A 72,089-nucleotide genomic window follows, 5' to 3' on the forward strand; every position below is an offset into this window, starting at 1 on the left:
AGTAGACGTTTTTGTAGTCTTAAGATGGATCGAATTTTGTTTAAAGGGTTTAATACTGTATGGGATTCCAAGACACAATAGGTCCCATTTATTTTAAAAAGTAGAAAAGGCAGTTATTGATGTCTAATCCTTGATCAATATTGGCGGTCCGGTAGCCCAGTGGTTAAAGCGTTCGCTCGTCACACCGAAGACCCGGGTTCGAATTCCGACATGGGTACAATGTGTGAAGCCCATTTCTGGTGTCCCCCGCCGCGATATTGCTGGAATATTGCTAAAAGCAGCGTAAAACCAAATTCACTCACTCACTCGTTGTAAATTCAATGTCCTGGGTTGTTGTTAGTGCTTTTAATCACGGGTTTTTCTGGTCGAGCCTCGAGTATTTATAGGCCCTCGTGGCATAGCAGTAACATTGCTGACGTTTATACCACATTCACTTACTAACGCGTATAAAAACATATTTATCATAAAAATACCATTAGCTGACAATACATAAACCCCCTGCATATAAAAGAAAACAGAATAAACAGTGTATGTTAGTTTGCTAATCTTTTTAGTTAAAATACGCTCCAATTCATTCCATTGATGATGAGGATGAGGATGAAGATGAGGAGGATGAGGGTGATGATGAGGATGAGGAGGGTGAGGATGAAGATGAGGATGAGGATGAGGAGGATGAGGGTGATCATGAAGATGAGGATGAGGATGAGGAGGATGAGGGTGATGATGAGGATGAGGAGGGTGAGGATGAGGATGAGGAGGGTGAGGATGAGGATGAGGATGAGGAGGATGAGGATGATGATGAGGATGAGGAGGGTGAGGATGAGGATGAGGATGAGGAGGGTGAGGATGAGGATGAGGATGAGGAGGATGAGGATGATGATGAGGATGAGGAGGGTGAGGAAGATGAGGAGGGTGAGGAAGATGAGGAGGGTGAGGAAGATGAGGAGGGTGAGGAAGATGAGGAGGGTGAGGAAGATGAGGAGGATGAGGAAGATGAGGAGGATGAGGATGATCATGAAGATGAGGATGAGGATGAGGAGGGTGATGATGAGGATGAGGATGAGGAGGGTGATGATGAGGATGAGGATGAGGATGATGAGGATGAGGATGAGGATGAGGATGAGGAGGGTGATGATGAGGATGAGGATGAGGAGGGTGATGATGAGGATGAGGATAAGGAGGATGAGGAGGGTGAGGAAGATGAGGAGGATGAGGAAGATGAGGAGGATGAGGAAGATGATGAGGATGAGGAGGGTGAGGAAGATGAGGAGGATGAGGAAGATGAGGAGGATGAGGAAGATGAGGAGGATGAGGATGATCATGAAGATGAGGATGAGGATGAGGAGGGTGAGGATGAGGATGAGGAGGGTGATGATGAGGATGAGGAGGGTGAGGATGAGGATGAGGATGAGGAGGATGAGGAAGATGTGGAGGATGAGGATGAGGAGGATGAGGATGAGGATGAGGATGAGGAGGGTGATGATGAGGATGAGGAGGGTGAGGATGAGGATGAGGATAAGGAGGGTGAGGAAGATGAGGAGGATGAGGAGGGTGAGGAAGATGAGGAGGATGAGGAAGATGTGGAGGATGAGGATGATCATGAAGATGAGGATGAGGATGAGGAGGGTGAGGATGAGGATGAGGAGGGTGATGATGAGGATGAGGATGAGGAGGGTGATGATGAGGATGAGGATGATCATGAAGATGAGGATGAGGAGGATGAGGGTGAGGATGAGGATGAGGATGATCATGAAGATGAGGATGAGGAGGATGAGGGTGAGGATGAGGATGAGGAGGATGAGGATGAGGATGAGGATGAGGATGAGGAGGGTGATGATGAGGATGAGGATGAGGAGGGTGATGATGAGGATGAGGATGAGGAGGGTGATGATGAGGATGAGGAGGGTGAGGATGAGGATGAGGATAAGGAGGGTGAGGAAGATGAGGAGGATGAGGAGGGTGAGGAAGATGAGGAGGATGAGGAAGATGTGGAGGATGAGGATGATCATGAAGATGAGGATGAGGATGAGGAGGATGAGGGTGATGATGAGGATGAGGAGGGTGAGGATGAGGATGAGGATAAGGAGGGTGAGGAAGATGAGGAGGATGAGGAGGGTGAGGAAGATGAGGAGGATGAGGAAGATGTGGAGGATGAGGATGATCATGAAGATGAGGATGAGGATGAGGAGGATGAGGATGGGGAGGATGAGGAGGATGAGGAGGATGATACGATCTAAATATGAAACCGTTGAGGCTGTTTCACTGGACATTTTATTTCTTGTTTGGCGGGGTATACCAGTGGAAGGGAATTGTCTGTTGATCACTATTGAAGATATCAGATTACGGATATACCTGAAGTTTGTGTTTAACTCTTTTTTGCCAGTTCCCCTGTTTTGAAGTTGTCAATCCGAGCTGAAATAAAATTTGTTTTTATATAATTGTTATTCCCTAGCATCTAAACGATGTAAAATGTCAATTGTAAGATGAGTAGAGTGTATTGGAGATCTTTTGTTATCCGACTGGCTGCACCTCTTTCATTCCTGTCTCATTATCAGTATATTGGGTCTGAGTGTAAACTGCTGCATGGTATATCAGTGGACTAGTACAAACAAACAAACAAACAAACACACACACATACATACGCTTCGCTGTATAAGAGCGACTTTAAAAGCCATTTCACCTCACCTCACCTCCAAAGGCGCAAGGATAGGTCTTGTGTCAAAGCACAGGGAACAAATAAATCATTCTTCCCTTTTAAAAAATTGACAATAAATTTAAAAAAAAAGAAGTATCATATTTCCTAAATATTTCCTATTTCCTATTTCCTGAAATATTCCCATTAGTCAAACGTTTTATTATATACCAATAGAGACAACATATAAACACAATCATTAACAATTCAATCAATGACGTCATTAAACCCAATTCATCGCAATCTATAGCAATCCTCACGTGAAGATCCGGGTAGATAATAGGTCTTCAGCAACCCAAGCTTGCCGTAAAAGGCGACGATGCTTGTCGTAAGATGCGGCTAGCGGGATGGGCTCGCTGACTTGGTTGATGCATGACATCGTATCCCAATTGCGTGGGTCGATGCTCATTACATCCATCACTGGATTGTCTGGTCCAGACTTGATTATTTACAGACCGACGTCATATAGCTGAAACATTGCTGAGTGTGGCGTTAAACAACAAACAAAGCAATCCACAGTCGAAAATATTCTTGGTCCGGAAGTAATTCAGCTCTTGGATAATTTGAATTAGCTGTCACTCCTCACAATGCCATTTTAGAACGAGCGTCCATTTAATGTTCTGCAAAGCTTGTTTCCCTTCCAGTGCTTTCTGAAGCCCTGGGTGCCCAAAAACGTTTCCATAATCACACACGTTTTGTAACCGCTGTGAACAGATGCATTAAATCACAATTTTGTGATCTGTAAACAGAGATCCGTGCCAATGCATGGCTTTCACTAAATTGGTGAATTGGGTCTTTGTATGGAGCCTAGATATTGCTACAATTACATCTGCAAAGTCAGATATGGGCCTAATTCTCTTTTTCAAAAGCATCATTAACAATTCTCTTTTTCAGTAGTTTGAAACATGATAATTATTCTTTATCTGGGACAATTATTTTTTTGGGATAAAATTCCCCACCACAACCCGAATATCAAATGGTCGACCCGTCAATATATGATACGAAGGTAGGGAATTGATCAGTTGAGATTCAATGTATAGCCATCATAAATATAGTTTGCTTCTGTCATGTTCTACAGCCGTCTTGTAATGGGTAAATTGAATTACCTTCAGGCATGATGATGATGATGTAGACATGTTCGGTCGATTTTATTTTATATGTCTTCAACAAGACAAGCCACAACCATTACCGTCAGAGTCTAATAACATACTTGGTTGTATGTTTTTAACCATATGACACCCTACTTCCATATCTCATTTGAAACAACTATCGGTTTTATGCCAAAATTCATTAGTCATGCCCAATTGTCTACAGTTTTCATTTAACCCGAGTAAAGCAAAGTTAATCATTTAATGTCACACCAGTACGATATTCGCAACATGATAGACAGTTTGTGGGCGCCATACAAACAGGAAAAACGTGTACTGTGTCAATAACTGTTCCTTTTTATCTGTGTAAGTTCTATTTGAATCCTACCAAGTTTGTATTACTTTATTTTATTGAAAAAACAACATATTTATGCATTCATGATTCATCGAATCAAAGGAATCAAACCGAAAATAGATATACATTTAAAACTACTTAAAAACATACATTCATCCGAGAAATTTATTTCTATACAAAAGGATGAAAAAATATCTTAAACAAAAATGGTCACTTTTATTCTCAGCATTTGATTCTTAGCTCTCTGTTGACACATGCTTTGTTTGAGTCTGATTGTGTGTTGCATCCTTTTTGGTTTGAAATACGACAATGTTTGTTTCTAAACCTTTTAATCATTAAAGAGGGTATTGTGTCATTCTATACAATCCGAAATATGTTTTTGACGGAAGTCTGTATTACTCTACAACTCTGGGGTCAATAAAAAAAGAAGAAGGAAAGTTTGTATTTTGTCATCACTATACTCATGTAGCTATTATTGAACTTGTAATCTCTACTCAGGGGTAGGGGTGGCTAAATGGTTACAACTTTATCAAAGTGAAGACCCGGTTGCAAATATGTAAATATGTAAAACCTATTGTTGGCGTCCTTCGCTGTGTGGATTGTTCCTGAAAGTACACTTACTTAACAGCTTTATATGCCACTGGCATTATCAGTACGACAGTGTCAGCACCTGTATAAACAACGGATCTGATGAAGTATGTGCATAGTTTAATAATGACTACTTCATCCCCATCACTTTAACAGCCATGTAGACTTACACTCGTACGTGTACCATTGATCGACAGGTAACTCTGGAATCTATTTACACTTCAAATTAACTGAACGCCCCCAGCCAGATGTCATCAGGATCGATGATAAAATCTATTTCATATGCAGCATCAAAGTAAATGTGGTAATATGTATAGCCATTGGATTGAAAAGTTGTGCCAATTATTGAACGCCGAGAACTGACAGATCAAATTCCCATAACGTTATTATCTATTTATAACACATTTACTACTCTCGTAACAGTTAACTGGCGTTAACGCGTGCAACGCAATTTCAAGATCCAAATTGATATTTCAATTTGATATTTTGAAAACAAGATTACTGAATCAGGTTTGCTCCGGGTCCTTCTTGCAGTTACCCATTCCTTATTGGAATCTATTTGTGATGTTCGAAATTGATTATTCTCTCTTTTTTAAAATATGCATTCTCAGTCTTTTATAACTGAATAGTTTCCAGACATGTTTCACGAATAACAATAGTCAAATATACATGATCCTTTTCTATTCAGATCTGGCTCGTGAATCGCTATCACATGGCTTAAGCGGCAGCCTTATGGTTCGAACGGAATGAATACTGAATTATTTATGAATGAAATTCCCATAAACAAACCATGACATAAAGATAACTGCCACTGTATATTCCTTCTGTTACCCAAGTTCAAGACCTACCTCAGACAACGACATTACTAATACATGAACAGAGTTTAGATGAGGTTTGCATCTCTTTCTCCAAAGCGTTCCGATTTCCTTGAATATGAGAATAAAAGTATAAAACTCTCCTTAGGAGATCTTCTAACAACACAAACTTGTCCAAGATGGCTCCAGTGATTTGTACACCCGTCAATGAGGCGTGTGGATTTAATCAAATAGCTGGGGAAAGTGACAGGGCTAGTCGACCACATAGTGGCGGGCACGGGATCAATAGTCTGTGGTACGTACGTAACTCCTCTTGCTGACTCACTTTCAATACAGCACCCGCCTCTAGCGCCACACGCACTCCCTCACTCCGTGCTACATAATTGTACACCTTGGAGGGACTCACTACGGCCACGGGACGCCGTTGGCAGGTAACATGACTTGCAGCTACGTCGGGGACGACGCCAACTATTGTGAGAAGACACCGCGGCAGGGCTAGAAATATCTTCTGTAGCGTCTGCATTTGCGTTGTTCCCTCGGGATAAAACACAAAAGATTACTGATAGTTCGAAACTTAACGATCTGAGGGATGTTCGTTGTGATGCGTGATTAACATATAGCCTTCAGCACGGTTCTCCGGAGAATCATAGTCGTATCGTTCACCACGGTGCTATGACACAGTACACACCTGCTTCGTTATATTCTGTACTGTGAAGGATGCAATTGTTGGCGGTGATTTGGATAAGGTGGTGCATGACAATTAAGGATTAAATGACAGTCTGGTTTGTCGACTACCCTTCTTTCATTGTGTGTTTCCTTGGATCCCAAAACAAGACCGGAGGGACAGGACCTTGTCCTACTTTACAACACGACAGTCTCACAGCATCTGTAGGTAGGTAGTTCTTTTCAAAGCGGATCGATTAATAAGGTTTCGATTTCTCCGCCAGGCTTACATCAGTTCATAACAACTTCTACGTCGCAATATGTCACATATGATTGAATTTGTGTAACAATCAGTGTATGGTGATGGAAAGATCGAAATCTTTCCGCTTCCAGAAAACTGTACATTGTTAATGCAACACAAAACTCTTAGAGCTTCGAACGTATGCATGAATAAATATTTGAATAATTTATAACTTTTCCAACTAGTTTTGCATATTTCCTGCAAAAGTCAATTACACCCTTACACTGTAGCAGATGTCGTTAACACTTGTGGTATTTTCGTTCAAATTAATCTTTTTGTAAACCCGTTAGTGAGTGAGTGAGTGAGTGAGTGAGTGAGTGCTGTGGGTTTAACGCCGCTTTGAACAGTATTCCAGTTATATCACGGCATGTCAGCTTAATGTGGGAAGAGAGTCCGAGGTGTTGCAGTTGACAGACGTTTACTATTTTGGTGAACCCACGAGCACGGGTATGGTGCTGACAAACCTAGAAATTTAATCGGGGCGAACCGGGATTCGACCCCACAGTCATGGTTTCTGGTGTGCCCAAGGGACGCAACTCTGCACAGCAAATTGCGGCGCCTTGGACGACTGGGCCGCCCGTGCCCCCGGTGATAACATAACGTCTTGTGCATGATTTAGGGTGTGGATTCGACGCATTATAGATATGCACGTTAATATTTTCCTTAGTTGCTCAATGTTATGTCAAAACAAATGGGTTGATGAACACACAATGCCATTTAGAAAGTGGTCAAATGTAACAATGTTATATTTGGGATAACACTTTCGTCGTAATCGGGGCGAACCGGGATTCGACCCCACAGTCATGGTTTCTGGTGTGCCCAAGGGACGCAACTCTGCACAGCAAATTGCGGCGCCTTGGACCACTTGGCAACCCGTGCCCCTGTAAACCTGTTAAATAATGTAGGCAATTTTATGCCAGTAAGTTGTATAGAATTACTTCACGCATTGGAAGCATTCCAAGAACACATACAGATGTCTTTTAGACATTTATAACAGTATATAACAGTGGTGGCACCGAATTTCAATAATAAGGATCTTGCTATTTATGCAAATTATTAGTGAGTGAGTGAGCGAGTGAGTATGGTTTTACGCCGCTTTTAGCAATATTCCAACAATATCACGGCGGGGGACACCAGAAATGGGCTTCACACATTGTACCCATGTCGGGAATCGAACCCGGGTCTTCGGCGTGACGAGCGAACGCTTTAACCACTAGGCTACCCGACCGCCGCTGCAAATTATTAACATATGCAAGATAATATTACATGATTTTGTCATGTGAGTATACAAAGGCTTTGGTCCAACAGTATTAATGTATGCATGTCTAAATATTCTTCGGACATCTGGTATCACTGTTTGATAGTTATTCATAAACGCATGCTCATGATAAAGTCGGAATCGTACACTCGAGTCTGCTTTTGGCAGAGATTTCTTATGAATATGGAAAGAGTTGTGTCGCTTTTATCTACTTGATGTATGTGGAGAGAACAACCATACTGAATTGTTAGGTAGGCATTACTTAGAAGTTGACGGATGACAAAGTAGACACAATTTATGGGTAGCAACTTCTTATTTACTGTAAAGGCGGCGTTTCGGTATAGATCCAGTCTTGCGTGACAACAGTACAAGGATCTTTACCGAAACGTCGGCTTTATAGTAAGTAAGAAGTTTTTGTTTATAAATTGTGTCTACTTTGTCACAACCACACGGTTGCAACTGCACATATAGACGCATGACAACAAAGACTAAAGGATATAAGCGGATTTAAACGTAATTTCCATGGGCACCTGCCAACCAACGCTGCTGGACTCCATTTGTTAGTGACGTCAAGGTTTGAAACTATAGTGAGGGCATTCCGTTCTCTATTTTCATGAAACTCCGAGGGGAAATTTGATTGTTTTGCCTTAAAGGGAAACTCGGTCCGGCCATGTTGGCAGTCCAAGCAAATTTAATTGTTCAGCCTCAAAGCGAAACTGGGTTCCGGCCATGTTGGCAGTCCAAGCAAATTTGATTGTTCAGCCTCAAAGCGAAACTGGGTTCCGCCATGTTGGCAGTCCATGCAAATTTGATTGTTCAGCCTCAAAGCGAAACTTGGTTCCGGCCATGTTGGCAGTCCAAGCAAATTTGATTGTTCAGCCTCAAAGCGAAACTGGGTTCCGCCATGTTGGCAGTCCATGCAAATTTGATTGTTCAGCCTCAAAGCGAAACTTGGTTCCGGCCATGTTGGCAGTCCAAGCAAATTTGATTGTTCAGCCTCAAAGTGAAACTGGGTTCCGGCCATGTTGGCAGTCCATGCAAATTTAATTGTTGAGCCTCAAAGCGAAACTGGGTTCCGCCGTGTTGGCAGTCCAAGCAAATTTGACTGTTCAGCCTCAAAGCGAAACTGGGTTCCGGCCATGTTGGCAGTCCAAGCAAATTTGATTGTTCAGCCTCAAAGCGAAACTGGGTTCCGGCCATGTTGGCAGTCCAAGCAAATTTGATTGTTCAGCCTCAAAGCGAAACTGGGTTCCGGCCATGTTTGCAGTCCAAGCAAATTTAATTGTTCAGCCTCAAAGCGAAACTGGGTTCCGCCGTGTTGGCAGTCCAAGCAAATTTGATTGTTGAGCCTCAAAGCGAAACTGGGTTCCGCCATGTTGGCAGTCGAAACAAATTTTATTCAAGTTGTTCAAAGCCCTCTTATGTGCTATATTTTTATATTTTTTATATTATATATATAGCAATCTATAGGTTAATAGTTATTACATTTATACAATATTAAACGTCAGCGCCACGGAATAACCTTCTCGGGTATCTGGCTAGACGATTTCGTTTGGCGTAAAAAGCAAAATAGCGGTAACAATTTTATAAAAAAATGGATCACTGAAAATCAGTGATGACACCAAATGTCTCAGTGTCTCAATTACAAAAGGCAAAATATAAATGGACATCTGGTAGATAGTGTAGTACCCTTTTGAGCTCAGTATTGTTAGCGATACTATCAGTGAATGAATTAATAATTTCACAAGAACCAACATGTTCTTCTGAACAATGAACTCTCCCTTCGGGTTACTTGTGTGTCGATGGCAAGTGGTTCTGATGCATGTTACATATTCCAAATCCCAATGCAAACCCTACGTTGCAATAAATATTGACATGCCAAATGGAACTGAAACAGGTCATTGATTTTTTCTATTTGTGTATCAACCCAGAGTCCTTGAAAATGTTTTCTTCACGGTACAAGTGCGTCCATGTCAATGTATGCATACTGTAGTTTACAAAATGTGTATATTATGAAAAAAGCTTTTTCTCAATGTCTGCCTGAAAAAGTGCAGTGACAGCTCAAATTGTAGAAATAAGTAAACGTCAGAGAATAATCAGTATCGATTATCTGCCGAAACAGATTCCATTGGGCGCAAAGGACAAATATTTTGGTGATGGTATGAAAGGATCACTGAACATCAGAAAGAACACCAGGTGTTTGTGCTTCCGATGCTTGTTACATATTCGAAATCCCAATCGGCAGAAACAAACTTCAGTTGCAGTAAATACTGACATGCCAAATGCTACTGAAGCAGGTCATTGTTTCTTTTTCTATTTGTGGATCAACTCACAGTCCTTATTGTTTTCGCCACGGGAAAGTTGTTCCATTTGGCGCAAAAGGTAAAATTAGTGGTTACAATTATATGAATCACTGAAAATCAGTGATGACACCAAGTTTTTGCGGAAAAGGAAAACATTTCTGCTCTACCGATACCAATACCTCACTGTGCTGGCTCATAAAATGTACCTTGCACCAGGTGCTTTTCGTAACACGTGGCAAAATGAGCATGGTTCGAATTTTCGCTTCCTGTCCAATCGTGTGTCACTCCATCGCGGCATGAGTTTCAACAAAATCAGTAAATACCATTGAGTGTATCACTGGATTGTCGGATGCAACATTGTCTTGGTTGTTTAAAGGGCGCGTCCCATGGCAGGAGTACTGCTTTGCGGCGTCAGGCACAAAACAAACATTTACTTTTTATGCAAATTGTGTGGATGGCGGCCGCCCTACCAATCTGATATTGGAAATGATTGATCCAGTGTTAACATGAATGATTCTGGACGGCGTAAATAATTCAAATCAATCATGTGAAGTGTGTGTGATTGTGTGAGTGTGTGTGTGTGTGTGTGTGTGTGTGTGTGTGTGTGTGTGTGTGTGTGTGTGTGTGTGTGTGTGTGTGTGTGTGTGTGTGTGTGTGCTTGCGTTGTTTAAGATTGCACATGGGTATCGATCATTTGATTGTTTGGTTTCTTAACAGGCCGCTGTCGCATGTGCGGCGTCAGGCAATAAATTCTTATTTTTTATGCAAATTGTGTGGTAGCGGCTGCCCTACCGGTACATGCTCAGCCTTTTTAGCGAACACCTGGTGTCACTGATTTTCAGTGGTCCATTCATATAATTTCCCCAGCTTTTTAGCTCTTTATGCCAAATGGAATCTGTTTTGGCGGACGATGTTATTCATTTGTATTGACGGTTTATATTCATACATATGTGCTTATATCATGATACGCTGCATACACTGAGGTCTGATTGAGTGAGGAAGTCATGTGGATATATAAGCATGAAATACTGATACTCACAGCTCGTGACGAATTCGCTGCGAATGACGCATTCGTCTGTCTTAGAACAAGGACAACTATCAATATTACAATTAGACTCACTATCTGAGACAGATGAATTAATCATGAACTACTTCGTCATGAATTACATCGTCATGGACTACACCGTGTCACGTTACTCACTGAAGGTGAACAGACATGCAGCACGGAGACGCGATGACGCTGTCGACGGCCAGAGGCATCGGAACTATTAGTGAACTATATGTTCGCTTGCTACACAGAGGATCTGGGTTCGATTCTCTAACTTATTCATATTCACAATACATATACCCATTCTTTGCCTCATATCACCTAAGGATTGGTAATTGCGTGGGCATTGTCAGTATATATTATTTGTATAATTTGAACACATTTCGATTAAAATCTACCTCGTTGTTATTCCAATTTCGAATTGGTCCCAGCAACCTGTGCTGCCAGTAGGGGGCGACTTAATGGAGGGTAGTCTGGCTCGTTGTCTTGGCTGACGGCTTGGCATCGGACCACGAAGTTGTGGATCGTTGTTCACAATATCAATCACTGGATTGTTTAGGCCAGACTCAGTTAATTACAACCCCGTTAAAATGTGTCAATAAACTATGTTAATAACAAAATTAATTATTGTTCGATCTATTTTTACAGTAATGTAGCTGGAATATTAGTGAGTGCAGTATTAAACAACACACACGCACACACACACGCACACACATACACACACACACACACACACACACACACACACACACACACACACACACACACACACACACCGATACACAACACTCACACACCGATACACAAACACTCACACACCGATACACAAACACTCACACACCGATACACAAACACTCACACACCGATACACAAACACTCACACACCGATACACAATCACTCACTCACTCACACACACACACACACACACACACACACACACACACACACACACACACACACACACACACACACACACACCGATACACAAACACTCACACACACCGATACACAAACACTCACACACACGCACTTATGCTAGAATGTACTTGATAAAATGTACATATCCCATGGTATACAATTCAAAAGGCACAGCGCCACAACCATCTACTGAAGTGATCTATTTTAAGTCCACTTTTTCATGTGCCGTACTTTATCCGATATCGCGTTATTGATTAACGATATGTCCTCGCTTCCAGATAATATTTCCGGGTGTTATATTAACATACTACATACGTCATACTTATTGCAGTTTCCAGCACCATGGGCAGCGATCCACAAAAAGTTCGTACCGTTACCACAGTCGTAAGTCTATAACAGACTAAAGACTTAGGAATGCCGTGGTTCAACGAACGCTTTGTGAACCAGGGCCCTGTAACATTAATTCGCGTTATTACCAATAACATATGGAAGCTGACGTTTCTTATGACTATGGAAACGGTCGTGTCGCCAAAACTTAAGATTAAAAGACAAATTAGGAAATGGCGTCACGCATCATTTTTGTCATTGAGAAATTTGGAAATGTCCTTCACACGTCTTTAAAAATGTATCAAGGCCTTGACTGTTGTAATCCTGATCAAAGGACTTTTGAGCAAGAATCAAGTGACGTTCTTTGAAATTCGTTCTTCGTATAAACAGTGTGCTCGAATGTACCTCAAACGGTTTTTAAATGTTGGCTGGTCTCCTTGAATATTGCCCGACGTAAAGGAACTGTTGACGTCATCCCTCTTATCATACAGTCTTGAAGATACTTTGGTGTTACAATCTTTATATGTAGATCTAGATATATAATACATGGGGCGGTTTGACTTGTCTCTTTTGTTTTTAGTTCAAGTGGTAAGTGGGTAGATCAGTTGAAGGTTAACAGCTACTTGAACTTTCTTCATTGAATGACATCAGAACATCGACATACATCTAATTGAAGCCTAAGTTAGACTTCTTGACCAAATTCCGTTGTTTCGATCCAAGAAGAATGTCAAGCTGGATGCATAAAAAAATCAGCAAGCTTTGTGACAGCGGCCTGTAAAATAGTGATTTATATTCACGTGCAACGTCCTATGTCCTTGGGGTACGATGAGATGCAATCAATCAAGTCAACAAGCCTGACCACCCGATCCCCAAAGTCACCTCTTTCGCCAAGCTTAGTATCCTCACCCGGAATTAGGCTCTAATCAAGAATCTCCACTGGACGGCACATTCATGTAGATATCTCCTATTTGTAATGCATTAATACCTCATAGATATCCAAAGGAATAGACCCGTGAAGATCCGGGGTAGAATAGGTCTTCAGCAAACCATGCTTGAAGCAAAAGGCGACTATGCTTGTCGTAAGAGGCCACTAACGGGATCGGGTGGTCAGGGTCGCTGACTTGGTTAATGAATGTCATCGATCCCAATTGCGTGGATCGATGCTCATGATGTCAATGGCTGGATTTTGTGGTCCAGACTCGAATATTTACAGACCGCCGTCATATACCTTGAATATTTCTGAGTGCGGCGTTAAACAACAAACAAACAAACAAAAATCCAAAGGAATAATAATATTCACTACATTATTCCATCTTACTCGCCTTGTACGTTTATCGTCATTAATAGTGGGAGATGTTTCCAGATCTTTTAAAGAGTTGAGACACAGGTTACAAATACACTGCCAGTCAAAAAAAGAATATACACTCTTAATTATGTTGGCGAATTATAAAGCAAACACGAATTGGTGATTCGATGGTGTTGTACATTTGTACTTGATACGGGTATCATAGTTGTGTTTTTTGATTAAGTGTACAGTGACGCGGTCAGCCAAGTAGCCCTTTTTATAACGTTTGTAATATTTAGGTCATATACTATTTTTGAAGTGAGTGAATCTTTACTGTCTTGTGCCCTATATTTTCGTCCGGACTTTATCTCATTATCGCTCTACAGCATTTCTGAACTCTGTTTTGACACAAACGCTGGCATACCCTCCAGGCTTTGTGTCATGACCTCCGTCTCCACATATTCAACACAAAGTGAGTCTGATTTCAATACATTATGTAAATATGTGCAAATTCTAAGAATATTTATATTGATCATCGTGAAATGACTATACTTTACAGCGTGCTTGCAATTTCTCTTAATTTGGTTGTTCTGACAAAATCAATTAATGTCTTGATTTACGTCAGTATTTTCTCTTTATAAGACGTTGTGGATGAGAGGAATTGGAAAATGTGTTAAAGACGGACTTCTTACGTCATTCGATATTGGACTCATGAACCTGGCTGTGGCACATAGACAATCATCAAGGGGAAATTCTGCTCTCTCATTATATGCCATTTCGGCTCAATACCCATTTCCAGGGAAATTAGCATTGTCAGAAAGGAATAGCTTTCAAAAGGATTCTCGAAATTGCCTGAGTCACAGCAATCGGTATTGTAACGATAAAGGTTATGATAATTTCATTATAACAGTAATAGGAGACGCAATGTTTCGCGGACCTGTTATGCATTAACGCCAAATATAGTCGACTGTCGATGTTGACATTTCTTGACATTAAGGGCAAAGCACCTCATCAAAACACAGCTGTTGAAGCACTCGTTGATTCTCAGACAGTAACCTTGATTTAATCATGACTGTTCCATGTCCAGTGAAATCGTCCGGATTAACGGATCATTGTTAAGAAATAGAATTGTTGCGGGTTATTTGTATAAAAATAGACGTTCCGACTCTACAGGATCCTGACGAAAGAACGATGCTTTTCATTTATGTCGAGCAATATTCCAGCAACTCCAGCCTTTGGTGCCACGTGTCAAATCTTTTAAGGGACATTCGAGGTTGAATCGAACTTGCTCATTATACGAAGATTTCAAAGAGCGTCATACGCCCCTTGAACAAAAGTTGTTCCAACACTCAAGGGTTAAGTAAAACTTTCAAAATGTTCGATGGTGGACATGTGTAGGATACTTGCAAATTTGACGCTTCAATGAAAAAAATGATGTCCGTACTTCCCTTGACTTGTACCATGTTCCCTTGGGTGAACAGTTGACTTGCCTTTGCGTGTGTTTGTGACGGGTACCATCGGTGGAGCAGGAAACGCTAAGCTTTTCGCGAACACCTGGTATCATATTTACTTGAAACGAGTCTGACATTATACAGTCAATCAGTACATTCATATAACCATCATTGCCATTACCAATGCATTCCTCTGTTACGGCCGATGATTGTCTTCAAGCATCCGAATGAACTTCTAAACGACATTTAAAATATAAATTGGCATTTCTTTTAGGTTATACTACGAAACGTGAATATATTACGGTAGATATATACTCGTATATCTCCGCATGTTATGGATGCAGACAGGGTCCTTTAGTTCATTGTTAGAGATCGTCTCATGGTGCGAAGTAATTATCTATATGGTTGTAATGGGAATCAGTATAAATAGCCTGATGGGACTTGTGCATTGCAGCTTAAAACCCAAGGGCAATGTAACCTATTTATGGTCATTGATTAGCGACTTACACCTTACTTCATTGTAGTGAAGCACAGAGAAGAATGTCTTCATCTTGCTTCCGAAACGTTGATGATTTTCTGTGGGCAGCAATTATTCATGTGCATTGTTTATGTCAATACAAAACACGAGAATACCAAATTACCAATGGAAGCATGACGTTCATCCCCGTGTCACTTTAGGTTCCTTGGCTTGTCCTGATAGAATATTTAAATTTAGTTCAAATTCCTGTTCTTATGGGAATGTCTTAATCAAGAACCCATCTTTAAAGCGATAAAATGATACTTTACATCTTTGTACCACTGTTACGTGAACTGGGGATACGATCACCCTTTCAAATGATCACTTCTCAATATTCGTGACTGCACGTAGCAGTTCTAAAATGGCTTTTAATCCCTGTTACGTGGCCTTAATAAAATAATTGAAATATGTTTTAAAGCTCTGAATACAACTGGTCAATATTGGGGCATCGTATCGTAAAAAGGCGATTTTATATACTTGGATTGCGGATTCGCTGACAATAAAGATCAGGAATGTAGAAATAGAACATATTCCAGATTAAAGCATTCCTATAACGTCCTAACTTGATGATCACACTTTCGAAATGAGTAAATCAAAGATTGTTTCCCTGCCTTACCCAGAAAAAAGCTCAAGTCGTGAATTAATTTACTTGAACACAGATATTCGTCCAATTAAAATCAAAATGGACCAATCAAAGACCCCAGAGACGATAATCATTGTAATAAACATAATAATGGTCCGACCTACAAGCTGGTGTGCCATGTGTTGGTAGCAACATGGTCATTATCAATCCATAGTCCAGATGTTTTGACGACGATAACAGTGCAATACATGTAGACTTAATCGTTTATGCCTTCGCATATTCATGAACTCAAATCTCTCTAACACGCCGGTCTCAGTGTAATAGGTTACAATTATTATTGTTGTTGTTGTTGTTGTTGTTGTTGTTGTTGTTGTTGAAGAAACTGGGTGCTCGCGGTGTTGTCGAATTTGTCGTGTCTTGCTGGTAGCACCTTATTAGAGATCTTGGCTTTCCTCAGTTTCCAATATTTCAAATATATCACGACGAATCAGAAACCCATGAACAACGGAATGGTGCTGTCAATCCAAGAATCATAATCAGGGCACATCCAGCCCTTGGAATCAGTCCTGTGATTCTGGCACGCCTAAGGTTCGCATCTCAATATAGTGTGGAACACGAAAGGACAATGTAACTTTTACGAATATAAGACACTCAACATTGACATTAAAACGTCATCATGGGAATTCCGTTGAGAGGAGACAAACAAACGTTGGCATAGACCGTGTAACGTGACCAAACGTCTGCTGACCGCTGTTCATCTGACTGCCCATACGTTCGGCTGTGACTAGTTCCGAATATGAATGGGATGCGCCAAAAGCAATTTGAGTTAAATATTCATTCATACTTATTCATGAGAAGGTATATTGAAATTGTGACTACGACAACTACAACTTCTACTTCTATTACTTCCACTACTTTAACAAGTACTTCTGCTACTTCTATTACTACCACTTCTACCACTATTACTACTACTACTGGTTCTACTGCTACTATCACCGCCTCCGTGGTCTAGTGGTAGAGCGTCCGCCCGCGCGTTATGCCAAAAGACGTTTAAAAGATGGTACTTGTTGTTACCCTGTCTGGCGCTCGGCATTAAGGGGCTAAAACAAGGACTGGTCGGCTCGGAGTCAGTATACTCTGTCTGAGTGGGGTATTCATGTTAAACTGCGGCATGGTATCTCATTGAGCTAGCACTATAAATCGGCATCAGTCCGGACTAGTACAAGCAGCCTCACACATACATACACGTGCATGCACGTCGCTATATAAGTGCAATAATCTTGGACGCGACGTTAAACCCAATTTCACCCCACCTCACTATCACTGCTATCACTACAAAGACTTCTACAACAATATTATTACTACTAATAATAATACTAATACTTCTACTACTACTTTTTCTACTTCTACTGCTACTTCCACTACCACTACAACAAGCTCCACCATCACAACGACTGCTACTACTACTACTACTACTACTACTACTTTTATTACCTCTACTGCTACTACTACCTACAACCACCACAACAAGCGCCAACACCTCCACCAACAACACCACTACTACCACAACCAAAAACACCACCAACACTCCTACTACCACCACTACTTCTACCACCACAACAACTACTACTACTTCTACCGCCACAACAACTACTCCTAATTACAGGATCTATTAGAATCCTGATTGCTACAACCATTAGAGAAACTCATCTGGTAATAAATACAGCCTTGTTTCACAATGTCTAATGGTGTACATTAGAACTACGCCTGTAGGCATACCGATGGAACATGTGCTTAGGAATTAGGAAGTAATTAGCATCTCAGAGAAGGCCGCAAAAGCGCAATCCAGTATGTTGATGATGTTGCCCGCCTTATTTGATTTTGTTTGTTTGTTGTTCAACGCCGCACTCAGCAATATTCCAGCTATATGACGGCGGTCTGTAAATAATCGCGTCTGGACCCGACAATCCAGCCATTGACGTCATGAACATCGATCCACGCAATTGGGATACGATAACATGCATCACCCAAGTCAACGATCCTGTTAGTCGCCTCTTACGACAAGTGAAGTCGCCTTTTACGACAAGTGAAGTCGCCTTTTACGGCAAGCATGGGTTACTGAAGACCCATTTTACCCCGGATCTTCACGGGTCCAACCTTATTTGAATTCGGTCATAATCATGATGTAATTGTTGAAAGGGCTTCAAAAAAATGAATGCGTCGTAAAACATAAAGATTTGTGATCTGTGTGTTGTTAAACATAAATTGAAACAAAGTATATGTCTAATTGTTGTATAGATGAATTAAAACAAAATATATGTGACATATAGTTATGTTGACCTATCAAATATGTGATCTTTATACAATAGTAAAACCACAAGCTATTGGTAATACAATTTTATGTATAAAACATATTGATATTGTTGATCTATATGTTCCAAAGCATTGGTAAAATAACTGATGTATTAAACAAGTTATTCCACGTGTATCACTTCTCCAGTAATCTGACCCAAACCCTATATCAAGACCCCTCATGATATAATGGGCACACGCCACTTGATCCCGATGTTCTTAAACCCGTTCCAATGTTGGGAAGTTGGGGACACCCTCTACCTCATAGCATTTCATTCACATGATGAAGGAGTAAGCATATACTCCGAAACGTTGTGTTCCTCATAATAAAGAAGCTGACATTCATCAATTCTCTTCCATATGTGTATCACTTCTAAATGTCATTCAAAGACTTGATGCAATTAGCCTAAAACAAGGTCAATGAGCATCAGCTTCTGGACACAGAGACATCCAAGAGGGAGAACCCCATCTACCATCAAGCGGATTCCGTTCATATGTCTCTATTACAGCAACGAACACCGATATCTACTTTCCGTTTTCAAACTCATTCAATTTATAGTCAATTCGTAATATAAAAAACTGGCATGGCAATCATTCAATCATAAAAACGCTAGATGAGGTCTCGATAGTGTTCCTATTGACATTCCCTGCTTCATAGCCTTCGTCAAACAGACCAGGAAATGGACTAGAATTAAATCATTAAAGTGAGTTGTCATTTTGTGTAGCGATGGTCGTGTAGACTGGTCCCGTAATGTACACATAAATGGTTGTGATTAGATCAAACCCTCGTCTATTGCTTGACAGCCGTCCGAATTATTGAATTATCGCGCCTAATTTCCCGCTTCGTTTGTCGCGTGGCATACAAAAACTGCTAATAATACATTTATCCCCGTCTCTTATCTACAGGCTTTCACTTTGTGCATACTGCTCCTCGCACCAATCAAAGCCGTTTACACAGTGAATTGGTTGTATCGCCTTCGGCTTTATGCCAGCTATATGGTAGCGCCAAGATGTTGGTCGTTGTCATGTTGCGTTTACATAGATCCACACCTATAGAGTCCGATGAGACATTTGGTAAAAGCTGAATGTGGTCTGATTGTGACTGAGGAACGTATCCCACTGTCAATTATTCCCTCATAACGCGAGGTTGTTAGCAGAGTCTTTGTTGGAAGAGGGAGGTTTGACTGGAAGGTAAACAAAAGCAATGAAACATTACATTAGTTGTCACAGGCGGGGTCAAATCTGTTTCTGTGTCACACTTACACTTGAGTGAGTGAGTTGGGGTTAACACCGCTTTGAACAATATTCCAGTTATATGATAGCGTGTGAGCTTAATGTGTGAGGAACGTTCGACGTGATGCCAGACGTTTACCACGTTGGTGAAACCCACTAGCACAGCTGTGGTGCTTACAAACCCAGAAACATAATCGGGGCGAACCTGGATTCGAACCCTCAATCATAGGTTTCTATGTGCCCAAGAGTCGCAACTCTGTACAGCTAGTTGCGGCGCCCTTAGATGACTCTGCCACCCGTCTCCAATGGATAATTCATCAAACCTGAAACATGAAGCGTTTACATCACATAAAAGAGCGAGGTCTGGTGGAATAATTATAGATCGTGTTAAAATTTATTAGAGATCCGCCAATACTGGTTTTCACAGTACATGCCAAGTAATTTGACTAAACACCTGCCCGAAGCACACTCACTGGAATGAATAAATAAATAAAACATCGCCAAATATATATAAAATTATTATAGTTCTCAACACGTGATTTCTTTAATTGTTTATACGTTCCCACATTGGAAAAGGCTTCAGATGAAACTTTATTCCTAATTGACTTCCAATGTGTGTTGTAAGTGAGTTTGGGTTGACGTCGCTTTTAGTAATATTCCACTAATATCAGGAGAAACCAGAAATGGCTTCACACATTGTACCACATTGTGGGGTTTCTCGGCGTGACGAGAGAAGGCTTTAGCCACTTGGCTACCCTACGGCCCCTTGTGTGTTGTGACCGGTAGCAGATACGTATGTTTAGTATCATATCACAATAGTAACAACGTAGTCCAGCGACCTTGAATAATTAAGTGATACACCATACCCTTTAGGTAGGTTAATAATTAATGTAAGGCCAAAGCTGATTATTCGTTTAGGTTAAATTACGGGAATAATCGAAGTACTTCGTCATTAAACTTTAATACGGTGTATTGGCAAGTTGACACATATGTCAATATGGGAATTGGAAACTTTTCAGAGGCAATTATATGCTCCAACAAATGTTCATGGAAACGGATAACATTATGAAAGGGATGTATCGGTACCATTGGCGTCGTATTATCCATGGAACAGAAATAGGACTGTGCTAATCACAGTTGCAGATGAGTGGACTAGGTCTGTGGCACACACCAAAGGACTGTTTCATGTGTATGCCCCCTTGGGCATTGCTGTGTATGTACCGATGAAATATTAATAACCCTTCTTTGGATGCTAAGCCGCGACATGTGTCTCGCATACTGATAGCCCTCTGTGGATCATATACTCAAAGGGTATCGTAGGACTCCAATCGATCATTTGCATCTTCACGTGGTCTTACGTTCATTCATAAACTTGAGGTGAGGTGAGGTGAAATGGGGTTTAACGTCGCGTCCAAGATTATTGCACTTATATAGCGACGTGCATGTACGTGTGTGTGTTTGTGTGGCTGCTTGTACTAGTCCGGACTGATGCCGATTTATAGTGCTAGCTCACTGAGATACCATGCCGCAGTTTAACATGAATACCCCACTCAGACACAGTATACTGACCCCCTTGTTTTAGCCCCTTAATGCCGAGCGCCAGACAGGGTAACGACAAGTACCATCTTTTAACGTCTTTTGGTATGACGCGGCCGGGAATCGAACCCCGGACCTTCCGCTCTCCGGGCGGACGCTCTACCACTAGACCACGGAGGCGGTCTCATAAACTTGAAGTTATCATAAGAGAAGTATTAATAGGGTTCTGATGTTGAAGGAGTTGGTACACGCCGTGGGGTGATACTATTCATTGATTTGGCAGAAACGATACTCTTGTTTACTCACGGTATTAAGTTGAAAAAATATTTCTGAAGTCAAAGCTTCCGGGTTTTCATCGTGTCCTTGTCGTAGTGACAAACAAATCAGTTCGGAATCAACTTAAGGGGCACATTTTTTCTGGTTTGTATTGAGGGAATTAAACTGTTCGAGGATGTATTAGTGTGAGCTCTGCCTTTGAATAAAAGAAGACGTTGAAACATTTATCGAGTTCCAGAATTGCAGAAAACCGATAATGGACATTGTTGCACTCCAGCGTTATAGCTCATTACAATGTGTGGTCACATAACGCTGTTACAGCGAACCATTACTGGACGCTGTGGCAGCAACCGAAAACAGGATACTTTTACAGCAGACCATAACAGGATACGTTTATAGCAAGCAAATAGAGGACATTTTTATAGCATACCATAACAGGACACTTTTACAGTGAATCAATAGCGGACAATTTCACAGCAGGCCAAGAGAGGACACTTTTACAGCAGACCATAACATGACACTTTTAAAGCCAACCACTAGAGGACACTTTTACAGTGAATCATTAGATGCCATTTTACAGCAGACCATAACAGGACACGTTTACAGAAAACCAATAGAGGACACTGTTGCAGTAAACCAATAGAGGACACTGTTGCAGTAAACCAATAGAGGACACTGTTGCAGTAAACCAATAGAGGACACTGTTACAGTAAACCAATAGAGGACACTGTTACAGTAAACCAATAGAGGACACTGTTACAGTAAACCAATAGAGGACACTGTTACAGTAAACTAATAGAGGACACTTTTACAAAAACCTATAGAGGACACTGTTACAGTGAACCAATGGAGGACACTGTTACAGTAAACCAATAGAGGACACTGTTACAGAAAACCAATAGAGGACACTGTTGCAGTGAACCAATGGGGGACACTGTTACAGTAAACCAATAGAGGACACTGTTACAGTAAACCAATAGAGGACACTGTTACAGTAAACCAATAGAGGACACTGTTGTAGTTAATCAAAAGAGGACACTGTTACAGTAAATCAATAAAGGATGTTACAGTAAACCAATAGAGGACACTGTTACAGTAAACCAATAGAGGACACTTTTACAGAAAACCAATAGAGGACACTGTTACAGTGAACCAATGGAGGACACTTTTACAGTAAACCAATAGAGGACACTGTTGCAGTGAACCAATGGAGGAAACTGTTACAGTAAACCAATAGAGGACACTGTTACAGTAAACCAATAGAGGACACTGTTACAGTAAACCAATAGAGGACACTGTTACAGTAAACCAAGAGAGGAGACTGTTACAGAAAACCAATAGAGGACACTGTTACAGAAAACCAATAGAGGACACTGTTACAGTAAACCAATGGAGGACACTGTTACAGTAAATCAATAGAGGACACTGTTACAGTAGATCAATAGAGGACACTGTTACAGTAAACCAATAGAGGACATTGTTACAGTAAACCAATAGAGGACACTGTTACAGTAAACCAATAGAGGACACTGTTACAGTAGATCAATAGAGGACACTGATGCTGTGAACCGATAGAGGACAATGTTACAGTAAACCAATAGAGGACATTGTTACAGTAAACCAATAGAGGACATTGTTGCAGTAAACCAATAGAGGACACTGTTACAGTAAACCAATAGAGGACACTGTTACAGTAAACCAATAGAGGGCACTGTTACAGTAAACCAATAGAGGACACTGTTACAGTAAACTAATAGAGGACACTTTTACAAAAACCTATAGAGGACACTGTTACAGTGAACCAATGGAGGACACTGTTACAGTAAACCAATAGAGGACACTGTTACAGAAAACCCATAGAGGACACTGTTGCAGTGAACCAATGGGGGACACTGTTACAGTAAACCAATAGAGGACACTGTTACAGTAAACCAATAGAGGACACTTTTACAGAAAACCAATAGAGGACACTGTTACAGTGAACCAATGGAGGACACTTTTACAGTAAACCAATAGAGGACACTGTTGCAGTGAACCAATGGAGGACACTGTTACAGTAAACCAATAGAGGACACTGTTACAGTAAACCAATAGAGGACACTGTTACAGTAAACCAATAGAGGACACTGTTACAGTAAACCAAGAGAGGAGACTGTTACAGAAAACCAATAGAGGACACTGTTACAGAAAACCAATAGAGGACACTGTTACAGTAAAGCAATGGAGGACACTGTTACAGTAAATCAATGGAGGACACTGTTACAGTAGATCAATAGAGGACACTGTTACAGTAAACCAATAGAGGACATTGTTACAGTAAACCAATAGAGGACACTGTTACAGTAAACCAATAGAGGACACTGTTACAGTAGATCAATAGAGGACACTGATGCAGTGAACCAATGGAGGACACTGTTACAGTAAACCGATAGAGGACAATGTTACAGTAAACCAATAGAGGACATTGTTACAGTAAACCAAGAGAGGACACTGTTACATAAAACCAATAGAGGACACTGTTACAGAAAACCAATAGAGGACAATGTTACAGTAAACCAATAGAGGACACTGTTACAGAAAACCAATAGGGGACACTGTTACAGTAAACCAAGAGAGGACACTGTTACAGTGAACCAATAGAGGACACTGTTACAGTAAACCAATAGAGGACACTGTTACAGTTAACCAAGAGAGGACACTGTTACAGTAAACCAATAGAGGGCACTGTTACAGTAAACCAATAGAGGACACTGTTACAGTAAACCAATAGAGGGCACTGTTACAGTAAACCAATAGAGGACACTGTTACAGTAAACTAATAGAGGACACTTTTACAAAAACCTATAGAGGACACTGTTACAGTGAACCAATGGAGGACACTGTTACAGTAAACCAATAGAGGACACTGTTACAGAAAACCCATAGAGGACACTGTTGCAGTGAACCAATGGGGGACACTGTTACAGTAAACCAATAGAGGACAGTGTTACAGTAAACCAATAGAGGACACTTTTACAGAAAACCAATAGAGGACACTGTTACAGTGAACCAATGGAGGACACTTTTACAGTAAACCAATAGAGGACACTGTTGCAGTGAACCAATGGAGGACACTGTTACAGTAAACCAATAGAGGACACTGTTACAGTAAACCAATAGAGGACACTGTTACAGTAAACCAATAGAGGACACTGTTACAGTAAACCAAGAGAGGAGACTGTTACAGAAAACCAATAGAGGACACTGTTACAGAAAACCAATAGAGGACACTGTTACAGTAAAGCAATGGAGGACACTGTTACAGTAAATCAATGGAGGACACTGTTACAGTAGATCAATAGAGGACACTGTTACAGTAAACCAATAGAGGACATTGTTACAGTAAACCAATAGAGGACACTGTTACAGTAAACCAATAGAGGACACTGTTACAGTAGATCAATAGAGGACACTGATGCAGTGAACCAATGGAGGACACTGTTACAGTAAACCGATAGAGGACAATGTTACAGTAAACCAATAGAGGACATTGTTACAGTAAACCCAGAGAGGACACTGTTACATAAAACCAATAGAGGACACTGTTACAGAAAACCAATAGAGGACAATGTTACAGTAAACCAATAGAGGACACTGTTACAGAAAACCAATAGGGGACACTGTTACAGTAAACCAAGAGAGGACACTGTTACAGTGAATCAATAGAGGACACTGTTACAGTAAACCAATAGAGGACACTGTTACAGTTAACCAAGAGAGGACACTGTTACAGTAAATCAATGGAGGACACTGTTACAGTAGATCAATGGAGGACACTGTTACAGAAAACCAATAGAGGACATTGTTACAGTAAACCAATAGAGGACATTGTTACAGTAAACCAATAGAGGACACCGTTACAGAAAACCAATAGAGGACACTGTTACAGTAAATCAATGGAGGACACTGTTACAGTAGATCAATAGAGGACACTGTTACAGTAAACCAATAGAGGACACTGTTACAGAATACCAATAGAGGACACTGTACCAGCTGACTAATAAAGGACACTGTCACAGCAGACCAATGCAGACCACTGTTACAGCAAACCACGACAGGACACTGTCAAAGTATACGATATTGGACAATGTAAAAGCAATACAGTACACTGTCACAGAATAATTAAATGGAACAACATAATGGTTTACGGCATTGTCACAAATAAAAACCCAATGAATGTAAATGATTTGTTAGACGATTCCTATCCATCATATATTACAGGGAATATATGGAAAGAAATATTAATGAAAGATTAATTGGAACTGACAAAAACATCACTGAGTAATAAATTGTTGTTAAAAAAAATAACCAAACAATAGTTAGATATCATACATTTCATGTATGAAATTGTCTGCAAGGTGACAGATGGCGAGCTAGTTATAGTGCAATTTCTGTTCACGCATTAAACTTAAAACATTAAACAAGCATGTACATTTATTTCATTAACACGAAGAGCATATATATCAGCAAACATCACCTGGTATTGAAATTATGTATCAAATCCTTCTGATGCATAGGGGGGGGGGGGGGCGCATTTGTATGTTTGTTATTGTTTCTGTTCCGATGAGGGGGCACGGGTGGCCCAGTCGTCTAAGGCGCCGCGATTCGCTGTGCAGAGTTGCGTCCCCTGGACACGCCAGAAACCTATGATTGTGGGTTCGAATCCCGGTTCACCCCGAGTATGTTTCTAGGTTAGTCAGCACCATACCCGTGCTCATGGGTTTCACCGAAGTGGTAAACGTCTGAGACCTGCATCACTTCGGACTTTCCTCCCACATTAAGCTGACACGCCGTGATATAACTGGATTAATGTTAAAAACGGCGTTAAACCCAACTCACTCACTCACTCACTCACTTCTGATGCATAAACAGAAAAGATGAAATTACGATAATATTCCATGACATTTTGTACACGCGCTTCACGCTGCCCTTTGTGCCGTTGTGCACCATTGTCGGCAGGTCCTCTGAGCATACCCCCTGCTATTGATCCCACAGGGGACATGACATACTGGAAGCACTTACAAGCTTAGATGTGCCCCATTACAGAGTATTCTAGGAAGGATGCTTTGACATTAGTGTTACAATAAGCAATTCGTTTGAACTCTTAGGAGACAGTGCATATGAAAATAGGATTTTCCCGCTCACATATATAACAAACCGTTAAACGAATCTATTTGTGATGATATGGTTTTGTAAATGTGATTCCCTGGAAATAACTATTACGACATGGCCTCAGTACTGATCATTGTGACACTGACTGTAAGCTGTAAAATACTGAACCAGGTTATGATTATGATATTCATGTTTGTGTAACGACGGGGTTGGTGGTTTGCTGGAGACCAGTGATTAAAACAACCTCTAGTTTGATAACATCAAGCCTGTAACCGATGTTATATTTGGGATAACACTTTCTTAGTAAAGTACAGATTCTCGTCCGGGATTCGAACCCACACTTGCCAGGGTGAGGCACCTAATCGCCAGCACACAAAGTCAGCGATCTATAGTGTATTCATAGCTTTCGGCCATGGGAGCCGTGCAAATTTACACTTGTCAGAGGGGTACTCAAAGTACGTGATCTAGACTATCAGTTGTCGGACTTTCATTTTTGTGGAAGCCTCGGTGGCTGATTGGGTTAGATCGCTGACTTTGTGTGCTGGCGATTAGGTGCCTCACTCTGGCAAGTGTGGGTTCGAATCCCGGACGGGACTCAACCCAAAAAAGTACGAGAATCTGTACTTTACTAAGAAAGTGGTATCCCAAATATAACATCGGTTACATTTGACAACTTTCTAAATGGCATTGTGTATTCATAACATCAAGCCTGTCTGATATCATAATCCAACAAATAAAATTGAAAAGGGCAAAAGACAAAAAAAATGGTTCACCTTTGAAATATAACTTCCACATCTCCGAACTGACATCATTGCCTTATCATGAATAGCTGGTGAAATATATCTGTATTCATAAATTCACAGCACCTTGTTAAAAAAAAGGCTTCCATCATATCAATCGTTGGGCGTTCTAATAAAAGGCTTGCCCCCAAACATCATTCTTTAACCTTCACTTCCCGGTCGTCCCGGTTTACAGTGACAGAACTTAGAAGACCTTTCCGGTTATCGACGATAGATAACATTCAAAGATGTATTGTTAATGTAATCATGTTGATGTAGATTACTCTTTTATGGATATAAGAAGAAGGAGGAGGAGGAGGAGGGTATAAGGATATGGATAGAAGAACAAGAAGAATTGGGAAACGACGACATGCATCAACCTAGTCAGCGAGCCTGACCACCCGATCCCGTTAGTCGCCTCTTACGACAAGCATGGGTTGCTGAAGAGCAGTTCCAACCTGGATATTCACGGTTAACGAACAAGCAAATCTGAATCGGTACTATCTGAAGTAAGGGATTTGGTAAGAAGGCTACACAATTCAAGCCATTTCACGACAGGCGCGTTAACAATCGAATTCACGCATAATACCCATTAAGAGAATCGAACCCGGGTTATCGACTTAATGGTGAACGCTTTAACCGCCTGCCTCACCCAACGTCCTTGAAGGTAAGGGTGTATGAGTGAGTCAGTTATATCACGGCGTGTCAGCTCACTGTGGGAAGAAAGCACGAAGTGACGCAGGTCCCAGACGTTTACAACTTTGGCGAAACCCACGAGAACGGGTATGGTGCTGACAAACCTAGAAACTTTAACCGGGATTCCAACCCACAATCATAGGTTTCTGGCGTGTCCAAGGGACGCAACTCTGCACAGCGAATTGAGGCACCTGAAACGAATAGACCACCCGTGACCCCAGGATGTCAGAAGGTTTTACACGTACATCATGATTAATATAGAAAGACATCAGTTCCATTAGCTTCCTCTATGAACTTCACTCAGCATAACGTTTATCTGAACTTTCCATTTCTGTATCGACGGATAGCCGTGGTCGATGCCTAAGTTTACACTGACTCAGCGAAATCTTCGAGGCCAAACCGGAAACACAACCATAATGTGAGAGTGCTTGACCTCCCCTGTTTACTACCTTACCTAGTGTCTACTTCAAAGGAAAAATAAAGTAGCCAGTGCTAAAAGTTGACTCATGGATTTGTCTTCAGGGCTTCTTCATCATATCATCAGCCGGAATAAAGCAGATCACACGCGATTGGATGGGAAAATCGTGTTTGCCGTTCCTCTTGGATACAATAGCCACTGACTATCACGGTGGTATTTCTGTAGCGGTTTACTGTTTGCCGTTCCTCTTGGATACAATAGCCACTTACTATCACGGTAGTATTTCTGTAGCGGTTTAATGTTTGCACTTCCTTCTCTTGCATAACTGAAGATCAAGATCAGCATGGACCTGCTAATCTTCAGGACTGCCCATTTAGGCTAGAATCAGCCCAATATCTGCTCATTACGTCCATTGCACTGTGTGTTGACACAACTACTTGAGTCGATGGGCTGGTATTGACTGATTTGCCCTTACTTCGAGGCTTTGGTGGTTTGCTTTGGATATGCACTTCATAGAATGACTTTAAGCCCGTCTTTGCTCTCATGCGGCGTCTGGCTTATGATGCTTCCGGTATTCACTGGACATTTATCGATATTTCGTTTGACTTTATGGCTGACGACCACCAATTAAATGGTCATTGACTAGTTTTGCCCATATATCCTAATAGGAGCAAGAGTTCATTTACAAATCAGTATTGACATCTCACATTCTACCATTTGATGCATCATTGCATTTATCCTCTCTATTAAAGTTTGTAAGGCGTTTTAAACTAATACAATCCAAAGAACAATGAAGTCAGGAATGACATGAATTTTAGTATTCTTATTCCTTTGTTGTTAAGTTTCGGTATAGATGCTAGTGCTTCATTAAGAGGTGAGGTGAGGTGAGGTGAGGTGAAATTGGGTTTAGCGTCGCGTTAGATTATTGCACTTATATAGCGACGTGCTTGCTCGTGTGTGTGGCTGCTTGTACTAGTCCGGGCTGATGCCGATTTATAGTACTGGCTCACTGAGATACCATGCCGCAGTTTAACATGAATACCCCACTCAGACACAGTATACTGAGCCGACCCGTCCTTGTTTTAGCCCCTTAATGCCGAGCGCCAGACAGGGTAACAAGTACCATCTTTTAACGTCTTTTGGTATGACGCGGCCGGGGATGGAAACCCGGATCTTCCGCTCTCCGGGCGGACGCTGCTTCATTAAGAAGTTTGAAAGATAATCCAGACGAAGGATTCTGATCTCCGTTGAGTTATGTATTTAGCAAATGTTAAGCACTTTTTTAACGGAGAAGCCAAGCAGGAGTCTGGGACTTCCATGTTTTCAACAACAATGAATAGAGACAACATGGTTTGACAAAGGTGAACGTACATGCACACATAATCTAAAATTGTATTAGCCTTGTGTTTCCTTGGCCACATATGTGACCTTATATACCCTATATATCTGTCCTCCTATCTGAGTTCCCTCATATATACTAGGGGACTCTTTGGCAGTACAACATGGCTTAATTAGGAACGGGTCAGTGTACAATAAACGTGACAAACGCCATTTCCATAACCATAAGACTTTAAGTAGAGTCGATTGTATATGTACACGTACGTTTGTAGTAGGCAAGACGACATGGTCCTCATTGGCGTACAAATTAAGCTGCCCATTAATACTGCCGTCCAAGCTGCAACATTGTCGTCCAGGAGCCTTGATGGTCTAAGAGTCGACTGAAATGTAACCGGGTTGGTCAGCCTCCTGTAATTGGTTGACTGCGTTGCTTATGTTCTAAGCACTCATCGGTTTGCCTGGGGAACGGGTGGCCTAGTCGTCTAAGACGCCGCTATTCGCTGTGACGAGTTGCGTCCCTTGGGCACGCCAGAAACCTATGAATGTGGGTTCGAATCCCGATTATGTTTCTAGGTTTGTCAGCACTACACCCGTGCTCGTGGGTTTCATCGAAGTGGTAAACGTCTGAGACCTGCATCACTTCGGGCTTTCCTCCCACATTAAGCTGAAACGCCGTGATATAACTGGAATACTGTTAAAAGCGGCGTCAAACCCAACTCACTCACTCACTCACCGGTTTGCCTGGTCCAAACTCGAATATTACGACCAGAATGTATTCAGCTTACTGTGGCGCTGAACACTCACTCATTCACAATCATCATTCATGAAAGTTACATTGAGAAAAGTGGTTACTAGCATAACTGTGCTCCAAAGAATTGACAAAGTAGACACAATTTATGGATAACAACTTCTCTAATACTGTAAAAAGCGACGTTTCGGTACAGATCCTTATACCGTTGTCAAGCAAGACTGACTGAGGGAATAGTACAGAATAGATATCGTAGGTGGAGGCTTAACAGTAACAACAATTATTTACATGAGTGGGATAACATAGGTAGGTGTTGACAACAAAGGGACAATACTGTCACAACAGGATGGACAGAGAACACATTGGTGGAAACCAATGGAACATGAAGCCAATTGAACAGGTTAAGTGATAATTGCTTACCTTGTCATCCGTCAACTTCTAAGTAATGCCTATCAAACAATTCATGAATTGACAGTTGAACAAGCGATACATTACCATAATAGACAATTTTGCCAATTAGATTTATATCATCCGTGCAATGATTTTTACCAGATCAAATGGCTTTGGACATTATACACTATAGAATTGTTGCTGGACTTTATTGAATTGTGTAATGGCATTGTATGGTTGGTTTATACTGCGTTGTGTGATTAAACACACTCGAGTTCCTTCCACGCACCAATTTGTTTACAATAAACATGAATAACCTCTGTTTTATCACTGTTGAATTGTCACGTGAAGCGTTCGGTTTAGAATAAAATTCAATATGCCTCATAACTTAAGGCAACGTTTCTGTGCTTATCATAGTGCATACATGAACCTGGTTATTTGGATAATCACAACTAAAAATAAATGTTTTAGAAAAGAGTATAAAATCCGTATATTGATCTGAAATGTCATAGGTGTCATTTTTTAATTGTAACATTGACGATTAGTTAAGACAGCTAAACCATGGTATTAGCAAAGGATTCATCTTTTGTAAAATGAAACCAAGTAGAAACCCATTTCCGGGAAGCTCGGGATGATTCATCCAGTCAGTGCATTGTACCATAGTCCTACATAACGATCAGTGATGACTTTGACTGAAGGCTATTGACGTTGCATAGTGATAATACTTTACATTGTAAACCTCGCCACACTGATGCCAGACATGTTGTTAAACTCACCAGGAATCTATATCACCAGACGATATTTGTCAGTGGCATGTAGACAACAGACCACAGAAGGAGCACAGATCTTTCCTTTCATAGAAGTACTCAGACACGAGTTCGTGTCGTCTTGAACGCTTCTCGTATCAGTAAAGTAGATGCTAATGGCTATGGTATGTGCTTACTGCCCTGATTTCACAGCCGTGCTGTTGTAGGGGAAACCAGTTATTCAATCTACATTTCCTGACAGAATAAAGACTGGTTATGATGTCGGTCACTCCTGACAATTGGCTCTGAGACACCAGCTGTTTCCAGAGAATGTAATTATAGCGCTTTGACGTCTACGAGAAACTGTAAGTCACAGATGGTTGACACATAATAGACAATCATTTTCACCGTGAAAAATGACATGTTGCTTTTTTGCGAATGCGTGTCACTTAAGATGCATATCGTGTTCACGAATTCACGTCAGTGTTAGACACTACTAGATACATTGCACTTGGCAGAGCACGATAAGTCATTTCGTGATCATCACTTCCGTGATTAATAAACGTGAATACGGTAACAGAAGTTGACCTTCAATATATAACCAATGTCTGAATCAGCACATATTTCATCGACCCAAGAAAGATCCAGGGAGGAATAGGTCTTCAGCAACCAATGCCTTCCGTAAACGGCAACTTTTATTGTCGTAAAAGGCGAATAACGGATGCTCAGGTTGGTTGATGCAAGACATCGTATCCCGATTGCGTGGATCGATGCTCATGATGTGAATCACTGGATGGTCTGGTTACAGACCGCGTCATATTGCTGGAATATTGCTGAGTGCGGCGTTAACAACAAACAAACAAACATATTTCTTCATGTCTGGAATAGACACACGTCTGGCACCCGTTCATACGAAATGATGAAACAAACTTTTATCCCGAAACTACCCAAAACTGATATTACATAAATTCAAAAACACAAAGACCATATTTCAAACACACTGTCCAAAACTTCAGAACCCAAAACAACTCAATGCAACCCTGAAATATTCTTGGAATTTGCATTCATTAAATGTTCTTTCATAGCTTGGAAAGAGTGCCTTTCTTCAGAAGTTCTTTGATCAGAGTTACACATTCAAGGCCTCATTGAAGCTGCAAAACGTGTTGTGGTAGACATTTGAAGGACATCCAGATTGGACGCAGCATTAGCAGAAAGTATGTTCGATGCATTATCATGATGTGTACCATGTGTTCCCGTGTTCCTTTAAGGTTAACAGTTGACTTGCCTTTGCATGTGTATGTAACGGGTGCCACCGGTAGGGAAGGATAGCTCACCTTTTCGCAAACACCTGGTTATGCTATCATTACTAGTTGATAGTGATTCATAAACACATGCTTTTGATATAGTCGGAATCGTACAATAGACGAGGGGTGGGGTGGGGTGGGGGGGGGGGGGGGGTGGCACGGGTGGCCCAGTCGTCTAAGGCGCCGCGATTCGCTGTGCAGAGTTGCGTCCCCTGGACACGCCAGAAACCTATGATTGTGGGTTCGAATCCCGGTTCATCTCGATTATATTTCTTGGTTTGTCAGCACCATACCCGTGGCTCGTGGGTTTCACCGAAGGGTAAACGTCTGAGACCTGCATCACTTCGGGCTTTCCGCCCACATTAAGCTGACACGCCGTGATATAACTGGAAAATTGTTAAAAGCGGTGTTAAACCCAACTCACTCACTCCCTCAATTATTATTATGGAAATGGTTTTATCGTTTTTATTTCCAATCTAGTTCGAATACTTCTATACAGTGCTTGCTGAAGACCTATATAACTACAGTGAAATGTCCTTACTCTGTATGGTACTGTTCCCGATGAAAAATTCAGGATTGATAAATCACCAGTGCGTATGTTATGTAATTATAGTTTGGACCTTCCAAACAGTGACATTGCCTCACATGCACGCTAAATTGAAAATGAAGCATTCGGTGCAATTAACAGCAATCACTATTCTCTAATAATCTATCAATGTTGTTTCCTTTCATTACCACAATAAACGATCCTTAACTTTTGTATGAATAGAGCTTTGGGCCATGTACTTGCTGTGTCCTTGCAAAAGAAAAGCCAGAACTGTTGCTATAATGCATGTTTATGTAAAGACTGAGCATTATTGCCAGGGGGTCAGCATTATTAACAGGGAGTGCAGCATTCTTGACAGGAGGGTGCTGGGGATGCACGCCATACCATGCACACGACAATGAACCTTAACATGTCTGATTAGTATATTGATTTTACAGTGGAGAGTTATTGACAAGGATTGTTAACTTCATGATCCCAGGAGTGTCTTTGAACTCTTTGAGCAGTTGGTGACGTGGGTGGGTCAGAGGCCTGAGGTGAAAAAAATTGCTCGCCCTAGTAGTGCGGGGATCCGTTTCTAGAATCGATCCGACTATGATCCCTGTCATCAAGATGTACAATGCCCGCAACCTGCACCATTTCTCCAATATTACGCGGACACATCATGACATCGCAAACATACTGTTCAAGGCTGCGTCTAACACTCACTCACTCACTGAACATTACCATTCTTCAATCGAATCCCAAACTGGCTTTATGTCGAATTTTCACAACCTTTGAAAGTATTTTGCTTTATGTTCAAATGGACAACTATTTATAAAAAATAAAAGCGACAAAACACTTTTCATATTCATAAGAAATGTCGGCCACAATCAGCGTCGATTGTACGATTCCGACTATATCAAAAGGTGGGCGTATCCTACCCCATCGGTGGCAACCAACACAAACACATGCACAGGCAAGTCATCTTAAAAAACACGGGAACTTATGGTACAAGTCAATTTGGCATTGCGTCAATATAATACAACGGATGTATCGCCATTGAGAAATTGTGTTCTTTTATTAACTTGATAAACCGAGCTTAATGGCATTTGAAATAAGATTTTCACGTCTCAGTGCGTTTCTTTTATCCATGCCGATTTGAAACTTAATGGCCAATATCACATACAAAATTACTTAATGCAGCAGAGTGCTCTCTAACAAACAAGCCTACACGTATGGCTGGCCTGTTTCATTCCACACAATGCTAACATTGGCGAAGTGCAGTAAGAGTGACATTTGTGCATCTTGTTATGTGCGGCTTGTCATTGTGCACCATTGATTGCAGCACACGTGTATCCGGGCCAAGTAGGGAGATCGATACCTCATGAGATATACCTTAACTTATCACCAGCAATACAGCACTGCAGATACTGTGCAATAAATCAATGCAGCATTTTTTCATGCACGAGTTATATGATAAACATTGCCATTGGCCTCTCTGTTCAATAATGCAGGTGTTACTATAGAGGCATGTAATACTTCCGCATGTTCGATCGACAAAACTAATCAGGTTTTAAAAGCTATGTGAAATCAGTTTTATTTTTTTGTTTCCGTTTATTTATAAGGACCATATATATCAGCCCATATAAAGGCTTATGGATTGCACCAAACATATACGGACTGAGGGTAGACGCATCTTACAGCACCTTACAGCATGAGCAACCAAATAATGTTGAAAAAATTACGTTTATAACGAACACGCTTATAACGAACTGACGGATATAACGAACTTACTTTTTTGTCCCGACTACAATGTATTTGCTGTATATATGCTTAAAACGAACTACGGTTATAACGAACTAAAATTAGTTGTCCCTTTGAGTTCGTTATAACCGTAGTTTACGGTATTTCTTTTTATGCCAGCTTGTTGCCCGAAGTGATGCAGGTCTTTTTATCACCAGAGCACGGATATGGTGATGAGAAATGGGAATTTAGGGCGATTAATCTAACAAAACTGTCACTCATCCTCTTTCACGTTCACTTAGGTTTTCTACCTCTGTGGCTGAATTGGTCACGCTTTTCATCGGTGTAGCAGACAGTATTACAAAGACGCGATTCGTTAAACATCATTAGCAAGCAGCCGTCTTATGGCAGGACTACTGCTGTGAGGCCTCAGGCAACAAACACATATTTATTATGCAATGTTTTTGTCGGGTTTTCCCGACAGGACCCTTTTCGCGAACACCTGGTGTCACCCATTTTCAGTTATCCTTTTAAAAATGTTGCCTTTTTACCAATCAAATGAATCTTGGCGGATAATGGAGACTCTATCTTTCATTACATTCATTGGGAGAGTACTGTCATTATGAAGATGACACAGAGGTTTGATTTGTTTGTTGTTTTACGCCTCAGGCATTAAATATTAAACATTCACGTCGTTTCACGAAGACTCTGGACCAGGTAAACCAACGGCTGCAAGAACAATGATCCACTCCGTTTGAGTATTGTTTTACGCCGCTTTAAGCAATATTTCAGCAACATCACGGCAGGGGACACCAAAAAAGGGCTTCAGAAATTTTACCCATCTGGGGAATCGGCATAACGAGTGAACGCTTTGACCACTAGGCCTTGGACTACGATGACACACAATATATCGATTTATATTCTTGTCGGTCTTGCGGTACGGTACGGAAGACCTACTGGAATCCAATTTAATACCGTACGGGGTTATTACTGACAGCAATACTTGTTGTCGTTATTATTGTTGTTGTTGTTGTTGTTGTTGTTGTTGTTGTTGTTGTAGTTGATGTTATGTCGTGTTCAAGCTATCCATGTATTTGAGGTCAATGTTAGACTAGTGTATGTGTTGGGATTGATTCTTTCTCACAGGACACAATAACCCTAAGGTAACGATCAGGTTACGAACAGATCCTTTGAACTAAATTGGATATCTGAAGCCTATATCTCTAACTGCGTTCAGGATAACCAGTACCTAATTATAATTCTACCATGAATTTGGAAATTACTCGATTCTGATTGGTCAATCAGAGGCTACTAAATCACAATAAACATCTTCCGATTGAAACAGCTGGTTTGACGGTCGCATCACTGCGGAAGCTAATATTCATAGAATAGTACTTTTTTCAGTCATTATTGGTAGGCATATTTCAATAATTATATCTACAATAATTTTTACAGGTTACAAAAGTTGTAACTGTTAAGTTGCGGTTACTACACTATTTAAAGGATGTTTTGCAATAGAAATCTACAAAGAGAATGTAGTTCAGTTTTGGAGACAAGAGAGAGCTTGGAATTTGGCGCTTTTCTATATTCGACTGTGGCGTCATATCTTTTTCGTCACAATGAACGAAATGACGTCATAATGGTCATAACCGCGCTAAATTCAACATTTTAAACCTCACGCTTGGCGTTCGGTTCCAAATTCAATTTACCGAGGTTAAATCTACAGGTAACCTAGCTCTACATTGAAAACCAAGTATGTGTTTCTTCTAAATATACATTGTCAATCCAAGAGAAAACATAATCAGTCAAAATTGTCCACCGAAACAGATTCCATTTGGCTTAAAGGGCAAAATAGCTGTGAAAGTAATACGAATGTACCACTGAAGGTGAGGTGAAATTGGGTTTAGCGTCGCGTCCAAGATTATTGCACTTATATAGCGACGTGCATGCATGTGTGTGTGTGTTTGTGTGGCTGCTTGTACTAGTCTGGACTGATGCCGATATATAGTGCTAGCCCACTGAGATACCATGCCGCAGTTTAACATGAATACCCCACTCAGACACAGTATACTGACTCCGAGCCGACCAGTCCTTGTTTTAGCCCCTTAATGCCGAGCGCCAGACAGGGTAACAACAAGTACCATCTTTAAACGTCTTTTGGTATGACGCGGCCGGGGATCGAACCCCGGACCTTCCGCTCTCCGGGGGGACGCTCTACCATTAGACCACGGAGGCGGCCATGTACCACTGAAACCATGGCACCATGTATTCGCGAAACACAGGAATCAGCACTGTCAGCGAGGTGTTGAACTATGTATTACCTATGTCCACACATCATAAGATTTCTTCAAAGAAAAGCCAATGAGATGCTATGCATCTAAACTACTGACAACCCACCCACACCGCCTGATGGCAATTCGGTCGAGGAGGCAAAGGAGTCCAATTACAAACAACACTATTATCCTAATACCATAGCTCGCCCTCATTGAAACCTTCTCTATCAATACGCATTTTTCTAATACCCTGACTGTATCCTGCGATCAGCTTCTCAGCGGCAGTTCTCCGTCTCCTCAGCAGTGCATGCCCCAGAATCAATTCATCGAGGTATTGACAGAGTGTGAAGAGGCGACCGCCATCATCAGGAACTATGTTTGGAACTCTGTTTCGGATATGTGTAATTTCCGACGGGCGGGCCCTGAAATAGAGCTAACTGAGCGCCGCCTATGATAAAAACACCTAATCATGAATGAACATATCGTATGATCCTGTGATGTACTTTCTGTGAGACCTTGTTAAAAATTAGAATCGATGGGACTGGAAGATTTGGCAATGGAACCCGTGAGTGGGAGTGCCAATTGTGTAGATCGATGCTTATGATGTCAATCTCTGGATCTCTCGATCATTTACGCAAAGCCGTCATATTGCTGGAATATTGAATAGTGCTGAGTTAAATAAGACACAAACAACAACAAAATATAACACCGGTTGGTGTAAATGTTTTCTCGCACATGGGTTTGCTGGGGTATTTTACACCAATCTGTTGAACACGTTATTGAATTAATATTTATTGGGGGATTGTTTCACAATCAGTTAGTAACGCAGCCATAGAACGTCCGGAGACAATTGGTGAATATATAATATAGCCTGACGGAAATGCCATATCTTGATATTCAGGGCGTACGCTTGAATATTTAAGTTTTTATCAAGGTTTATACATTTAGGGCCTCGGTGGAGCTTTCGGAGGCTTTCCTGGTGGGCAAGTGACGGTCATTTCCAGATTTCACGCATCGGTGACGGATGTGGAGTCCGATGCGGTTCCCTGTTTTGACTTCCGCGTGTTCCCGAGTTGTTGTTTTTCAAATGGACAATTGGCTTGTCTTTGCGTGTGTTTGTGGGTGTGCCACCTGTGGGGTAGGGTGCGCTTAGCTTTTCGCGAACAAATTGTGTCGTCGATGTTTTATGTTGATGGTGATTGATGGGCGCATGTTCATGATGCGGTCGGTGTCGGAGGGGTCGCATCTGCTTTCTTCGGGCTATGAAAAGGTTTTTTTCGCTTGTTTTTATGTGGATGAGTACATTCACATTCTAGCATTTATCTATGGTCTGTCGTCACTATACATGGGGGCGGTCGGATAGCCTAGTGTTTAAAGCGTTTGCTCGTCACGCCGAAGACCCGGGTTCGATTCCCAACATGGCTATAATGTGTGAAGCCCATTTCTTTCGAGTCAGAGTTATTATTATTATTATTATTATTATTATTATTATTATTATTATTATTTACAGATTAAAATAAAAATGCAGCAAAGAGGGTTTGGGTCATCCTGGCACAGTCTGGCTGGTTAGGCTCATCATCAGCTCAGGATCCTTGCCCTTTGTACACGCAGCCCAGACAGCGAATGGGACTTCTCCCAGGAAACGCTGCATAGTCAAACACACCCCGAACTTTTCGGACAATGTGAAGACTCCAACCAACACTGCAGCCTTCTGCATTACCCAGATTGTCAGAAGGGCTGTGTTCCTGGAAGCAAACCCGGGTAGTCTCCCAATGTCAGTCAACATATTGGGAGGTACCAAACCTAAGGCACCGAGAACAATGGGGAGTCGGCAATTTGGTACTTGGGATGCAAGCGTGACATTTCGAAAGCGAGGTCTGCATATTTGCCATGCTTTTCCTCAATCTTGTCAATCACATTACTGTCAAAAGGTACAGACAATCCAATGATATGAATTATATGAATGATTTCATTGGATTTATCAAAAAGGACAAGATTAGGTTTGTTGACCTGGATATGTCTGAGGGTATATACGGGCCTTTTCCAAAGGATTTTGTATTGATCATTTTCCAGGACGCCCTCCACATATTCCGGGTCGTACCATGGGTGGACCTCTGTGTCAAAACAACAAGCATGGCGAAGACGGTAATAAAATGATCGAGCTACACCATCATATCGTTTAAGATACTGTGCCAAAGCTGGGCATCCACCGACAATATGTTGGACAGTCTCATTAAATTCATTACATAATCTACATTATATATTCACATTTTGATGCAAAATTATTATTATTATTATTATTATCATCATCATCATCATCATCATCATCATCATCATCATCATCATCATCATTATTATTATTATTATTATTATTATTATTAACACAAGCCGTCATATTTTCCCAGGTAGAGAAATGGATAGTATGCACGTTTAATTCTATTCATTGTCATCATTATCAGAGTCAATCCCAAAATAGAATACAAAAGGTCACGATGAGGTTCGGCCGAGATAATTCCCCTCCCATTTATTTTTATCTTCAACGAAGCCACTATCATTAACTAATTACTTATCGAGCTAATATTGAACTGACAGTTTATAACGGAATTCATTCACTCTACCAGAGTCAATAATATGCAAATCTATATGGCGTTGCTACGCACATACGAAGCAAGGTGCTGATGGGAAGACTCTTCTTGGACCATTATTATCCATGTATTTCCGTTTTGTTTCGACCTGTTATCGCAATGGGCAGAGTAATTCAGATGATCAAGTAATTGTGTCTACAACTCTTGCCCTTTAATGACCAATCCGCATGCTATCGCTGGGTCCAAATGATAGTTGACAAGCGATAAACATAACCTTCATATCTAAGTCGCCCACGACACACAGAGTATGCGTTGTTTATGTGCTTGTTTTTCTTCACACTGCAGCAGTATTCACGTGAGTATGAAGGTCAGAAGTACAGCGTGTATGTACAAATGTTTCCACAGAATGTTATCAATGGGACGTCCAGTTTAGTGGCAAGAGTAACTGTCAATGAAAGTCCTCCACAGATTGATATCAATAGGATGAACATTAAGTGGTCTTTGTATTCTATGGGGAATCTGTGGCTGCATTTCGGTGTGACGAGTTGCGTTTCTTGGGCACGCCAGAAACCTATGATTGTGAGTTCGAATACCGGTTCGCTACGATTATGTTTTCTAAATATGTGAGCACCATACCCGATTTCAAGGATCTTAACAAAGTAGTAAACGTCCGAGACCGGCATTACTTCGGGCTTTCCTCCCACATCAAGCTCACACACTAGGATATAACTGGAATACAGTTCAAAGCGCCGTTAAACACAACTCACTCACTCACTCTTAGTACTCCATAATAAAATGGAAGTTTAATGTCAGTAGTTCACGGAAACTATATATCTCAATAGAACTATGATGAGTATTTACCATGATAATATTTCTTACACATAGCAAAGGACGGTATTAATTTTCAAGGCTATGTGAAATATCATCAAAACACTTCACGACATCAGGTGTTTAGAAGAACAGATAATTATGTTTTATATTATGCTTTTATATTCCAATATGCGCAGATATCGATGATAAGAAAATGGATCATGTGGCCAGTAACGAGGATGAGTGACATGGTCGAAGTTGAGAAAATATAAATGTGGATACAGCTCTTATTTTACACACCAAATGAGTAGGAAGGAGCTTATGACTCAACCACACGCATTCTTATTGTAGAATATCTTGCGCTTGACAACAAGCAACCGGTATGTCAATTAAACGAATGGGGATGTGATCCCCGCATGGCGTGAGCTCATGATGTATTTCTCAAAGTCGAGTAGCTGGCTGGTCGGGAGAGATATCGATGCGAAACTGTCCAAAGTCTTCACTCCAACAAGGCAACCAAACATTCAGAGTACCCACGACCGTGAACACTTCTGAAAACTATCTGCATCTGAACAGGAATAATGATGTCCTTATGCTTGATGAAGACACGTCCAGTACTGGTCTTCCATGTGTGCGTCCAATCCCGTGAGGTTCCATGTGTTTGCAAATGTGTTTCGCTAGTTTGATAACCTCTGTGTTTGTGTGTGTGTTTGTGTGTGTGTGTTTGTATGTGTGTGTGTCTCTGTGTTTGTATGTGTCTGTGTGTGTGTGTTAGTTAGTGTGTTAGTTAGTGTGTTTGAGTGTGTGTCTGTGTGTGTGTGTGTTAGTGTGTGTGTGTGTCTGTGTGTGTGTATCTCTGTGTTTGTATGTGTCTGTGTGTGTGTATCTGTCTCTCTGTGTTAGTTAGTGTGTGTGTCTGTGTGTCTCTGTGTGTGTCTGTGTGTGTGTGTCTCTGTGTTTGTATGTGTCTGTGTGTGTGTCTGTGTTAGTGTGTGTTAGTTAGTGTGTGTGTGTGTGTTTGTGTGTGTGTCTCTGTGTGTGTGTGTGTTAGTGTGTGTGTGTGTGTGTGTGTGTGTGTGTGTGTGTGTGTGTGTGTGTGTGTGTGTGTGTGTGTGTGTGTGTGTGTGTGTGTGTGTGTGTGTGTGTGTGTGTGCGTGATATACAAGCCCATGTTTCTCCGTATCATCATCCAACGATTTTCCTCTTACAAGATTGAGTGATAATGTTCGTTCGTAATAACCCTAGTTCCTTTTAAGCATATATACATTTATACACAAATGGTCGGGACTAAAAAATAGGTTCGTTATATCAATTAGTTTCTTATAAGCGTTTTCGTAATAAACGTAGTTTACTGTTGTGGTGATTATATGCTTGTTTAAAGGATAAAAGTAATTTTTTAATCATGTCAAGAATATAGGCGTAATGCATGGCGGCACCGTTTTTGTATTGGTTAATCACATATTAATGTTCAACCAAGTCAACATTGACCATTTCTACATTAACCATTCAGCAGGTATTAGCAAGTGATTGAAAGGTTCTGGTTTTAATCCACCAATGAAGTTATTGATCCAAATGAATGAGATCTAAATATCATTGAACGTGAGATCAAGTAGGCTGGTATTTAAAGTAACATCAATGGCTTTATGCTTCGAAACTTTGAAGAAACATTAAAGCAGGATTGTCTTGCGCTTCGAATGCAATCAGAAAAACGCCACCGTCAACCGTATCATGAAACTGAGTGAACATGGATGAGTTTTCAAACTAAACTTGAGCAATAAATTTCATTTTATTATTTTATTTGCTGCCATGTGTTTGGCCTGCATCGCCAAGAAATGAGCTTGGGTATTCCAAAACAATATAAACGTCTGAAATTAGCATAATGCAATAAGTATTTAAAGTAAATTTTCACACATATGGACATCTTTCTAACCAGTGTCTGAAAGGATTGTTCATTCCTAAATTTAACTTTCCATGGGTACAAATTGTAATCTGACAACAATCTCTACTACAATTAAAAACAGAGTAGTTGTCGATTCCGACTGTATCGTAATCAAATAGTGATGTTCGCGATAAACGATTTCATTTGAGATTGTTGTTTGACAGCATGACATACAACACCCTCAGTTAATATTACTGTTTAGTCTGTATGTCTTCACGGACGCTCTCATGATCAAGAAAACGAAGTACTCTTCAACAAACAAACAATCAAAATGTCGTTGTTATTATTCCCTCCATAACCTACACTTAACTAAATGAAAGACCAAATGTCATATTTAAAATCGAGCATTAATCCATCGTCATAAATAGGTACTTTCTGTTCAGAAAATTTATGTCAATCTGTATAATGATTGGATACTACCAGGCGGCGTCAAATGGATATTGATATCTGATATTTTGTATGTTTAATCACGTAAACAGAATTGACATTTATCACACAGACATAAATATTTTAAAACAGAAAATACTGAATATTGGCGTGACTCTAACATATTAACCAGTGCTACATGCCTCCCCTTCCGTACATCATGCTTGGCTGAATTGATTCTTTAAAGGTATTTGTCCATTCCTTAACGGAAGGTAAAGGCTACGCTTTTGAATCAACCCCCAGACATATTTCCGTGATATCAATCTAGTAAAGCAATAGATATTCAATCACCTGCAAATCAATAGCAGGCTTGGTGTATTCCGGTTCTGCGTAGTCTCGCTTTCTTAGCTATTGATCTTCATCACGGCACGGCGGTGCATGTCGACGACACTTCTATTGAGAACGTGATTACAGCAAGATGGACCGGTCGTTGTCGTCAACCAACTTCTGAGTACAGGATTAGAAGTTGGTGTTGGTGATTATGTTGACTTTTAGTCCATGATATGATCTCAGGATTGACGGAAGAAGTATATGGTTGATATATTTGTACGTCTGGCAATAAGGAATTTGATATGGACGTATGAATGATTAATATTCACCTGGACGGTTTACGGATACAATAGGAGCTTCATTTTAAATAGATACAGATGGAGTTCATATTATTTCCAATGTGAATTCTGAGATGAAGACGACAAATCACCCGCGAGGAACAGCTAAATAACGTATGTAATGCTTCTTTTAATTTTAAATCGATGATATCTAACACTCTTCCTTGGTATACTTACTTCCTTGAAGCATGGTGCTGTTTCAATCACGAAAATATTATTTTTTTTCAAAATCGTCATTTCAAAATTGAATTTGACATTTGGGTTATGACTGACTTGATGTTTCACGATTTAGAGTTCATCATCAATTGTATGCAATTCAATTAGCTTTACGTGATTTGTATGTTTGTTATTGTTTCTGTTCCGATGAGGGGGCACGGGTGGCCCAGTCGTCTAAGGCGCCGCGATTCGCTATGCAGAGTTGCGTCCCTCGGGCATGCCAGAAACCTACGATTGACGTCATTGAGAGCAAGTAGTTTCCCCTATTTACTGTTGGTTGGTTGACGGCGGTCTGTAAATAATCGAGTCTGGACCAGACAATCCAGTGATTAATATAATGAGCATCGATCCACGCAATTGAGATCGATGACATGCTTCAACCAAATCAGCGAGCCTGACCACCCGATCCCGTTAGTCGCCTTTTAAGACAAGCATAGTCACCTTTTACGGCAAGCATGGGTTGCTGAAGACCTATTCTACCCCGGAATCTTCATGGGTCCGTAGACATATAGACACAGACATAGTTTATTCCATAACTAACCACTCACAGTGGTACACTGACATAATGCAAGAAAGTCATTTTATAACAGAGGATATTCGCATGATTATAAGTATGAGAATATAAACTAAATGTTTTTAAGTATACAGGAGACAAATTTGCTGAGGTTTCTTAGCACCGAGACTTTAGGAGTAGTAAATAGTTGTTGAAGTTTATGATAATTGGGCTTGACATAATAGTACTTTTTAAGATAACGCTGACGATCAGTTTCTAAATGCGTACACTCAAACAGGTAGTGAAACTCGTCACAGATAGAGGTATTACAACATGGACAGGTCCTATCAACGTAGGTTAATTTATCCATCGTCCCTTCTTAGCAGATAGAGAGTGATTGCGGGTTCTTAACATAGTCAATGGTAACAAGTTTATATAATTTTTATAAATATAGGGTTCAAAGCCAAATTCTGGTTTGATACAAGAGAAAAATTGTCCTCTTGATGACATAGTTTGGTCGTTGTGCCATCCCTGTATAATCTGGTCTTTAAGTCTACTTTCTACAGTGGACAGCAACCATTGTCTGTTACCAACACTTTGAGTCAACCATACAAAGCTTAAACCACAACAATCCAATATATCCTTGATACACTACGAGAAATTACGGAATATATTCCCGAGTGAATGAATGTTTATCCCTAACCTTTGTCGATGGACTTACAACATTCATTCAAGAAGAGAAATATTGCCGATGTGACGTAAAGCTTTAACTCACTCACTCACTCATTCAAAAAGTATAATCAGTCACCAAGATAATCTTTAGTTCCGAGTTTCAGGTTAGTTATTCTGTGTTAATCTTTGACATTTTATTGAAGAAAATGACGAAAGGCATGACATGTCACCCTTACAGAGACACGTCACGTCGCAACTTTGTTCAGATGACGTAATGTAATCAATTTGTGACGTCATATCGTATCATTGTCAACAATACAACACTGTGTCATATGACCTTAACTGACCAATCAGCTTTGAGAATCCGTAAAATGCACATGTCGGAAAATCGGAATGTTATTACATCAGATCATTCTAACTTTATGGTAATAGTTAAAAGTATTATTATACTCATACAATAAGCATTTATTCAATCGGTGCATATCAAATGCTCTTATATCTTCATTTCTACAAGATGAAATGGTGAGGTGAGGTGAGGTGAAATGGGGTTTAACGTCGCGACCAAGATTATTGCACTTATATAGCGACGTGCATGTACGTGTATGTGTGTGTGTGGCTGCTTGTACTAGTCCGGACTGATGCCGATTTATAGTGCTAGCCCACTGAGATACCATGCGGCAGTTTAACATGAATACCCTACTCAGACACAGTATACTGACTCCAAGCCGACCAGTCCTTGTTTTAGCCCCTTAATGCCGAGCGCCAGACAGGGTAACAACAAGTACCATCTTTTAACGTCTTTTGGTATGACGCGGCCGGGGATCGAACCCCGGACCTTCCGATCTCCGGGCGGACGCTCTACCACTAGACCACGGAGGCGGTCACAAGATGAAATAGGCTAGGTGGTCTAAGTTGCGTCCCCTAGCTGTGTCAGGGTCCGCTGTTCATGTTCTCGAATCCCTGATACCACGTTAATTATTTTCTTTTTGTCAACACATGTTCGTGGATTTCACTGCTTCGAGCTTTCCTCCCATATTAAGCTGACATGCTGCGAATTCACTTTAAGAACTCTTTAAGGTGGCGCCAAAACAAATATGAACGTGTGAATGACGTCATTCAGACCCTGAACTGTTGTTTGAGAAGATGCACTGAAGACTTATTAATACGATAACGGTTCAAATAAACTTGAAATCGATGGCTTGCACTTGCTAACAGGTTCGCGTCGATTTATTGTGACGATACTAATTAATCTAATCATGTGTGACATGATTTTATCATGCAACAGTAGATAAGCTAGCACATTAACGCTGAGTGCCTTTGGCGGTCAGTACGTCACATATCGAATTCTTGTTCTGGTTTATGATAAATATTGATTCTGACAAAACAGTGACTGCAGAATAATCTTGATAACAAATCCAATCACATTCTATTTCTGAATATGAAAGATAAATTAAAAATCCAAATTGTACACAAAATCAAAATAATCCATTTACAAGTAATGAAGAACAATCCGATATCCCATTGGGGGGTGGGGGTGGGGGTGGGGTGTGGGGGGGGGTGGGGGGTGGAGGGTTGAGTTGACCCTATACATGTATTGCAGATGGCAGAGCCCACGAAATAGTCAGGTTTCATGTACTTGAATAATGGCCTTGAGCAGCTGGTGTATTTCTGAAACAACCATATCATCATCATTCAAAACTATTTTGAAAAAGACCTCGGAACAGGGTCACTTCGGAATTAGAAGTCGCCGCGTTGCGTAATAAGGATCTATTCTGAGAATCTCGTTATTTTGAAAGAGAAAGCGTAACGGCCATACAGGCCAGGTCTCTCCCTGCAACATAATAATTGATACTCTAAATAGATGCACACCGACCTAAATTACAACTCGTGCATTCATTGACATCCATCAACAAATCAGCATCTTTCTGTCGGAGTCATGGCTGCGTTCACCTCTTTAGGTACAGCTTGTCACTAATGGCAATTGTTGCTTGTTAACAAGTGCGTCTATCGACTGACCGCCACTGTTAGACAACATCAATAATACATGTTTCATGACTTAGATCTCAGTTCGATAACAGTCCCGTGATGATGGTGCGTGCTCAACATGAACTAACTCTGTCTAGTCCCTTGCTCCTAACTGTTATCTATACTAACGCAAACACTCATTCCATGTAAGCCCGTGTTTCTGTACACATGAGTGGTTCTACATGTGTGTTTGTGTTATGATAAATATATACATCTAACTACTGCATCACCCTTCAGTAAATATGAATTAAGTTAGGATGCTCTAACCTTCAGAGGGGGCGGTCGGGTAGTCTAGTGGTTAAAGCGTTCGCTCGTCACGCCGAAGACCCGGGTTCTATTCCCGACATGGGTACAATATGTGAATCCCATTTCTGATGTCCCCGCCGTGATATTGCTTGAATATTGCTAAAAGCGGTGTACAACCATACTCACTCACTCTAAGGGGGGTTGCCCAGTAGTCTCAGGCGCCGCGATTCGCTGTGCAGAGTTGCGTCCCTTGGCCACGCCATAAAGCCCGAAGTGATGCAGGTCTCAGACGTCTACCACTTCGCTGAAACCCACGAGCACGGGTATGTTGCTGACAAACCTAGAAACATAATCGGGGCCAACCGGGATTCGAAACAACAATCATAGGATCCGGGCGTGCCCAACGACTAGGCCACCCGTGCCCTCACGTGCATCTGAACACGCAGTGCGTCAGTGTATCAGCGTGTCTCTACCTACTTAACATTTCATAACGTCTTGTATGCACTGTTGATGTCTACTGTCCGTACATTATGGTCGGCCAAGATTTGGAACAGTCGTCCAAAATAAAAGTGGCAAATCCGTTCCATAAACTTAAACAAAAGAATTTGCCGTGTAGAGATGCGCACCTTGGTGCGGCAGAATGGTATGATCCAGATATGCAGAATATGATGAAATCCAGATATGCCATCAATATATACCATACCCTTGCTCTTAAGTTTCACAAAAGTTATGTCCGGACATTTAATGTTCTTTACGTTACGCCACTGTGAGAAACTTTCTTTACAAACTATACCATAAAGAGGAGGAAATATAACAAAGTACACGTTAATGTAAAACAGACTTTAAAAAGCTTCAGAATAATGCCAAAACATATTTTTTCGATCAAAACGAAAACAGTAAAGTGCACTGAGACAAGCTAATGTGCTATGTATGAAAGCTAGTTTTTTTAGTCGAAATATTCCTAAGAAATATAAATGTCAGAATGAAATGAAAAGTATCATGTTTCGTTTTAACATTTTTGTTTGTTATTCATGTACGTAGCAGGAAATACATTGAAACATTTTTGTCGTTTAATAAATGCACACTGTTCGTTGGCTCAATATTATAATATCAAGGTGAATACAAGAAAAGTAGACTGAGTTGAGTTCTAAACTAACCATATTACCAGAACACTACAGACGACGACAATCCATACCATTGGTTCAGATACTTACTAACTGTAATATTAAGGTACACCTACAGATTTCGGGTGCCTATCCGCCATGTTTGTTTAATGCTACTTATATAGCAGAATGACATAGCGTTACTAGAAAAATCATTGGGCGATGAAACTCAAGACATGCAAAATGACTCCGCTTGCATTTGTATGGTTAAATATAATGAAAACTCAACATTGAGTAGCACAGCAATTAATAAACATTGATAATTGAACATCAACATGAAAATATTTCTCTAAGAAACGGAATGGCGTGCGGCACCACATCTATTGGGGAATTCAACACCTTTCAAGAAACAAGTAAACTTTTCCAGTAACTTTGGATTCTCAAATTACATTTAGTTACTTACCTTGAGTTATCGGTGAAGAGGATACAGGATACACGTGTATGTACGCTAGCTTGGATTACAATAAGGCCTGGAGTGAGTGAGTGAGTGAGTGAATGAAGTCACCCATGCACCCCCGTACCCGAGCTTGGATAATGTAAAACGTCAGAGCCAGTGAATAATCAGTCTTGCTTATCTCGCAAAAGATCCAATTAGATGTCAAAAGCAAAATAGTTTTAGATTTATGAATGCACCGTTGAAAATCATACCAGACATACCAGTGGTGGATAGCGTGACTCATACACATGGTAGCCAGGTATTCATAATGTTCACATCGCCATTGTCTGATATTAGTCTTCTCTTCTGACACGTATTGTAAACACATAGCATTTGAAACCCGTTGGGCCTTATATCGCGTGATATACAAGTCCTTGTAAAAGTGTGGACAAAGGGATTATGTTTTGGGGCAGCATCACTTTATATATACGCGTGCGTCCTTGATTAACTCGGGGTCCGGTTTAACAAGGTTTCAGTTGTGAGGAACCAGATTCTTCAACTGTATACACCAAGCAATTTACAACTAAATAGACTTGAAATATCATTGCAACTCTTTACAGAAAAAGGTTAACATTATCATAACATTGACCTTTATATCTCTATTTTCAGAAAAATGACGGACACCATGGGATACAACACCAGCCTATACTCATCTATGGCCTTCCTTGCACAGAGTGACGAGGACATGTGCAACGAAGACGCCAACTGCAGCGACATCACGGGCAAAGACGCTGGACAGAGAGCAGCAATGGAGGAACCAATATGGACACCGGATGTTATTCAAAGAGTCGTCTCCCTTCTTTTTATAATGCTGTTGACTTTTGTTGGAAACACTATTATAATAATTGTGCTGAATTGCAGCCGTTACAGAAAACGCTACAGTCGAGTGAATATTTTCATCGTGAATCTAGCTATTGGGGATTTAACAGTGTGCTTCTGCACTATGACAACTGAGATTCTATTTGTGGCGTTTGGACAGTGGGTACTTGGGCCAGCTGCGTGTAAGATTCTCACCTACATACAGATCGTGACATTGGCTAGCACGACATTTATACTAACGGCAATGAGCTTCGACCGATACATGGCAATTTGTCAACCACTTGTGTACCGTGCTACCACGTCACGTGCTAAGAAGATGATTGTGGCTTCGTGGATTTTAGCGTTTGTGTTGGCTATTCCACAAATGTTTATCTTCCTCCAGAACGAGGATAAAAAAACACATAAATTAAAGTGTTCGAGTGCAGGCTACACAGCCTGGTGGCAGAGGAAGCTATACTTTTCCTTCATGACGTCCTATATTCTTGTGGTTCCGGCTATATTCATCTCTTACTGTTATATCAACGTAGTTCTTGTCGTTTGGAGACAGGGAAGAGACATTGCGGCATCGAAAGAAAGCAACCTTACTCTACGGCGCTCGATGGTGGACAGTAAAGCCATTCCTCGAGCTAAGATAAAGACCATAAAGATGACTTTTAGCATCATTGCGAGTTTCATTGCGTGCTACACTCCTTACTTTGTTACGACCTTAATACGTGTGTACAGTGAATACAAGTACACGATTCCCAAATCTGTTATGGCGTTTGCTGAAACAATAGCATTGTTACAGAGTGCTATAAATCCACTTTTATATGGAATATTTAATATCAAGCTCAAAAGAGGATTAATGGAGGTTTTCTGTCCTGATAAGCTTATTCGCAAAACAAGTCTGAAGAGCAACGGCCTGACAGAGTGCATGTCGGTGACAGAGGATTATCAAGCTACGAACGCTAAACGACACTCTGCATTCTCCTTTCGGCATAGAGACCCTGCTTCCACATCCAGTAGTAGTTCACATGAAAGAGTCAAAGGTGTTATCATCACGGAGGAAAATAAGAATGGATTCAAACTGAGAGTAAGGTTTGCATCTAAAGATACCTTTTTAGGCGAACGTCATAGTTCTGACGGCGGCGAACAGAGGTCATGTGACGTTGCTCATATTAAGACCACGTGTATGTGATTCCAGGGGTACATGTATGTTCATCCGCATGTATCGCTTACTGTGTAATAACATTGACCATACTTTTAAAGGTCATGTGGAATATCTTTTCTTCATTGTGATATTATCTTGGAAACCAAAGGTGTTTTTGCAGTGCTCTTCTCTCAACTATGGCGTTATTAATGCATGTTTATTTATACATATGCATGAAATATATGTGTAGACGACATTCATCCCGCTACTCCAATGGGAGGACATCATAACACATAACTAAAACCCATGGTAAAAAAAGAATTCCAGTGCAGATTCTAATCTTTTCTATCAAGCTTAGACCTTACTACGCCATGTGTACAAACAATGAATTATGAAACACTTAGATTTTTAAAAATATCCATACCTTAAAACTGAAAAAAATCTCACGTAAACATTCAAATGTGACCAAGGGAGAAGATAGTGAAAGAAGAAACACGAAGGAACCACACTGACCCATAATTCGAAAGACGTCACATTGGGAATTACGTTATGTGTACAAGGTGAAACAGGTGGACTGGATATTTCTGCCACAATCTGTCACAAACTGGAAACCTACAATAGACACGTCTCAAATAACAGGAGCCAGGCCGATTGATTTGAGTTTAAAAGACATCTTTATTGGAAAATTGTATCGTGATAACAAGTTAGAAACAAAAGTTTTATTTGTAACGACATGTGGTAGCAAATGCCGAAGGAGAAGCCTATGCCTCACGAACAAGCTCGAAACAGTTAAAGATGCACAAACTAATAGGACATCCTATTTTGCCAAAACATTAAAGCCGTCTAGGTACGGATATAATTGAAATTAACCAGCACTGGTAAAACTATGTTGAAAGGTTCGTATCGTGACATGGGGAAGTTTGACGAAAGTGAAGGACTGACAGACACAGTGTATAGACAATGCCATAAAGAATTCCGGTGCAACTGAGTCAAGTTGAAACCAGATTGAAAACCCTCTAGCTGAGTACTGTAATGTGTGCCTTATAAGAAAACCCCCAACAACCTCACCATCATGACAGCACCTCCATCTCCCAACATAAACACTAACACACGATGCCAACAACCACTGTACACCCAATTATTGTTTGCTTGAAAAGGAGGCAGCGATCACGACGAATGTCTATTTTATCTTTGGGGCCTTATTACTTGTAGTGGATAGTTCATGAATATAAAAGCAAGTGTTACCATTCGATGAGACGACTGTACATACAAACTACTTTAGCTGATATAAGTATTGTTGCAGTCACGCAAAATCGTATTATATGAGAAAAGAGATGTTTTCAGTAGAGGGTATCTGTGTTGATTTGTTCTCTGGAATACAAAGTTCTTCAACAGACATACTGGGTTAGTTAAATGCCCCACAGCCTAGGGCACAGATACGTGCTAACTATTGCTACCCTTGGTCACGTATATGAGCATACGATTACCCTCAGTTTCATTTTACGAACAGGTAGGCACTTCGTTATTTGTACCATGCATACATGGGATGTGTTAGTATGCAGATTCCACGTTTGTTGAACGTTGCTCAATGTTGTTCTAGTCTGCTGGTTCAGACAACGTGTTGCAAACATATGAACTTTTATAGTTAGCTGTGACAACGGTGGATCTTAAACACCAAGAACCCCTGACTGTATTATTATTGTTGAATCTTCCCGAGAAAGGGGATCCATGTTACTAGTGACTGATATTTCCTTCAATGACATCGCAGTGATACAATGTAAGTAATGGGTTCAAACAACACTTCATATTATTGTATATTGATATTAAAATGCAATTTATCGTTATACTACTCATTATGTTAATAGAATCATATATGCTGACATGCTTGCGCGAGTAATGTACAATCTGAATTAGACATCGTGAGAATCAAGAGACCCACAGTATTTCATCATTGGTATAATGTGTGAACACTGATGAATCCTGTAAAGTTGCTGATTGCGGTACGTTGTTCTCTTTGATTCCAGGGAAACATCACAGATTTACCTCATAAATGAAATTGAAATCAATCCATCATTACCTATTTTCCAACAACCCCTGTATTCCACTAAGTGAGCTACGCCCAAGACTCGATTGTCACTTCGTCACAAGGGGCCCATGACTGATACGAAGCAAACTCACCTGCCGAGCAAAAGAAGGCATATCTTGAAAATCAGATTTAACAAAAACATTTTTGTCAAAACGTTACTGGGCTGAAAACAGAGACCGAAACACGACAATAATACCCTTATCATAAGGCTTATCAAGCATATGTGAATATTTTCTTTTGCCCGGAAATATAGTTTAAGTATACATGTAAATGCATAAGTTTTGGGTTTTTTCGAGGTATTGTAGAGGATTGTTTATGAAACTGTTAAAATGAAAAGCTATATTTTCTTATTATGTTTTATAATGTTTTATCGATGTGTAATGTTCTCAATCAACGACCGGTATGTCTTGTTCTGAACACCTTACATTTCTACTTGAATGTAGTGTCAGAATCTAGCAACGTTCTTTTACTTATTCTTTAAAATATAATGCTCAACTCCAAACCTTGTATTTTCAAAACGTTATTATGTATAGTTTGTATCGATCAAATGTAGTGTCTTTGGACATCAAAGGTTAGTTCCATACAGAGTACGTGTTATCAGCGGTTTCCATTTCATAAGAAACATAGAATTAACTCTCGTATTTTAACTATTGATTTATGTCATGTTCTAAGAGAGTATCTATGGAAACAAACCTTATTTCCCACTTTCCCATTCCAAATAAAAGAATAAGATATGACATTGTTTTTATCGGGTTCGGTAAAAAGTGATACAGATATATTTATTTCGATAAAAGTACCAAACACGTAACTGAACATATGGGCTATGCCATTTGTTCTTGCCCCCAAGGTTTTGTCGCATGGATAAATCCCATGGTCACTGAAACCTCGAAAATTAATGACAACTGGTGTTAACTGCTTCTTATATAAACTGTTATTCCTAATGAGTTTATATTGTAATAGTGATTAAGATAAAGTTCATTTACGAGATAAGACGTGTTTGATTATTTCTAATGCTAATAAAATGATTGTTATTATCATAATCTGTGTGTTGGTAGCTATTACTTTGAGAGTGAGTGTTTAGGTGAGTGAGGTAATTGTGTGAGTGGCTAGTGCCACTGGTAGAGGACACTGTTACCATTTTCGCGAACCCCTGTTGTCACCACTGACATTTCATATAATTGTCATTAGTAATTTTCTTTTATGTATGGTACAATGTATGTTTCGCTACATACTTAAGACTTTTTATTCTCTGACGTTGACATTTGAGTCTTTTCACTTCTCGTAACATTAAAGGTCGCCATCTATATAAATACGTATACAATGAATAGATCAGTGTCACTCATTTTCACGAAACGTAGCGTTGGGGCATCAACATCTTCAGGCAAGAGACTGCTGGGAACTTAAATGACCACCTTACTGATCTTAACTATGTCTTCGACACATTGACAAATGAAAGGTTCTGCGATTGACATCTAATATACATCAAGGACCCGGCTATAAACATGTCAATACAATTTTGATGAAATCTGTACGAAGACGAGTAGTTGACGTTTTGACATTGGTCTAGCTGATGGTGGATGTGCTGATCGAGAAAATACACTGATTGGGCTATTGTGACGGTCTTGGCACACACCATAGACACGTCCATCGTCCGATTACGTCTTGATCTGCTGAGGGGATGATATAGCTTTGATCTCATTGTTGGGTTATCGTTAGATCTGAAAGACTTCAATGTCACTAGTGTCTGCAGTATTTGACGTCGGTTGCTAGGGTGGGCGTTATTTCAAATATTGTTTACTTTGCTTGGATTTGAATAGAAACGGCAGTGTTATGTTAGAGAATTCATGAACATCTTATGTCTTCGCATTCGAAAACTTTACGTCCACAAAGCAAACCTCATGACCAGAAAATTTCCCAAACAAGAACCCAACAATCTGGATTCACGAGTCTCGCCAGGGGTAGCAGTATGTGCTTAAGGTGATGGTGCTTCTTTTAAGTTTCCACCTTGGTATAAGTACTGTCATGTGTGAAACTGAGATGTGTGTGTTAGTAGGTAAGCATTAACTGTTTGATTGATATCCATCATATCATTTAAGTTGAGACAAAACTGATATTTTAATCGCCTGAATACAAACGTGCTAGAACTGCCAACTGTTCCGGAACCAGAAAATAAAGCGACACAACCCTTTATATATCCAATAGAAATATCTGCACAAAGCAGAGTCGTGTTGTACGATTCCGACTATATCATGAGCATGTGTTTATGAATCACTATCAAATATATGATACCAGGTGTTCACGGAAAGGTGAGCCGCTGGCACCCGTCACAAACACATGCAACGGCAAGTCAATTGTTCACCTGAACAAACACGGGAACATATGGTACAAGTCAAAATTTGGAATTAAATCGGACATCATTTTTGGTACTGATGCGTAAAATGTGGAAATGTTCTTCACAAAACCTTTTGAAAGCTTAACTGATGCTTTGAATGTTGTGACCTTGATCAAACAACTTCTGAGCAAGAGTCGTAAATCATTATCAATGTTACAGGCAGCATTACCAGTCCCATAGCACATTTAATGCCAGATACATTGATCTATGCATAGATAAAACCTTAAGACCGATCTTTGTATGAATGAATAGTCAATGATCAGGAAGGACATATCAATGTCTATTGATACTCAAGAAAGATAGCGCCACCATCTGAGCAAATTGACACTAAGGACAACACGACCATCAGGGCAAACTCCGTATGCATGTTCTCTGTATAAGGAAATATTGCAATCCAAAGTAATTAAAATGGAGTACAAATCAACATCAACAATGCTACATTTACATACATATGTTTCATATAATAATATATAATTCAAATATGTATCCTGCTTTGGGTTGATAAACATCTATCAATATTTCTATCATTTGTGACATCATGTATGGCCACGGCTAGTTGTGCAGTGGAAAGTCATAATACGTCAATAGTTGTCAAGGTAGTAATTAGGCTTATACAGCCATTGGTGCATTGATAATTTCATGTCATAGCCTACAACTAAAATCGAGAAGAAAGCCAGGATGTCATTCATACCATCACTTAAATCGTAATGTCGTTAGTACGCTACAAGCAAACCGCACATTCATTGTGCAGAAGCCCGCTGTTAGAAGTAATTGACCTTTCGGTGTTATGGGCCCCGGCTTGAAGGAAAGAACAATAGCGTGTTTTGTTCTGCCCGAACTAAGAAAGATCATTGATTTGCCGGATTCAGTAGCTCCTTTTTATAGCCTGTTTGTAAAGCAGAAACAATTACGATGTATTGAATCAATACAGTCATTTATTCTTTCTTGTCGACATCAAACACTTCACATCACCTAACATTGATATATCTCTAAAGGCATACCGTACATTAACAAATTTATCAATATTTTACCTGAGTCTATTCATAACAGACTTCTATAAGGAAACACAGACAACAATGTTGCAACATGTCCTAAACAAATTCAAGCCATGCATCTATATACGTACTAAGATAAGCTATATATGGCCTGAAATTATCCATACTCCAATAAATCTGTTGGCCTTAAGATAACCCACACATATCGATCGTCAATAGCTCTGATATTTCATTGTTTTACCAATCACAGAAAATGTGAAAATCCAGACTAAAGGTACTTGGTAATCAGAATCAAGATCTTAAGAATGATCGTCACTTATCACTGTAACGTCCCTGTGTTTACACCTCATGTTCGAGAAACAGATGCTCATTCTATGCCTCATCCTTTGTGAGTGGCGGGTGCTACCGGTAGGGCAGGAAATGCTACCCTTTTCGCGAACACCTGGTATCATCACCGCTATTTTTGCTTTTACGCCTAATGGAATCTGTTGCGGTGGATAATCGAGAATTATTCTCTGGCGTTGAAGCTTTATATTTACAGCTGCCGACCTAGATCCATTACAAAATTACTTTGAAATCTAGTGTACCGCCATTTACAAGAAATGGAAACAGTTCTCTCTGAAGTTGTTTGCGGAAGACGACAAATTGAAGCGATTAACATATTTAAAAATTACCATGAGGCCGCGGCTCATGTACAAGTTTTTCAGACGAGCAAGTGTTTGGAAATGCCATTCGTCACCAGATGGAATGGTAAACGTTCACTGCAAGTTCTCATCCCTGAGAAACTTTCGGGATAAAATGTCCCGTGTGGGCGTAACGATCAAGTCAATGTAGGATGCATCCACCTCCCCATGACAACAGATGGAAAGGTAAACGTTCACTCCAAATTCTCATCCCTGAGAAACTTTCGGGATAAAATGTCCCGTGTGGGCGTAACGATCAAGTCAATGTAGGATGCATCCACCTCCCCATGACAACAGATGGAAAGGTAAACGTTCACTCCAAATTCTCATCCCTGAGAAACTTTCGGGATAAAATGTCCCGTGTGGGCGTAACGATCAAGTCAATGTAGGATGCATCCACCTCCCCATGACAACAGGATGACTGTATCGTAACACCTTTTAATACATATGATCATTTTGTATACAGTTGCACATGCTATTTATAAACGTATATCATGATAGTTTTATCAGCATACTATTTTGATCATACATTCAGATATAGTTTTTTATGACATCAATTATCCTTGGTTTAACACTTTTTACCAATTTGTTGATATCGGGGATGGTATTCTTAAATTTTCTCATGTTCGCTTCGTCAATCAGCATGGGCTTTTCCGACATTAAGGAAATCGATTTCGGCATTAACCTAAAGTTAGATGTCAGTTGGAATTTTCTTTCTTTCAACAGTCAATTTTATTTGATTTGCTATTGATTTGACGACGTCCCACAGTCACTCTTAATTAGGGTTTATGGAAATTCATATCCATCCATTTTTTTACGTTCTTCCCATAAAAGATTAACTTCCAGGATAAAAATCCAATAATGATATTGAGTGAGAAATATGGTTTTATGCACATTTTCGCAATTACCTGGCCAGAGGACACCAAAGTCGGAATCCAAACACTGAAAAGGCTTGCTGGGTGTTGAACCAGTGTCTTTAACGCGATAAGCCAATCACCACTACTATAACCATCAGGCTACTCAATGCTCTTTTTCTTCGTGGCGGAATTTAGTGGGCAGAATTTCTGCAGTTAGACCTTATATGAAAAGAATATACATGTAGTTCTCTAAAAGTGTTATTTGGCATTAACTGAAAAATACGCATGGAAATAGTACAATTCCTCCCCTCCGAGAACAAAGAACACATCTCAAAGACACCGTTGGTCATCAGCTAAATATCGAATGAAATGAAGTTATTTGTAGAAGCATCTGAAGCAATAACGACGGTGCGGCTGCTATTTGAAATGTCTTCAGATTAATTGGCCGTGTAAGGTGATAAGTGTGATGCGAGAGAAAAGTCAATAATAATAATAATAAATAATAATGATGATGATGATAATAATAATAGTCCATTTACATGGCGCTGTGCTCCATGCATAAGGATGCTCTTAGCGTTTAGACATGTATTACCCTGGTCAATGGATCAGTGTGCACTCAACCATCATTCTCAGCTCCCTGGGGAGTCTACAAACCCAAGCTGCCTGGGTTAACAACCACATTGCTATCTCATCCTACCGGGTACCCATTTACTGCTGGGTAAACACAGGCACAACACGAACAAAGTCACTTGCCCAAGAAAACACCACATGTGCTGCATGTGCTTCAGTGTAGGGCAGGACGAAGCCCTAGAAACTCTAAGCCGAACGTGGTCATCCATCCAGGACCCTCGGCGACCGACGTTGCTAAACTTCACTTGATTTGTGACCTGTGCGTTGTGCATAGGGCCACGTGCCACCACAGAGAGAAAAGACAACACTGTAAATTTTTCATTATCTGCAAAGTCATTAACAAATCTTAGTCATTTTATAATCCAACCAATCCTCAGAATATTATTTGGGCCTCTTGGACTCTGAAACAATGATAGATTTGAATTGTTTCCACCGTTTTAAATGTAAATTTACGTACCAAAATCAAATCCAAGTCATATTATGGTTAAACCCATTCTCATATTGTTGTCTTGGCTTCCGGAAAAATATTTTGTTTGTTGTTTAACGCCTCACTCAGCTATAAACTAGCGGTATGTATGACGGCGGTCTGTAAATGATCGAGTGTGGACCAGACAATCCAGTGATAAATATCATGAGCATCGTTCCACGCATTTGGGATACGATGTCATGCATCTACTAAGTCAGCGATCCCGTTAGTCGCCTCTTAGGACAAGCATGGTTAAATTTTATGGCAAATATGGGTTGCCTATTTCACCCCGGATCTTCACGGGTCCGGGAACAAAATTGTATTGCACATATCATAACATAGCTTGATATATACATGGTGGAATAAAAAAATAAGGTTTTCTCAAAGATGTTTTCACAATTAGAGTTTGCTTTTGAAATAACTAAATTTAACGAAATGCTTATATCGCGTTCCTTTCATGGAATTTACTCCTACATTTTCCGATGCAACCCTTCGTGCGGTTCGGGAAAAAAGTGGAAAGACAGACCAAGCTCCATGCCAAACTCTCACTGTGACCAGTTTAGCTCACCCTCATTATCGACGTATAAATTTAACGAAATAGGTCGGCTGCATAGCAAAATAAACACGGCAAGACACTAGGCTAATCTTGTATCCCTCAGAGGTGGCCATCAGTGTGACGTTAAGTTGATCGCGGCCGCTACTTAGGAACATTAAGAGCAGCGTTAAGTCCCAAATCATTCACTCTGAGTTCTGATTGAGAGCACTTGTGTATTTCTCCATTAAGGTACCGACCATTAGATATTATGGGGGGGGGGGGGGGGGGGGGGGTAGATTTATTGAAAAACATACACTGTCCCCAAAAGTTCTTCAAAACAAGTATGCTTCTGACTGTTGAAAAAAGGAAATTGCCTGCCTTAGGTGATACATTGCTGCAAGGTGTTTTTCTCAAAGAAAATTCATGGCTTTAAATTAAAAAAAATTGATTTTGGTGCTGTAGCTGGAAAGATATCTTGATACAAATGCCCAGGCCACCAGTATACGAAATGGTCGGACCCTAAGGTACCGGGAATATGACGGCTGATTGACAACTTCTGAGCCAAATATTGCGTAACAATGGAATATCTTGTATGGGCATAAACTATAATAAAATCATGGAGATATATCAACACAAAACTGGAGTCCATTGAGCAAAATTGTCGTGCAGTTACACAAGTTGCTCAACTGACTCCACCTTATTTTGATTCCAACCACGCATATTCGACACACGTTTAAGACAGCAAGTGTCACAGCCTGTACCATTCCTTGCAACAGAGGCGTACAGTGCATCTGCGAGGACACTCCGAAGACGCCCACGCATCTACGGCATCTGTGCATTTAGACGGCAGATCCTGAAGGCAGAACATAAACATTGTTGTCTCCAGTGGTGCAGACAACAGCTGCGGCGGAGAGCACGTCAGGCCACATGCTGCTTGAAGTTGTCAGCAGTATCTGACTCAGACCAATGTTACCATGGCCTGCAAGAGCCCCCGATCTGTCAGCATTCAAACTGGAAATACATGGAACGACGTATTTGACGTCTTCCAAATCCGCCAGCAACGTTGCAGGAACTCCTTTATCCCTCCCCAGATACTGATGGAATCCCAGGCCTTTGGGGGGGGGGGGTAATTGCCCTCAATGAAGGTATCAGGCATGCTTCTATACACAAGATGTACGAACTGACTGTGTGAAAGTCCCTCTGAACCCCCTAGTGTTACACTATTCATTTGCCAATGGTAGGAGAGAGTTCACATGGACACGTCAACGTACCTTCAAATAATGTCCTCTTCCCATGTGATATAATTCTAATCACGGCAGTAAAGTGTTATGGCCGATTCTCTTTGTTTATTAATATCAAAATAGCTTTTGCCTTGGGGTGAATATTGTGATATTGTAATTCTGAATGAAGTGAAAAATCATCAACCAGTAAACTGAGACAATGCAGGTTTTAAACTGTTTGCCATTCTGGTCTACCGACCCTTGTTTCCTGAACATGAAACGTGAAAACAATAAAAGTGTATGACAAACGTTGAAGCGTTAAGGGAACACACGCTGTTCCAGTTCAAACAATGTGATTATATTCACCAAAACCGAGTCATCTGATTCTACCTTCAACTCATAGAAAGTCAAAATCAATTATTGCACCCGGTGACCCACACACGGATTAGAATGATCCTACCATCAGGGCCCTTCCTATAGGTTGTATTGTGACAACTAATAAGAGCCACTATTCCAGAAACCACACTGATGACGTGATAACGTTGAACGCTGGGAACGGTGATTTTGCGAATCCCTTTGTTGACCGCCTGAAAGGACAGGGAAATGCTATCGCTCTTGAACGAGGAGACATAACTGGGACGAGCGATGTACAATTATCAACAATAGGCAAATATTTAAGTTGTGAAAGATTTGGATAAACTTTGGTTTTGATGGTGCACCCTTAAACAAAATGCGTAATCCACTGAATACTTTGGCTTTCGTTTGGACAGAGATATTTAAGAAACTGGAAAATCTATAGGAGATGGTGCCTGTTTACACATCGCTTAAGGTGGTGCAATAGCTTTGTTAATAGAGACTATAGGCACAGAGGATATCGAACTTCTGACAAATTCACTGAGACCATTCTATTTACGACGAGAATTCGGAAAAGTTTTCATCACTATGGTTAAAATTCCGCCACACTCAAATGACAGGAAAACCGCAGTACTAATTCACAAGATTTAAAACTAACGTGTTGCTCTGTCGGCAGACACAACACCACTGGTTCTTATGAATTGTAGCCAATGTAATCATGAAAAGATTCTTCCTAAATATACTCTGAAAAGAAAGAAACGCAAAAATTATGTGTTGTAATTCCTGAAAAGGGCTGTTGTCTTGCCGTGTGAGGTCGGGTGTTGTATTGTTGGAAAAGGCATAATGGGATGGACATTTCGCCGAAGAACCTTGTCCGTGTAACATTGTGCCGTTACATTCCCCACCACTTGCACCAAGTCTGTTCTACCAGTGTTGGATATGGCTACCCACATCATCACACTACCACCGTTAAACCTGTCCTGTAAGCAGTTCCCTTGATGACATTCATCGCGACGACTTCAAACACGGCGTCTACCATCCGCACGGCGAAGCATTAAACTTGTCTCTATCGCAGTTGTGGCCATACTCTGCGATCATGACGTCGCAGCCGACGATGCAGGTCCATCAAAATGATACCTCGAACAGGTCGTCTTGCGCGAATACCTTCACCGCTTGGGCTGATATCCCGATGACGGAGCCGTGTGAATCTCTCCCGTGCTCTAGTTGTAATACGTGGTCGACCGGATCTGGGAAGGTTACGTGTTGTTCCGTGTGTCTGATAACAGTTCCACAGTTTTGTAATGGTACTTGGTGCTACGCGGAAAAACCTGGCTACAGCTGAAGATGATTCTCCTGTTTCCAGTCGGCAGTTTTGTTCGGTTTCCATTAGTCGTGGCATGTTTTAGCTGTTCACTTGCTGTAAGATTGTGATGGCATGCAAATGAAAACCCAACATTTTAATGGTCCAACAGGTGATGCTGTACGTGCATGCCATGTTTGTGTGTTTCGTCACGTGGTTGTGTTTTTGCGACTTTTTCATCTTTTCTTTTCTGCAGACCCTCATTCGATCCACACAAATAAATCCCAATCCATGCAGAAATGACCAATTCATTTTTTGTATTAATTTTGTATAGATGTCGGCAACACTCAGATTTTTACGATTTTACTAATTTTGCGTTCTTATTATGCAGTTTATATTTGCAATAGATGCATGTACTGTGTCACAAGAAACTGTAAAGCACCTGATTTGTGTTCCGGGATATTAAAGATTGTTGAAAAACCATTGCTAAACCACCAATCAGAACATCTGGCCGTAGTTTCTTCACTTGATACCAATCTACATATCACACCTTAAAGCGAAAAGCAAACTATGAAATCCGTCATGCAGAGACAAATGAAGCTCAATGGGGCGTTGCGAGAGCAGTGTAGGAAATCTTCAAAGAAACATGTAACAACTGTTAAATAAATTTCGCAAAGTGATATTGAATCATATATCTGCTGAGATAATATCGTATCGGTAATACATATTCAAATTTACCTAAATAATATACCACGGATAACAAAATACATTCACACATTGGCCCCAAATGGGGCATCGAACCCGGGTCTTCGGCGTGACGAGCGAACCCTCATACCAAAAGACGTTAAAGATGGTACTTGTAGGTACACTGCCTGACTGGTCGGCTCGGAGTCAGTATACTGTGTCTTAGTGGGGTATTCGTGTTAAACTCCGGCATGATAACCCAGTGGGCTTGCCCCTATAAATTCGGCATTCGTCCAAACTAGAGTAAGCAGCCACACACACATACACATGCGTGCATGCACGTCGCTTTATAAGTGCAATAATCTTGAACGCGACGTAGAACCCTATTTCATCTCACCTCACCTTGTATTCAGCAAAACCAAGCTTGAAAATCAGTTTTCTGAAAACAAAGCACACCAGTCTTGAAGAGGCGTCAATATTCTATTCGGAACTAATACAAACAGAACTAAATAAATGTACATGACAATCAATATTTCGCAAATGATCTAAACGCTGTGCAGAGTTGCGCGCCTTGGGCACGCCAAAAACCTATGATCTTGGCTTCGAATCCCGGATCACCCTGATTATGTTTTTGAGTTTGCCAGCACCATACCCGTGCTCACTAAAGAGGTAAACGTCTGAGACACGCCGTGATATAACATGGAACAGGGAAACTAAAATATAACAGAATGGCTAGAATCATTCATTTTGAAGGGGTCGCAATCTGTGTCTGCGAGCGGCGTTCCACAGGGATGTATTCATTCTTTATACTAATGACTGTCCTAGTATTATGAATAATTGTTTCACAGCGAAATTTGCACATGGCAGGGCACTTACCTGATAACGTACAGAAATGGGATCAGAGAGTTTACAGAGTGGTGTACAGAAAACTACTTGTGTTTACATGTAAAGAAGACAAAGGAAATGATTTAAGACTTTCGAAGAAACAAACCAGCCAAAATTCCAGTTGTAATAGATTAGGAAGAAATTGAAATTGTCAAAAATACAAGTACCTTGGTTCCATATTTTATATTAAACTTTCATTAAATTGAAATACATACTACATTTACAAAAAGGGACAAAACATTTTGCACTCACCGCATTGTTTGAGACATTTTGATGATCATACAACAATTTATTTTCTTTAATATAGGACCTTTATTCCAGAGCATTATTACTTTCAATTTCCTCTGATTTTGACCTTGCAAAACGAAAAATGGATAAATGAAAATTTTAAATGTTTTCAATAAAATTACCTGCTTTCGGTCTTTCTAGGCATGGGTTATGAAAAAGCAACAATGAAAAAGGTACTTAAAATACTAAATGACAATAATCATGTATTATTCTCTGAATATAAATTCTTACCTTCAGGACGTCAGGTGCGTATGCCCAAAACGAGAACAAACAAGTTCCTCCAGTCTTTCATACCGATTACAGTTAATCTAATATTGCTACTGTTCCTCGATATTCAGAAATATATCGATCTAAAATTAAACTTTTGTGACGTGCGTGAGCGCTGCATTTTGGAAGATTACAACAACGCGGGCATCTGAAAGACATCTCTTTTTAATCTTATTTTGAAAGAAATAATGTCAAATTGTAGGGGCAGTGCTCTTTCATCTGACACGTGTCTTTGCAGAATATATGCTCTTGTGATTACATCTGCCTGCCATAACTATCAGATATGTGCCGATGCAATGGATCATGTTTCGCTACGTCTCCTAACGTCAGATGACCAAACGACGATTTCCTGAAGTCTGAACACATCTTTTAGGTCTGCTTCATGTTCTTGACAGAATCACTATGCTTCATCGTCTTGACAGAATCACTATGCTTCATCGTCTTGACAGAATCACTATGCTTCATCGTCTTGGCAGAATCACTATGCTTCATCATCTTGACACAACCAGTATGCTTCGTCATCTTGACATAATTGGTATGCTTCATCGTCTTGACAGAATCACTATGCTTCATCGTCTTGATATAATCACTATGCTGTATCGTCTTGACAGAATCAGTATCCTTCATCATCTTGACAGAATCAGCATCTTTCGTCTTCTTGACAGAATCAGTATCCTTCGTCATCTTGACAGAACGAGTGTACTTCATCATCTTGACACAACCAGTATCCTTCGTCATCTTGACACAACCAGTATCCTTCGTCATCTTGACAGAATCAGTATCCTTCGTCATCTTGACAGAATTGGTATGCTTCTTCGTCTTGACAGAGTCACTATGCTTCATCGTCTTGACAGAATCAGTATTCTTCATCATCTTGACAGAATTAAAATGCTTCATCGTCTTGACAGAATCACTATGCTTCATCGTCTTGACAGAATCACTATGTTTCATCATCTTGACAGATCAGTATTCTTCTTCATCTTGACGGAGTTAGCATCCTTCGTCATCTTGACAGAATCAGCATCTTTCGTCATCTTGACAGAATTAGTATCCTTCATATTAATGACGGAATCAGTATATGCTGTTTTTTTAAAGTTAGTAGTAAATTCACTAACAACACTTTTCATTACCTTAACAAAAGAAAGTTATTTCCCGTGAATTATTTGCTTGGGTAATAACCCATTATAACGCTATTATTAAAGTATTCCATGATAATTATATAGACGCTTCATGCAGCCAAAGGATGCTTGCACGTTGATCAAAGCTTTGTAGTCTGATTACATTCGTGTTGTATGTAGTTGAAGGAACACATGAATGATTGATATTATGAAGATTCAAACATCAATGCAGACTTCTGAGCAGCCTCAGAAGCCCATACAGCGTTGATCCTGTCAAGTGGGCAATGGATATCTTATTAGTTTGTTTAGCACAAGCGTATTGAGTACGAGTATTAGCAATTCTTTACCGATATCCCAATATGTTGTTTTTCTTATTGTAAGAACTGTACGTTTAAACGTTTTCTTATGACTAACGTGTTATATTCGACTAAAGAGAAATGAAATTAAGAAAAAGTCAATTGTTTGTTTTCGTATCAAGATCAGAGTCTGAAGAGGTCATACACTGAGTAGGTACCAATGCACGTTGAGGGAAATGAGGGGAATTTAACATTGAGGGAGCATATTTTTATGCCGCTATTGATAGTTTTATTACGATATCACAACCGATGACACAAGAATCGTCTCCGTTTTTGCATCCGTGTCAGGAATTAATGGGAGCGTGACGCTCGATCGCTTTACTCTCGAGGCTATCCCAAATAAATGCGACAAACCCCTTTCCATAACCACAAGAAAAAAGTCGTTTGTACCATTCCGACTGTATCACAAGAATAGCGAGGATACCAGTTGTTCGCGAAAAGGTACGCCTATACTGTCCCATCGATGGCACCCATCACAAATCCACGCAAGGCAAGGTAATTGTTCACCCGAAATAACACGGGAACATATCTCACATACTTCTCTTCTGAGCTCAAGCTCTTCTGAGGCCTTAAATGTTTTTACCTTGACCAAACAGCAAGAGTTGTGTGACGTACTTTGAAATCTTGGTGATAGAGCACGCTCGATTGCACCTGACAAGTTAAAATATAGTCCACAGGTTGGAGCTGCTGGAAAAATTCTCGACATAAAGGGAACGTTGACAACTTGAAGTCATCACTGTTGTCACAGAGTCTTGAAAAGAGTGTTTTGTCTGAAGCTATGCATAGATCTAATTATAAAACATATTATTATTATTATATATTTCTAGTTCAGGAGTTTAATACATTTGAAGGGAATTGGCAATGTGATGGTCATTGAACGATATCAGATCATCAATAAACCTAAAGCTTAAATTAAACTGCTTGGGGAAATTACGATGTTTTGACTTTGTCAATCCGAACAGAAATTCCGATTCATATGCATAAAGAAACAGTTCAACAAGAAGGGGAGCGCAGTAGGTGCCAATGGTGTCCCAAATGTCTTACCGAAGTTTACATTGGTGCTATCAATGAGGAGGAATTTCACTCATTGTTTTCTCTGTATACTTCAGTTGATAATTTGCTTTCATTTCATTGCATCCAAATATTTTGTTGTGTAAATAGATGCTCGTTGAATATATGTATGGGGAGATGCAATAATCTTGAACGCGACTTGTGTGGAATTAATAATCATTGAAATGAAGAGTGACAAACTCCAAACATTACAGATACCATGTGAAAATGGTTACTTCATATCAATATTATTCAACCGCTGATATAATCGATAACATGACAGGATTCATGATTGGGGGATTTTGTAAACTTGTTTGTCCTTGGTCGCAAATGACCTCATTTCAGAGAAAAATATTGCATGTTTCACCTGGAAACAATATTCGCTTGTAGACACCTGTGGGTGAGACACCCATTTAATATAACTGCTATCAAACGTGTGTGTGATAGAAATCAAGGTCCGTGATTGGTTACTCATGGTGATGACCTAAGGTCAGATTATGATGGACTTCTTTCCTGATTGATACGTTTCTCGTGCTTCAGTCGAATTCACGCCTGTGTCGAAGGTTTATGGTATAACAAATGCTCTTCCATTCAGTTTACATTATCATAAGCGTTTCCATAATGCACAGATATAGCTGGAACTTTTTTGTTGAGGGTATCGTTAAGTAGTAGGCCGGATGATGTCACGTGTGACTGCTGTGCAATGTAATAATGCGATTCGAATCTGATATAGTGCGAGTTTTGTGTGTGTAAGAAACAGATTACTAAACGAGTGGTTGTCCGGTATTATTGATCTTGCAAGTCGCTGTTCCAAAACGTATCTTACTCGCTTTGGCTCATCAGATACGTTTTGAAACCACTCGTACTAAGATAAATGGTACCTGACAGCCAATCGTGCAGTCTCTGGGTCTAGAACATTCTGCTTGTCAAGCCCTTGCATCAGTCTGTTAGAAACGACATAATTTCATTTAATAACCCTTTTCCTACACCACCGCTAGCCAAACAATTCAGTTTGTGTCCAAATTGAAAGCCAAAATCAATTTATCCGGTTATTATTGGCCCGGATTATATTTTTTGAATGTCATTTAAACTGCCTTGGTAAATATAGACAAACGTGGAAAAAATAAGATTGTGCACATGTTTCTTCATTAGATCATATTTGTAAGATTCGGGGAGATTGATTCCACGAAAAAAGCAGATCAGATTTCCTTGCATTTAGAAATTTTCCCAATTCAAAACGACGGCGCCAGAGAACACACTCCTTTGGGCGCAAAAGAAAGGCAAAACAGTGATGGAAATTGTGTAAATGGATCGCTGATAATCAGTGATGAGACCATGTGTTCGCGAGAAGCATGCGTCCCTCTCTACCGGTAGAAAACGCCACTCGCACAATTGGCATAAAGAACACATCAAGACTGGAACCAGCACTGTTCCTACGTCAAGCGGCGCAGTAGTCACTGGGTTATTAGCCGTCAACAAAAATAGAAACAAGCATCAGAAAATCGATGATTATTCTTTTGTTGATCAAACAGAGCGTTTTATTACTGTTGTTCTCAAAAATCATTTACAAAATATGTCTGTGATTTATTGGCCTGTTCCGGACTGGAAGTTTATACATGCACATTTTGCGAATTGTACTCTTCACAAAAAGAAACGCAAAAAGGATATTTTTAGCCATAAAAGCAAACTTAGCGGACCAAGAGGTGCAAAATGAAAAGACTTAATGTTTCATATTGTCAGTGATAAATTTCCAACAAGAACATGCAAACCATTAGTCGGGAAGCACGTACGATTAGGAAAAAGGCACCCAGTGCTTTAACAAAAGGGCCATGGAGCTTCACGTACTGCATGTGCAGCAGCACTATGAACGGTATTGATGTGCAGGGCTTTTGATTGCCTGGCATCTGCGTCAATCGAACGGTGACAGTTCAACAACATGCCAAGATTAACGGAAGTGCAGGGGAATCTCGATCAGCTGTTGCGAGGGTTTTCAATGTAGCACCAAGCACCATCATACGGCTATAGGATCGGTTTCAACAGAATGGGTCAACAAGTGATCTGCCAAGGTCGGGACAACCAAGAGTAACCAAGATTGCTTCATCCGCCACCTACATAACAGGACGACCACAGCCACCTCAACCGCATCCCAAATACCTGAAATGCGCAGAATCTCCGACCAGACCGTACGAGACCGTTTAAGAGCAGCAGGTCTACGAGCAAGGCGTCCTGTTCGACGCGTAATATTCAGTCGACAACATCGTCAACAACGACTGCATTGGTGTCAACACAGGGTATGGCCTCAACTGCGACGTAGAGATGTCTTGTTCAGCAACGAATCGAGATTTCTTCTCTGTCGATGGAAGAGCACGGGTCTACGTTTATAATACGTAGGGGAGAGCGTTACCCCGGAAACTGAGTACAGGAAGAGGAAAAGTTTAGCGGCGGTAGCGTTATGATGTGGGCGGGTATCTCTCATCATGGCAGGATACGTTTGGTCCATACCCAGGGCACTTAACGGCACAACGATACATCAACGAAATTCTCCTACCACACGTCCTCCCAGTTGCAGCCATCGGCAACGGTGTATTCCAGCAGGACAACGCTCGACCGCATACAGCACGGATCACAAGGGTCTGTCTACACAACAACAACGTTGATTTTCTCCACTGGGCCCCCAGATCCCCGGATTTGAACAAGATAGAGCACCTCTGGGATGAATTGGACAGACGGCTACGCCGACGTCAACCACAACCCCAGACGTTACAGCAGTTTGCTTTTGCGTTGCAGGCCGAGTGGGATACCATTCCCCAGGATGTGATTCGCATACTCGTCTCTTCCATGGGCAGGAGATGTCAGGCCTCTATCGATTCCAATGGAGGACATACGCGTTATTGTTGGTAGCTGACCTTCACCTTTTCCTATGTACCGATAACTGAGATGACTACAGTCACCAAGGATTCTCTCCACAACATTTTGGCTCAATACCTTGTACTGTTCCTCGTATAAATGAATTTTCCTACTTCACACAAATGTGGCTTTGCGTTTCTTTTTTGGAAGAGTATATAACCACGAAATAACACTTATTTGCAATCCTTCAATAAAGTTTCTGTGCAAATGAACATGTTCGTTTTGTATTATGGCAATTGATCTGATAATCACCTCAACATGGATGGTCAATGACCGAGAACAAACTGTTCCCATTCGACGCATTGTACTTATCCATCATGTACAAACTCACTTTGGCACACAAATGGAATATAAATGTTGTACACTTCGCAACCCAACAATTCAACTGGAACAAAAACAGAAGTTCTCCATTTCACTACACCAGAAATCAGATTCTGCCCTTTTTAACAATTTGACAATCGTTTTTCACACAACAGTGTTTATTTCGATTTATGTCCCTGTTGGGAGTAGGGCGGTGATGAAGTCGAAGCTCCTGACATAGGATTTACGCTGGGGACATGGAACTTATTCCATATTCTACAGTACACGACCCTATCAGAAGGTTGGTGGAATGTATCCGAGGGCGATACTGACGGAGCTGTTATAACATGTTTAGCTTTATGTCTGTCATATGTAACCATTATCATCGACGCTGAATTTTGCTTTACCTGTACATCACAATTATGGATATTAATCTTCTGAAGGGGTATCAATCAACGCGCGCATATATTTTCGTAGTTTTCTTTCCCTTCAAACGACAATGTTACCCTTTTTGCAGCTGACGTTTTCTGTGTAGACCCGTTTTGTTTGTTAAATACTTATGTACATTAAAACATAATTACAATACAAGCGCCGAATATGAAACGCCTATAAGTATACCTCCATGTCGTTCATGTTCACCATTTACCAGAGATTATATTTCTCAATTTTAACAGACAATAATATAAATACCACTATTACCTTTACGTTTGAATGTTCACGGGACAAGATGCAAATATGAATACCGCTTTGCTATAAACGATCATGAATTGCTTGTGACAGAGATGGCAATTTAAATAGTGCTAAATCTTTTTATGTTCACGTGACATCCATGCCAACAGGAAAACCTCTTTAGTAACACGGAGTTGATCCTTAGTCCCACACGAACCCTTTCCGAAGATTGCTTGAATGTATCGATGGGTGAAATATTACTTACAAGGTTTGGATAAAACAAACTATAACATGAGGGTATGTATTATACTGACTTGATGAAAATCATGACTTAAATAAAATCTTGTCTGATTCCAAATATTTCTCGAAATCTTGCTCTTGAAATAAAAAACGTAAAAGCAGTGTAACATACAAGTTCAAGTTATTACCCACACATCGTACTTGTACAAAAAGCGACAAAAGCCTTTCCATATTCACAAGAAATACATGTCAAAAATAGAGGCAATTGTTCGATTGCCACAGATCCTGAGCATGTGTGTCAAATAGTGACAATAAAAGGTGTTCGCGAAAAGGTGAGCGTATCCTGCTGTCACCGGTGGTACCATCACAATCACATGCAAAAACAAGTCAAAATAGGGAATTGCATAGGACATCATTTTTGTCACTGGTGCGTCAAATTTAGAAATGTCCTCCTCTTTAGTTGACTAATGGAAAGTTGAAGTCATCCCTCTTGTATATTCTTGTGCATAGTGTTTTGCAACTTTGAATCTTTATGCAC

The 72,089-nt window shown here is 40.5% G+C and overlaps 1 protein-coding gene across 1 annotated transcript; it reads left to right on the top strand.

Annotated features, from left to right (window-relative positions):
- The first annotated feature begins 5,791 nt into the window (after positions 1-5,791).
- LOC124138181 (gonadotropin-releasing hormone II receptor-like) lies at positions 5,792-54,365 on the top strand. Its single transcript, XM_046504712.2, has 2 exons — positions 5,792-6,430; positions 49,931-54,365. The coding sequence occupies exon 2, from the start codon at positions 49,935-49,937 to the stop codon at positions 51,315-51,317; it is 1,383 nt and encodes a 460-aa protein (XP_046360668.2). The 5' UTR covers positions 5,792-6,430; positions 49,931-49,934; the 3' UTR covers positions 51,318-54,365.
- The last annotated feature ends 17,724 nt before the right edge of the window (positions 54,366-72,089 follow it).

Source organism: Haliotis rufescens, unplaced genomic scaffold (assembly GCF_023055435.1).
Source record: "Haliotis rufescens isolate VD_foot unplaced genomic scaffold, xgHalRufe1.0.p SCAF_6, whole genome shotgun sequence".
NCBI classification, from domain to species: Eukaryota; Metazoa; Mollusca; class Gastropoda; order Lepetellida; family Haliotidae; genus Haliotis; species Haliotis rufescens.

Coding starts and splice junctions, on each gene's coding strand:
- LOC124138181 (XM_046504712.2), top strand. CDS start 49,935: ATGACGGACACCATGGGATACAACACCAGCCTATACTCATCTATGGCC.